Below are 68,132 nucleotides of genomic sequence, written 5' to 3'. Positions count from 1 at the left end.
GGGTTGTGTGCGGGTCCCCCCCCCCCCCCCCCCCCCCAAGATGCTGGCAAAGAAAATCCTCTCATAATCGCTAAGACTGGAAGTTAGCCTATGAATTGTTCACACCTCGTGCTATCTTGTAGGTAGCTGCTTGCTTTGAGATGTCCCCAAAAGATCTGTTCTGGTATGATTCCTAAGGCTAACTTCAGCCACGAAGGGTTGGGTTTTTAATGTCCTTTGTACCTATGCAGTTCTTAGACCCTTCATTCATTTCTGTGAAGTTATTCCAACTTTGCCTTACAGCAGATGCATCCACTCCCTGACTCCGAATGCTGAAATCTTGGAGGCTTCTTTAATAGCCTTTCCCAAATACATGAATGTACCCATTTGAATGCACTCAGCTCACATTTATGCACCAAGACAGACATATGCATAATGAGTTTCTTACTTTATCCCCTCCTCAGCCATTCAGTCATGCAATGCTCACCCACATGCATGCAGACATGCATGAAAATGTACTCATACAGAATCTTATTACTCTTCAATGTCATGAAGAGTGAGAAGCTCACATTGAAGAACTTGGTCACCCACATATTAATGCTGCTCTGGGTGTCTGTTGGGTGTATTCCTACTTGAGCAATCCAGGGGAGCAGCACTGGTGCCATAGATTCCTCATAACTTATCAAATCTATGATCTCCCAGTCAGACGCTCTGCACCCCAACCTGTCTGTATTCTCAGTTGAGACCTGTGTTGTGCTGCCCTGTCCTTGAACTGCTTTCAATCTAAATCTGGATGTGGGTATTTGTGTCCAGGGATGCCCTTGACTCCTCAACTCTAATTTTGCCCCACTCTATGGATTACAAAGGTGACTGCCTTGAAAAGTAGTTGATAACAGTGTGAATGATTTCCATGTTCACATAACTGGCCCTGCCATCCCTTTTCATTCCCATTTTATTGGCTCCTTCTGTCTTTATGACATATAACTGGTCTTTTGGCAACCTGTTGTCCTTACTTTTAAATTTTCTGCTTTCCCAGCACATAAAAGAAACCACACATGCTCCTCGTAGGTCTCTGCTGGAGATTATCTCAAATTGAATCCTCTCCTCTGAACAGCTTTTAAGTTCGGGAATGTTCAAACCATTTAGATTTACAAGACCCTAGAGGGCTCGTAGGAAATCCAACACTTCAACGGGGAAAAGTTTAATTTGATAAGAAGCACTGTTAGAATTGGCATTCTGCAGCTGGGAGTCATTTACCAATTTCTAGGTTTCCTAAAAGATTTCACATTATATGCTGCATATAAAATGCCATCATGAAATACAGACGCAGAGTCACTGATGAGGACCTAGGTGCAGGAATGAACTTGAACTCTTGTCCAGCTAACCTACAGTGCTTATCCCCACTTTTTCTTATATTTGTAGCTCAATAACAAGGTATCCACATGACACAAGCCCTCTTCTAAGCTCTGCAGCTGCGCTCCAGTTCCTATCTCTGTAAATCAGTGCCACCTGGGGGTTTACACAGTGGTTTGTAGTTACAAATGGTCCTAGCACAGACATACATCTGTATTCACCAAATTTGGGGAGTGAGAGGTGCAACAGTCATAGGAATGGTTGTGCCTCTCCTGGCCCCTGTGGTTTTCTCATGTCTTGGTTTATGAATGTAACAGGAAAAGTATGTTTAGCTCACCATATTTGTGCTCCTTTGTTTAATCTTTGTGCATTACTTTGTGTTTTCATTCAGTGAAAGATAGTTTTACGGTCTCAAAAAGGTTTTCTTTTGCCTTGGTCCTGGCAGCATCAAGGTATTTGCTAGGAGATTCAAACCACAACAGATAGAAAGGACCCATTAGGTCATTTTGCCCTGTCTGTTATTTAACACCTACTATTGCACTGTTATGAAGCTCTTTCTCTGAGAGATCATTGCACCATCAGTGTAGCCTCATAATAAAATTTTTGACTCCTGAAAAGGCAATATACACAACTATATTAAAAAATGCTGTTAGATATACATTGCCAAAACCTCACAGAAATCCGTGGAACTGCACCAGTTCATATGGGCAGAAGATAGTCTTATATATAATTTCTTACCAATTGGTCCTGTTGACTCTTTACAAATTTTTCACAGTTTTCTTTCAAATGAGAAGCAAAACATAACTGATGCTGCACTGGATTTAATGGTCTCCTCAGTGCTACACATCTTTTTATTTGCAACAGACATTATTTATTAATATTAATCTCTCTCCCCATTTCTCATAGGAGTTTACTCCCAACATTTTGAGCAGCAATAGAAACTCTTGCACAGAGTGGCTGGATGCCACTTCTCTGTTACATTGAGTTGGTTTGACCTGCACACTGAGGAGTCTAAAACAAATACATAATTACTAATAAGCCTCTATTCTCTCTAGGATTTGCAATTTTTTCTTTCAGTGTTTGTGTAAGCAGTTCATGTTTGCCCTGCTGGTTCATTCTGGCCCTTTTTTACTCTTTTCCATGGAAAACTTAACTTGTTATTTATTATTTTATTTGGTTTCTTCCCTATCCCCATGCTATTTCTCAGTGCAGGTGTCTATGTTTTTTTTTCTGTGAATATCTCTCTCAGAGCATGGACAGTTTTGCAGTGAGCCTTGCAAAGTTCCTTGCATATTTTTTCCTGGAAGTCCTTAAATTAACAGATGCACACTAGTTTTTGCCTTTTCTTTACCTTTAGACTGCCATGATGAGAGAAACCACTGTGATGTCTCCAAGAAAATGTCCATCCCTTGAGCTGCAATGTGTGAAAAGGAGAGCAAAGGGTCAAGATGGGGGGGCTCCTCCCCAGGAGCAGGAGAAGTGATGCTTCAGTGGTACTTTCTGGCTGGCAGCTGGCTTTGCTGGGGAAGGAATTTGAGGGAGCTTGTTTTTTTCCCTTTGTTCATCAGGTTGTCCAGTACCCCTTTTGAGGCATATCAGGATTTGCAGGACATCTCCTTTTCATCAGGAGAGTGTACAGAACCAAAAGGCTTTCTTACTCGATTACTTTCCAGTTATTCAGTTCCAGTTTACAGGAAGTTAGGGTCTGTCTGATGACTGGGATGTGTGTGAAGAAGCTGAAGATGTATTAACATACATTCATAGCTGTATTGGTTTAGAAATTGAACCTTCGTAGAATTGTATGCGAAGCTGATAGTTTCTTGTGACCTTGCCTAGCTCTCGTCATTACTACCTTTACTTATAATTTATCCAAATGGTGACCAGCAGAGCTATAATGGACTTTTGCTTGAGGCTGAACATGTTTGGAAAAATCCAGAAAAAATGCTTAGGCTATTTTCTAGACTGATGCCACCATTTGTTCATATTAAAAAAAAAAAAATAATAAAAAAATCAATGTTTTCCTTCTTTTCTGGGAGAAAAGGAGTCTGATTTACAGAACTGCTAATATCTGAAATGGAAGTGAATGGGAGCTGTGCTTTCAGTACTTTACATATCTATAGAATACTAAGTGCTCTAAATACATGGTGCTTAGGCATCTCAGAATAGATACCTTGAATTATTAAACACCTTTATCTTGATCTTTTTGGCATTCACCATTAAAACAGATTATTACTTTCTCAGCTTACTAGGGAAGCATGAAGATAAATAAATGTTTTGGTGCTAATGCATTAATATAATATAATACACTAATGCACATATATTAAATGTTTATTTACATTATAAATAAATGTGTTACTATAATACCTCCAATACCATGAGATGGACACTACAAGAAAACTCATGAGGAAATGAATAGAAGTTTTCAGAGCAAGTTTGATTCATGTGCAGCAAATAGAGCTCAGGGCCACTCCCTGACTGCATAGTATTGGCTAGCTTCTCTTCGAATGAGTACCATCTTGTCTGTGGCTTAAGTATTTGTCACAATGTTAATAATGTTCTTCTAGTTCTGTTTCTTGTGTACAGTTTCTAGGTTTTGAATAAGTGATGTTGAAAGATAGGTGTTTCAACACTGGGTATCCTGCAGGTTAAGTTCACAAATGAAACCTTTAGATCCCCTGTACAGACCTCTGCCAGTTGTACTGAGAGTAGCTGCTGGGCCAAATGTGGGACTCACTGGAAAATTTGCCTTTTAGGAGTGCGGATGCACAGGAATAGCCTTTGTTAGCTGCTGGGAAAGCGCTGTGAAGCCAGGAAGTGGAGAACGCTCAGTGCAGAAGGAAGTTGCAGGGAATGTGGCTCTTCATCATGGAGTCCATTATGTGGACTATGATTTGTCAATGAGCTTTAAACTGTCTAATTTTGGTTGGATTTTATTGGGAATGGTAAATAGCACAACCTTAACTCAACAGCCTGTTGTAATCAGTCCTGGCTTCAAATGTGAGTGTTCCTGAGCTTTCCAAAGAAAAGGCAGGAATATTTTTTACTATGAATACAAAGAACCACATTTTTTCCCCATCTTTTTTAATTTGTCAGAAAAACGTACGCTATTATAGATGACAATTATTCAAAATTCTGTAGCAAAGCAAATGCCCGTGATGGAAAATTTTCAATTTAGCCAAACAGCTAAAGGCTAGTATTTGGCAAACTGTAAAGAAAAAATTACAAGGTCTTGCAAGCCTAAGTAATGGGCAATCTTAGTAATAGGTGGTGCTTGCCTATAACATTGAACACAGTTTGGAAATAGCATCTGTCTTGCTCCTTCTGGCTTCTCTAGTGATGTTTTTACAGAAAGTCTATTATTTTACAGCAAACTTTATGAATCACTTCTGGTTTTGCTGCAACAGAATGAAGCCAGGAATATCATACCCTGAATTCTCTGATTGCTTGGCATGTCTAACCTACCTATCAGCTTCTTACACTCTCCTTTTGATATTCCACTGGAATTTAACAAATGAAACAGAGATTAATATTAATGGAAAAGTAGAAATTACCATACATTTGTTCTCTGTTTTCATCAGGTGTCAGACACTACAGTAACAGACGCTAATTTAAGAATCTAGACAGATTTAGATAATTTTCTCGATGCTTGATGGCTATAATTAAATTAATTCTAGGAATCTGCACTGACACTTCTGCCATACTGTGCATGTGACCTCCTAGGTCCTAATTATAGAGGTTTTCATGTTTTCTCTGCCACCAAGAATTGTGTGGGGACCAAAATTATGTTAATTTTGTGGCTGCAGTGCTGGAGAAGGATATGCAGAGGGAAAGATCTGCCTGTCTCCGAAAGCCACCCGTAATCCTCTCTGTGTTGAACCACATGTAAGTGTCAATAAGCATACTTGGGAGCATGGGGGCAGCATAGCTGGCCAGGCAGGGCAGTAAATTTAAGGAGCCACCACCCTGTGTGGCACCCTGCTTTTGAAAATAGCACACTACTAAATAATGCATGCTGGTGTGCCGGCCAAGTTAGCCTCACCTTGCCCAGACCTGTTGGTACAACGTGCTTTTTTGTTTGTCTGGAAGTATTCTGGGTCTTAACAACCACAGCTGTCTCTGCCCTTGGGAGCTGAGACAGAAAAGGCTTACAGCCACACAAACAGAAAGTGACACACCAGTCTAAGTACTGTATTTGAACCAAATTTCTGATGCTTTTGCTAGTGTCCTTTCTAGCAGTAGGGAAAGTCGGATTTCCCTAGCTATGTTGAGATCCAGTGGTCACATCCTCCTGTGGTGCTTCTGCAGCATACGGATGAGATGTATTTCAGTGTGACTCTTTAATCTCCCTTGTTTAGCTCTGTGGGACCATGTGAGAGGTAGGTTCCTTGCTAAAGATGTCCTTCCTGGGAAGGGAAGTGCTCTTCATTGCTTTCTCATTTTTTGCTTACTTCTTAGCTTTTTCCTGATCTCCTGCTCTGGATTGATCATTCATGCTGATATGATGATAAGACATTATTTTGATGATGAAAGCTTTAGTATAAATACTCACCAGGACATGAACTGGTATGCAAATACTTAGACTCGGTGACATGAATGCTTAGAGAAATCTTATAGTTACTAGACCTACTTATGAAAATTCTAAACAGTTGCTTAGCTGTTTTCAGTGACTCTTTAACCCTTGGTGTTGTAACTACAAGACAATACTGCTCTCCAAGACAGACCTTTACGGCCTTCCTTCTTCCTCAAGGACAACTTTCTTTGATAGGCAAGAATCAAGGTGAGCAGCCATGGAACTTCACCATAACCTGGGTGAAAAATGATGGGATCTTCCCAAGCAACACTTGTACACAGGTGCACCTTATCTGTGTGAACAAAAGCAATTCAGGTTTTAATGTAATTGGTGTTAGTGTGGATGATAGGAACAAAGGTGACATTCCTTGAGTCTGAGATCTACTATTTATCTTGAAATCAGGTTCAGCATAAATAACGTGTGAAATGTTTCCCCTACACTGGCAATGAGCCTTGATTAATAATTAATAGTATCTCTGGATGTTGAAGGATAATTCATTCCCTGTGCTTGGTAAATCTAGCACTGAGAATGCTTGTCAGCATCTGTCAGGAGGGAGATTTATGATGAGACCTGGAACCAAAAGTGAACAAAGACTGGAAAATTCACTTCACACAGGCCACTGAACTGTCACTGTATAATAATATTCAGCACTTCTTGCGTTTTATGCATACGAGTTAATGAAACCTCAGATCCTTCCTACGTTGCTACATTTTTAGCTGTTCTCATGTTAGATGCTTTTTCTGACTAGTGAAATAATGACAGGTGAGGGTTCACATTTTCATTTAGGTACCTCGCTGCCTGCTCAAGTTCAGGTTGCAAGCTGGAGGGGTAACTCACACATGGTCGAGGAAAACTTTGGACTCACAACTCTTAGAACTGTCTTGCAGGCATGGATCTTCTGTGAGGAACAGCCTTTCCTTGCTCTTCACCCCAGCTGAGAGTTGAACTGATGACTGAATTACTGAAAGGTCTCTAATGCAATGCCCAAGCTGTGGCTCAGGGGAACAAGCGAAAATATTTTGCTAGACTTCCATGGGCTGTGGAGCAGGTGCCTTAAGAAAAGTTTTAGTTTTCCCCTGCTGATCTTAACCTTCAGAATTAGAAAGGTTAAAAGCAGAGAAATGTAAAGCTGAGCACTCATCGGCTGATTTTCTGCCCTGCATGTAGCTGAGCTTTCATACTTAACCATGTGTACATATACTGTGATGATTTTTTTTCCTCATTTTGTTTTTACTTTCTCTCAGATACCCTTAGAAGCTGCAAGACGAAGAGACTCCCCTTTCTGCAGACTCAGGCATTTTGCAGAATGCTGAAGATATGAAAAGAAAGAATTGAGCCCATGATATTGGCTCACCAAGTCCACCTCCCTGCCAGCCCAGGTTTATTCCATATTGTGCATCTCCTAATGTTATTTCCAGGCTAATTTTAATTTAGGACATTCCTGCTTTTCACTTCTCCTCATTCTAATTATAATCTCCCTATCTACCTGAAATAACCCCCATTGCAAAAAAGGGTTGGTCTTAAAAAAACAACTACAAAGAAATCAATCCCTCATCCATTACCAGGTTTTTCTTTTGTTCTGGAGCCACGCGTGTAACCCGGTTAGACCTGTTCTCTTTGAATACTGAGGACTGAGCTGGCCTTATGCAAATAATCCCAACCTCATCTTGGTTGTTGTCGTTGCAGACCCAATCAAATGAACAGGAAGTGACCTAAGGAATTTCCCTATTGGCTGCCTGAGTGTTCAGCAAAATGTTTTAAAATTAATATCACATCCATTTATCTTCACTCCTGGGAGTCTTTAGGAGACATAACCTAGTACCTGTGTTTACCCAACCTACTGTTCTGTAGACAGTTTTCTCATTGCGTCAGTTAAGGATTTCTACTCCAGAATCTGCAGCTAAATGAGGTAAGGTGTTTGGGGTAATTTTTTTTAATTTTTTTTTTTTTTTAAATATACTTCCTTCAAATTAACATCAGTGAAAATAAAAAAAAAAAGAGAAGTGTCTACTGGACTCATGGCCACCTTACCGAGCCCTTCCCTTCCCACTTTGGAACAGCAGCTAAGCTCACCTTATGAAAAGGCTTTTTAATGTTACAATAAAGACTTCTGTTTTCCTATTTTGAACTTGTATCTTACTTCTGCTTAAATATTTCTGTTGTGTTTATGTTTATTTGGGGCCAGATCTGCTGCCTTTTCTTACCCAGAATGTCATTGACTTTGAATTGAGCTAGTGGCTTCATCAGGATTACTTAAAGTTTCCTGAGGATCCTTTTTGTTATGATGTATCTAATAATATTCTGGGTCCTAAATCTGCTGCTTTTGTCCACAGAGTGGTCATCTGTTCAGTAAGGCAAGGGGCGAGAAAGTGGACCTTCTCAATACCGTTGAGAGTCCTGGTGTCGCAGAACTGGGAGACACTTTACAATTGACAGTGTTTCTGTTGCTTTTAGTGATGAAGACGTTGATGGTGATCGTGCTGATAACAAAAAATCCTAAAGTTTATTTATAATTTGGCTCGGTTTTACCCTCAAGGCAATTTCTTGGCAATTTCTTGGCAATTCCTGTGGTGAGGGGTGTTCTGCTGATCTTAGTCCCTTTTAAGCTAAAGCACCACACAGAACCCAGCTCAAGCACTGGGCAGGTAAATACAGTGTGAGTAGAGGCCTGCAGTGTCTTTGCTTGTTTAATTTGTTTCTTTTCCAGTGGTAATTTTATTTGAATAGAACCAGAATTGGCCCCTTAAGGTACAGACACAGCTGTTTAAGTGAAGTTAGAAGTGAATGTAAAGAAAAAGTTGCTCAAAATCTATGTTGATTTTATAAAATATGTATAATGGCCTTAGTGATAAATGTTTGCATTTCACTATATGAGACATTTTAGGCACATACTCTTGTGTATATGGTTATAAAGATATTGAATTTTATCAGTAATGTGCTTCTGGATTACTTAATCTAAAAATACCATACGTCACCTTTGCTTCTAAAGTACATCCATCTACCCTTTTTTTCCTGTTCTTTAGACAATGAAACCAGTTCATAATGACAGAAATGAACCTTGAGGTAAAAGTTTCATTTAGTGATTTTATTTGTACTTGTATTACATAGGACTGTGTTACATATACCTCTCTTGCACCAGTATTTCCTGTAATTTGTGAAAACTTTAGCGGAATAAAAAAATGCACTTCTTTAAGTTTTGTTTTGATAGCAAATTTGCGGGTAGCAATTTAAGCCAGTTTTCTGACATCTATTTTGCACTGTAGAAAATACCAGAGCTGGAAAATAGAGCAGTTTTATATTTAATGCAAATGCAGAAACCAAAGAAAACAGTTGCAATTAAAACTAGAAAAACAACATGATTAATGTGTTTCACCAACAAATATCACAATTAATGACAGTTTAATTCCTGGCCCTTACAGTTTTCAAAACTAGAAGTGACTGTTACGATAACAACATTAGACTTCCCAGAATTTTTCAGAGTTTAATTAGCTGACTTGAAGCAGAGCTTATCTTCTAGAAAACTTCCAATTTAAAAAAAAAAAAAGTCCAGAAGTCCAATGACGGGAAATTCACCAGAACTTTTAACTTTTTTAAGTGCCCCAGCAATTAAATACCATTCCTCTAAAAATATTTTATCTCATTTTCAGTCTGACATGGTCAGCTTCAAAATTCAGCCACCTGATTTTGTTGTCTTTCGATGGTTAGTGTGAAATTCTCCTGAGTGGCAAATTTCTGTTCCTTGTGTAGGTAGCCGGGGACAAGTCCTTCCTTAGCCTAGTCTTTGATAACTGCGGTAGTCCAAGCTCCACAGGCTATTCCCTCTCATGTTAAAACACACCACAGCAAAAACCTCTAGCACCTCAGCCTGTTCCACTGTAAGCTTTTCCATCCTTTAATCACTTCAATGGTCCCCACTAATTTTTCAACGTCTGCTGTGAAATTGGGATTTTAGGACCAGACACAGGCTGCAGGAACAGCAGTGCCAAGCACAAAGGTAATATGAGTCAATATACTGGGAGTTCAGGGTCAGTGGTTTATAAAGTGTGCCAAAGGCTTTCTTAGAGTCATCATCCTCCAGACCCCCTTCTCGCCTTTGAGCATTGGTCCTACATGCAGAGATGGTGTTACAATTAGTAGAGTTGATGTTGTTTGCTTGCATTTTTTTTTTCTTTTTTTTTTTCTAGTCCTAATGTCATTTGTAAAGCTTCTAAGAGTGGTAAAAAAGTATATTTTTCCCAAGACATAGTAGTAAAGGATCTCATATCAGACCAGAATAATGCTTTGTTTGCCCCAGCACAAATTAGGTAGCCCTTCACAGCAATTTATAGGATGACAACAATACGTATTACCCTAGTCATGGTGAGATCAGGTAATAGGACGTGGTCTGTTTAATATGGGATATTATTACCCTCTTGTCACCTGAGAGAACACGCTGTGGTATTGCCATAGTAATTTCATATTACTTCAGATATTCTCGGCGTGTCGTGAGTTTTCAGCAGTGGTGGAAACAAACAATAGGACAGTTGGACAAAGACAGAATTAAGTCGTTTGGCTCCCACTGAACTGCCTTAATTTTTTTTCATTCCCAATGAATTTTATTGTTAACATCAGTACTTGTTCTGTCTGGGAGGTGCAAGGTAACAAATTGCAATGGAGAGAGATCAAATTTAAAAGAAAAACCATCCAGAGACACAGATGAAGAGAGAATAGAGAGGAAAAAGGAGGATTTCTGTAGGCACGTCTGTGTCCAGCTAGGACTGACGTGTTAGCCTGTTGCCTGTCCCACAGCAATTCACACAAAAAAACCCTGCAAGGATGAAATTCTATACCTGCTGAAGAAGCGAATATTTATGTACAATTCTCACAGAAGAGGATTAATGATTTTATTGCCTCAGTGAACTTAGAGAACTGCCCATGAGCCATGACATCTTTCCAGAACCGGCGCTTACCTTCCCTCCCTTGTTCACCCCTTACACACTCTTTATAAACATGTCTAACTTATGAACCAAACCGTTCAGTCTTCTCCCAGGCAAACTTTCCACTGACTGCAGTGTAACCTGGATCTATTCTGTGGAGTCTACAGTTATGTGCTTTCTATTGCTGTTTACTTGCCTAGATTCAATTCCCACACAAGTGTCCAAGCTCTTTCTGCAATATAATGAATATCATCTTTGTGAACTTGAACAATGACCTACTGTATGGACAGACAGGTGGGAAAGTGGGTGCTACAGGACAGACCTGTCTGGCTTAAAAATTGGTCAGTGTGCTGAGACCAAGCTACGGATAGAGACCAATGACCCCTTCTTATTCTAATAGTAATGTGACCACCCTTTATAGGATTTTCTGTGGTCTTGCAGTGCTCTCTTTCTCATCAGCCTTCCTACAGTTGTAAAGTAGGTATTCTTGTTGAGGACTAGGTGTTCCTGTGGCAAGCAGCACATAAAAAGAAAAGGGTCACAAACTTAATTGTCACTTGTCATTGCTAATGACACACAGTATTAGGATGTGGTAGAACCAAATATAAAGGCTTTGCTGTACATGAGGAAATGAACAGAAATGCTAAGGATTTTTGTAGCTTACATAGTTCGTGATGTTTTGTGAAGTCTCTGCCCAGCCTCACAGCTTAGTTACTATTGAACTTTCAAGCATAAACTCATGGAGTTTTCTTCCTAATAATAAGTGCCTTGTGGGCACCAGTGAAGTCCAACACCATCTTTAGCAAAGCGTGCTGGCTTCAGCCGCTCACCAGCCTCAAGGGCGCTTCAAGATCTCTAACCACAAATGTCTGCTTCTCTTTCTCCCTGTCCCTGCCTTCAGCACACTCTGCAGCTTACATGTATTTTGGCCCCTGATTAACCAAGGATTTGTTTCAGTAAGTTTTAAAAAAAAGGGTGCATTGCAAATTTGGTAAGGGTGAAATTCATAAGTAACACTGATGATAGAAAGGGTAAGCAAAGAAGGGTTTGTTCACACAGCTGGTATATGGAAAAGTAAGATTAATTTGGTTTCTGTGGAAGTCATCAGGAGTCTGTCTTAGTATGAGAGCTGCTTTGAGCTCTACTGGGCATGCAGCTTGCACCAAATCCCTCACTGAATGCCTAAAATACTTGGGACATTTGTTGTTTGTTGGTCTATGGATGGGTGAGAATGAGTAAACATGGAGTCATGTAGCCAGTGGAGCAATCAACTGGTATTTGGCATTTTGCATGTCTCCCTCTGAGGAAGAGCCCTCAAAGGCTCCCTTTCCAAAAGCTGACGTTGCACGTGGTAATCGTTACTTCTTATTCCTCTGCTGATCTCGTGAAATGTGTTCCACAGGAAGGAGTATGAGAACTGGTAGAGAAAACAGCTAGCTGGGGCTGGATGATCACTGGTTATAAACCAATAAGATAGGGCAATACAAGAGAATTACTTTGCAGTGGAGAAAAGAAAGTAATTGTGCTTAAAGGATCTGCAAACACGTAGAATAAAAGAAAAGTTCCTGCCTATTATGGAGAAAGGATACAGACATAAACACTTGAGGTATTTCCTCAGCTCACAATAAGATGTAGCCAGAATAGTCTCCTGAGCCCCTACAAGTCTGTGAGGATTACGCAACTATGTGCAAATTGTCCAAATTACTAGTGCCATCACCAGAAGAATTGTTTTAGTTTTTTAAAACCGCTCTGGGTTTTCTTTCATCTAGCAGTGAGCAGGTAACTAATTTATATAGCTATATAATTAACGAACCCATGTAAAACTGCTCAAGATGCTATGGTCAGGAATCAGACTAAGTCCATTATATAATGATTACCCCCAAACTTTCTTAATGATTTTTACTGAAACATATAATTATTATTACACAACAGTTTAGAATCTTGCATCTTGATGATACACTTTCAAAGTATGCTTGGTTAAGCAATTGTCTCATAGATTGGCATGGCTATGGAGGGGCTTTATCAGGGAGTCAAATTCTGACACATTCAAGGGCGCTGTTCTCATATCTTTTGCAGTGGGATCTAACACACTACTCACATAAAGCAGACTTTACTTGTGATATTGCCAGGCAGCTGCCCTGACAGAGGAAGATGAAAAAGTTTTAGAAGAATGAATTAACAGGTGATTAGATTAGTGAGGTATCCTTACAGACTTACCAAAAGCGAGATGTAGAAAATGAAATAGATATAATTTTTCCTTCATTTAGTGACTTGTAGATATCCATACCCTCCCTAATGGAGGGACGTAATGCTTTGTAAGAACAGGTAGAAACTTCTCTTCCTTCTTTAAAATCTCAAATGATTAAATGTTTTTGGATGACAGTCAAATTGTAGTCAATCCAGTAAATTTTTCTTAGTCTGCCTGTAGCCACTCCCAATATGCATACACTCACAAAACCATACTGCACTAAGTACATGCACATGCACATCCCTTATCTCCTGCACAGGCTTTCTTGCCTTACTTTTTAAGATAGAGAATTCAAATATTTGCCCCAATTTCAATCAATTTTGTTTGCTCCTTCATTTAATCATTCAAAATGCAAAGCTATTTGTATTTGGTATATATGTGTATTTTGTCAGTAGGTATAAATGAGTGACTAGCATTGTCCTGCAGAAAGTGAGGGGCTGCTGATGCCAAGACCCCTGGACTGAGCTGCCTGCAACTTCCATGCCTGCTGGTTTTGCCCTGTGCCACAGTAGTTTTTCTTGCAGGAACAAGTGCACAGCCTGAGAGCTAGTGTACCCAGGGCTGCCCTTCCCCAAACCCCAGACTATGAGCAGCAGTCCTGCAGCTCTAGCACCAGCCAGGCTCTTCTATGCTAGCATTGACATAATGGAGGGATGCACAGACTCAAAGGTGTTAACGTAGTGCTACTATTCGTGTGACAAGCTAACAGGGCTTTGGGTCGTTTAAAATCAAGGTATCAGCTTGCCTTATGCTATGACACATCTTCAATATTAAAAATGTTACAAAGATTTAATCATTAAGGGTAAAAAGAAAAGAGAAAAAACTCCCCAGCACCTGAAAATAGCTGTTATAAGGATCTCTGCTAACACTTCCTTCCTAGAACAATGTTAAAGTCGGTATAATTCACATGGTAATAAATCTTCTTTTGAAGAAAATATTTGTTTGAAATAGTCCGGAAACATTTTTATTGGTTTTGTTGGTGGAACCTGTTCCAGTTACCTTGAGGACTAAGTGAGATGCATACCTGTACAGGGGAGCAAAAAGAACTGAGGGAAGTGAGCCTTTTTCCCAGTTTCTGACTCCTCCAGCCTCCATCCTAGAGACCAGCCACAAACTCCATAGTTGCTGTACAACCTGGCACTCTTGTGCCACAGATAGGTAATTGAAGATGATGTTTTTGTCTTTTTTACTGTTACAGGCTTATGGTGGTGTTTGAAAGAAGGTTCCTGGCCTGGTCAGCCAGTCTAACTAAGCAGAAGGCAAAAAATGAGAGAGAGATGAAAAAAATGAAACAAAAATTTAAAAAAAGAGAAATAAAAGAAATAAGGAGGAAGATAAGGAGTAGCAGCAATCAGTGAAAGAGGAGGAACAGGACTGCAGACTTCACATCCTAGGTAACATTTGAGACAGTCAAATCTGGTTGTCTGCAGAGGCTGCATTTCAGGATTACCGTGGCGAGGCTCTGCAGAGGGTTCCCTGGTGACCATGTGCACAACAGCCATGTTAGGCAAGCTTATTGCTTCCAGCACAGCTGCTCTGTGGTGACATTACTGCCTGTTTGCAGTAATAACTTAGTTTGGTATTTGACATTTTCTGTCTTTTATAAACAATTCTACATAACAGGCTGAGTTGCACTTTTCTTACTTGGACAACTTGAACATAGGGTTTTACATGTCGGTTGGCTGGGATGGGGACCCTCCCTCTCTGCTGCTACAGAACTTGCTTTTTAAAATTCCTTTCTTTCATTGTGATTAAAAAAAAAAAAAAAGGAATAAAAAAAAAAAAGCCTTGCATTAACCACAGTTCCACAGAACAGAAATTTTGAATTTCAGCCAGCTCTACTTAGGAATTTCTAGCTCATTTTCAGGATCATACGTAGGTCAAGGGCAGCTTTTTTTATTTAATACTTCAAGTGTACATTTAATTGTTTGGCTAACTTAACATTCAAATCTCTACTAGGCACATAATAGCCATGATGCATAGAAAAATTTTGGTTTCAGTCTGAACAGGTCTCTTTTTTACAGAAGATTCTTTCCCTTATTTAATACCTTCCCTTTGCCCTCAAAAAAACCATGATCATCCTAATTCAACTGCATGTTGAAAATTTTGCTGGAGATGTGATGCAATGGAGCTTGAGCTGGAAGATATGTGTTGGACTGACTTGTCCATTGACTTCTTATATGACTTAAGCAAATAATTTCAGCACTGTCTCTCAGTTTTCCTATTTGTAATAAGGACGTAATGCTAGTTTCTTCCTTCATTTCTGTGCTTTGTTCTATTTACTGCCTCCCTTGTCTGTGTGGACTCTTCCTTTTCCACTCTATGGTTGTCAGTGTTTCAGGAGTTCTTCCATCACCATACATGATTTTATACTAGATGAGCCCTGCAGGTTTAATTTTCAGAACTTAAAAGTAGCCCAGTTCCCAGCTGAGTACCTACTTCTCATGGACTTAATTTTTTTTACTTTTTCTTTTTTTTTTTTTAAATAGTAGATTAAGGGTTGGAGTGTCTGTAGGTTCAGATGGGAAAACAAACCCTTCCAATGCTTCAGGTTTTCTTTACCTCTCAAGAAAGTTCCTTTACTGCTTATAATTCATGTATTGCTTTTTCCTGCTAATTTTTGAACCGCTGTGTCTCAGCTAATTTTTCTTTATGTATTTTGTATGACATCTTTCCTGACTTAAGTCTTAGAACAGTGTGTTACTTTGACCTGTTGAGGTTTCAGTTGATGGAAAAGTACAGTATTGAGCTCTCCTCTGACACCAGGCTATTCTGTAGCAAAGGACTGTTTATGAAGTGGGAGAGAGTTCATGTAAGAATCGAAAGAGTACATTTGTACAAAACCCAATGGGAAAAGCTCTGTCGTCAAACCGGCCCAGGCTGTTGAGGCAGATGCCTGGCTTTGCTCTTTTGTTTATATTCCAACAAATCAAAGCTGACCTGTGTTGTTATCAGAGTAGAGCAGCAGGTGCAAAAAAATAACACTGCTGCCAACTCAAACGAAAGGGTAAGACTAATACCCTCTGGGAGGTATTGAGAAGATAACAGAGAGCCATGCCAGCAACTGAATTAACGGCTCTATTTACGGTGGGTTTTACTTAATAACCTGCTCCTAACCTGACACATAAATACTCCATTGTATTGTTTAACGCAGCCACTGGAGAAATCAATGGAAACAGGATGGGCAGCTCTCACTGTGCCAGGTGAGAAGGAGCGATGCCATGGAAGTGTTAATCCTCTAACCACAGGCAGGAGAGAGGAGGAAGCTGTTCTCGGCTTTTACAAAAGTGGGGAGACGTTGTTTCCCACAGGTTCTTGCCTTACCTATAGAAGGTGGCTGCAGAGCAAGGAAACTTCATTCCCCCTATTTTCTGGTTGCTTTTAATGAAGGCAGGGAGCATAAGTGAGCCCCAGCATATACATCAGCTGCTGTCCCAGTGCCATGTGGCTTTTGGAGGCTCAGGGCTTCCTCGAAGTCCTGGGTGCATGGGGTGGGTGAGCCTGCTGCTACACCCAGGGGGGAAGCAGACAGCTCTTGTGCAGTCAGTGGAGTGCAATGGCAGGTCTTGAAATCTCTTATTCTTTACGCAACAATTACAATATGAAGAAACCGCATGGATAGAGCTGAGCTCCAGATAAATGTTTACTAAACACACGCAAACATGTCATTCAGACAGTCAAAGTAATGGTCTGACAGCAGGTTTCTGAAACAGGGTCAGTGAGCTCCATTGAACTATTTCAGTGATGGCCGCCCACTTGGGGACACTTTCCTTTGCAAACAGTTGCTCACCTTGGGGTACTCGGTAGACTAGAGAGGGATGCAGGTGGAGCAGGCATCTTGGCTGGAGCTATCACACAGGTGGGATCAGTGAGGTCCAGCCTGGCACTAGGGAATGTGGCTCACCCGGGCAGAGGAGTTAATAGTCCAGCCATGTAAACGTTCCCTGTCGGCTGCACAGAATGATCCTTCCCACTGTGAGCCCTGCACTGCCTCTGCTATGTCTCCTCCTTGAAATATCCTTTTGCTATCATACCAGAAAAAGAGTCTGATCAGATTGTGGTAAGTCAGGCAGTGGGTTGTAATAAGGTATAAACACTGCTACTGACCAGGTTAGTCCTCCAGCAAGCTACCTAGTTTAGCCTAAACCGCTTTACGCTCAACATCCAGCTTCCCTGTGCTAGCTAATTTATGCTGTCCTCCTCATTGTATTTAATGAAGAAACACAATTAGTTTGTTGATTGAATGAATCAATTCATGCGAAAAATAAATAGTAGTCCCAATGGGAAAATCTGCATGTTCCTCAAGATGCTTTCCTGGTTTTTTTCTCCATCCCATGTTCCTTATTCTGTTTAGTTCTCACTCAGAAACCAGCCCCAAAGACGAAGCTGGCTGTTTCCAAGCAGTTGCCCCTTATAAAAACAAAATGTATGAAACAGAGTTTACAAAAAGGAAAAGAGAAAAAAGAATCTTTTTATTTTGGAAGTAGGCAAATTAGTGGTGGTTACTGTTGAAAACCAGACTAGTCCCATAACAAAAGAGAAGCGCAATGATAGTGGTTAAAATAAACTTCTCCATGAAATACTGACTGCTGCAGCAGTGTATGTCAGAGTCTCTATAGAGTGGCTGTTATGTCAGAAACTCTTCAGCACCTAATGAGAGCCAAACACCAACACAAACACAATTATTACTGTTATTATTGTCATTATTCACTAATAACTGAACAGTCACACAGGCTACATTAGCAGTATGGAAAGCAGTTCCCTCAATATGCTGTTAGCTTTTAATGCAATGCAAAGAGAAGCTGTCGTGGAAGGTAGGGAGAAGTGGTTGGGGAACCAGAGCCAAGGGAAAAGGAGGTGTTAGGACATGATGATAATATTTTGTTAGCTGATGAGGTTCTTGCTCAATTACAGGCATGTGGCTTGTCAAGCTACAGGGGCATCTAGAGTGCTTTTTGACCATTTGTATATTTCATGTATTGTAAGCAAAAGAAAGGTGTTTAGCAAAAGGAGATTAGGGAGATGAGCTGGCTCCTAGTTAGAGGAAGGATGTACTAGAGTGATAGGAAGGGCATGAAAGGAGGTGTGGAATTGTTCCATGAGGTGTGGTATTAAGTGCTGAAAGAAGAATAAAGAGCAAAGGCAGTTTTTCCCATTATTGTGTTTTCCAAGATTCTGTATCCCTGAGGCTAGACTGATGAATCTATGGCAGATGGCTTCTAAATATTCAGGAAAAATGGCTGACCCAAATTATCATGAACTTGCTGAGGTGGCACAGACAGTAATGAAAGGAGTGCCATAAGCCAGTCAAAGCCATGTTTTGCAGCACCAACTCCGAAAAATAAAAAAATAAAAAAGCCTGCTTTTTTGCCACTTTTCAGCAAATATCTACTTATTCCAAACATTCTAAGGATATGTTAATGCAAAAAATGACATGAACATTTATCACAAGAAATAAGACCTTTGATTGACTCGCTTTTGTCTTAGCTTTATGACTAGCAGTTCCACCAATAATAAACAGATCTGTGCACAGATCTTCTGCAAGAGGAGAATGAGCTTTTTGACAGTAAAATAAGTTATTATATTCTTTTTTTCATATTCAAAAATTAGTGGCATGACAAGAAGAGGCACATCTAGTCTGTGATGTGGCAAGGAAGCATGGATCCCAAACACTGGATCCTCATTATGTGGCAGGTTCCAGTTCACTGTTTTCTCTGCTAAGGTAACATATCTATGGGTAAAATTTGCAGAAGTACCAACCTTTGGCATTTAGCACTGTCAGACACATCTATGCCTTGAGGACTCTCTGTTCACAGTTGGCCTTCTGTTTGCTTCTGATTTAGAAAAACAAACAAACAAAACCTCTTTTAAAATTCTCCCTTTTATTTTCATTATACTAATGAATACCTTGAAAATTGAAGTCAGTTCATATGAAGATTGTTGATTGTGAAAAAAAGGGGTCAGAGAAAAAACAACCTATGGGACTTTGCATGTTATCAAGTAAATTTTCTTCTTTTTTTTTTTCATTCATAAAGTGAACTTTGTTCTCTCTCAAAAAGGAAACTGAACTATGGTTTTGTCTTTAAATTACATCGTTAAAAGAGAGATAAGAACCAAACCCAAACCCTGGAGCAGAGGGATAGCTCAGATACAGATCTAGATCCTAACTTTTCTACCCAAGCTTCTCTTTAGTTAAAATATATATGCAAGATTTTGAAGCCTCTATATGAACATGTTAAAACAACCACCACGTATCTCTTACAAAAGTTACCTTGTAGTGCATCATGAAAATCAGATCTTCAATAATATAAGATTCCAATCAAGCTTTATTTGATTTTGTTTACCATGATCCTATCTGTAATGTAGGTAAATGTTAAATGCTCCTTTTCTATTCATCTTCCTTTTTCTGGTCTTTCAGTTTACCTTCATGTATACATTTAATATACAAGGTTCAAAGAAAACAAAAGAATAAACCCAACTCTTCCTTTCCAAAAGCCCACAACAAGGCTCAATGTAGTCTCTGAAAGCTCACCAAGAGCCGGTTTTGCACATGCATAGGTGGATTTATGCATATGAGCCACAGCTGTGTACACCAGAAATATAGAAGCATAGGAATGTGCAGTTCAGAGAGGTGTAGAAGGGAAAAAGATTAGCCCCAAACCAGAATCCTGGATACAAAGAGTTTTGGAGATCATTTAGAAAATTTTCTTATAAAAATGATTCCTTGAACTTCACACTCACAACGTGATTCAGTAAACACATTTTGTTACTGTGGCCCAAGGGTACATATGATGGACTAAATGTGAAATGCATCAAACACTCAGTATGTTATACAACAAATATTGAGCGTGATCATAGTGCTTCTTCATATGAAGTTTCTTCAAAGCTTTCAAGGAGTTTGGAAACAAATTTTTATGGGGTATGTTTGCAATGATATTAGTGGTGAGTCTTTAGGTTATCATCAGTCAGGCCAAGCTGCACAGGCTGTCATCTGAATGTTAACTTGCAGGTCATAGCGAAGTGGTCCAAAGTTGAGCTTTTTGTTGTGAAGTGGATCCCTGCTGGGAATTAGCCTGCAGGTGAGTTGTTTCTTTTGAGGCTGCTCTCTGGTTTTTAGGCACTAAAACAAAGGGATGGAAACAAGGAAGTGTGTGATAGCTATATGTGGATCTACACGGCCAGAAGAGATCCTAACACACTGCAGAACAGGTCATATCTGAAAATGAGCTATGGCAGGGATGGTATCTTATCTGGGAGTTTGGTACAGATACCAAGGATGAACCTGAGACCTTTGCAAAATAGACAGATAGAGATCATAGGGCAATCTTAGGGTCAGCCATAACTGTATATATAAGGCACACTGGCTTAGAATAGGACCCTGGAGCCCTGGTAGTAGTACACATTAAATAGGATGAAAAAAAACCCAACCCCAGAAGACCCAAAGCTCACGGTAACATGCAAACAGGCTCTCAACATTCATATATTCAGTTTGTGCCTGCCCTTACCACCGCTGGAGATGTAAAATAGGTGGTTGGAATGCAAAGCAGCTAATTGATCCTATACATTATAAGTACAATGCCTTTATGTTTCTAAAGTAACCATATGGGTAAAGCAGATCCACTTGCTTTGTTGTACATGTCCTTTGTTTCTGGTGTCTTGAAAACTCAGCCCACTTTGTTGTCTTTTGATTTTTTTTTTGTTGTCTTTTGATTTTTCAACAAAAAGATTAAAATTTAGATTCTGTTCCTCTGCAGCTGCAGTTATTACATGGTATCATTTATTTTAGATTGCTGTTTAAGTACTTGACCGTAATCCAAGGTGCAGTAATGATCTAAAATATTTAACATACTCTGTAGATACTTGTTCCATAAACTCTGAGCCCTGAAAAGCAGGGATTGTGTCTTCACTGTGTACATAACATACTTCAAAGAAAATAGGCCCAGGTGAAATTTACATTTGAAGTTCAGCCATGATGGTAAAAGGGGAAAAATGGGGAAGGATCCCATAGGTAAATATGCCAAAAGAGATCCACCCTTTTGGACACGCCAGGAGGAGCTGCACTGAGCTTGTCTCAGCTAGAAGTCACTCTTACACTTTGCATAGCTTACAGGTGGAGTCATAGTTTAATAGTTTCAGTCAGTTTTGCCTTAGACATATTTTCTTGTGTTTTGCATAGAGTACATAGCTTTACAAACCAGAAGGTTATAGGCCCCCTTTCCCCTGTGGTCTCTATACCCCCTCATATTTGTAATTAATGAGACCCTTAGTTCAGTTCAGTGTTGTAACATAAGCAACTGTACAAATCAACGTCAGAACAATGACTCTGGCTGTAGTACTTCAGGATTCACTTGTTTTCTCTGTACTGCTTATTCACCTTTCGTACTGTGTTCAGCATTTTCCTGTCATTTAATATGAGCTCTTGAAAGATTCTAGTTCAAAGAAAAGAGAAACTCATTATCAGGATGTTAAGACTCATTGGGTTGAATATGGAAATGGGGATCGGAGTAATTTATTTTCAGAGCACACCTGTAGTGCAATAAAACAATTTGCATAGAGTGCACTATACAGTGTTCAAGGTTCAAGGATCTGTAAATATGTTCTTCTGCAATGCTGGATTTGCTCCATGGGCAGGCCGTGGCTCCTTGCTCTTTCCATTACTGCTGTTTGCTCAGAGTGATCAGGCGGTCAAGGAAGACAAGAAGAACAGAGCAAATGACCTCCTGTTACTGCCAAGTTGCCGGGCTGTGGCTTGGTCAAAGCTCCTCCTGACTCCAGTGAGAGCTTGCACTAAGAGAGGCCTTCGGGGTTTGGTCTTTGAATACCACCTGATATATTGAATTTAGGCAAAAGAGCTTTTTTTTTTTTCCTTGGATGCATTCATCCCTTCTCATAGGACTCTCTAGAAAGAATGTTGCTGAACACCAGTGCACAACTATATTTAACCATACTGATTGATTAAAGTGCTATCTACTTCCTGTCATAACTGCAATGTTCCTAGTAGCATTATAAGATTATACTCCAGAGACAGCTCCTCTTTGAAAAGAATGGAAATGTGTCTACACATACGTACAATGCACACACAGAGAGGCATATGTGTGTATATAAATGCATGTGTGTGTATATACACATATGATATTTCATGTGTGCTTTCATTTATAATGTACCATGTCTTAGTAGAGAGACAGATCCCAAGATCTTTATATTGTTTTCCAAAATCTCAGCTCAGCTAGAATCCCTTTTTAACATGGTTTCCTGAGGAAATGAAGCTGTTGTGGTTATTCTGTCTGTGTGTTGGCTTTTGCATTTGGCCTCTAACAATCTTTGAGTCCCATCGCTAATTTTAATTAAATTTGATATGGGGTAGAAGTCTCAAAGATATGAAGTTCTTACAGGATTAATGAAAACTGGCTGCCAAGTACAGGAGGAAAATCTATTAATACTCCATCTGAGAGAAAGAGTGAAGCTTGAGCTCACTCCTTTGAGACAATGAGATATTATAAATGCCCCAACCGTGGGAAAAACTTCAATCAACGCTCACATCTTACTAGACACTAGAGAATCCAACCACAAGATATACATTCATAGGTAACCAGGCTTCATTAGTTCCACTGTTCACTTTGATACATGGCATATGATTAAAAGAAAACTGAACATATTATGTGTCCTTCCCCTTGAGGCTTCACACCCTTTAACCAGGTTTGTCTGTACACAAGGGAGATTTGAGGATTTGGCCCTAAACTAATGAAGAGCACGCCCCTTCCAATATCCGGACTCAAAATCTTTCCAAGTATGGGATGAGACACTGCTGTAAGCATAAATCAGCCATGAACTTGTATCAATGAAAGGCATATACAGAATGAAATGGAGAAAATCACAGTTCAGTTTTCATAGGGAAAATATTCTTGAGCATGATGCAAAGGTGTGGAAGTTACATTAGTAGGACTTTATACTCACCCTGAACAAAGGGCTAGAATGATTTCCGAATAAGGAACACTCTTGCATTAAGATAAAGGAGATGAGTTGACAATTTTCAAGTCACCAAAAACCCAGTTCCTTGAATAATACACAGAACTTTGGGAAAATTGGGGTTAAAGCTAAATCCAGTGATATTCCTGTGGTTAATGTCATATCGTAAATTCTTCCTCTCATGCACAATTGTTCCTACAGGTGATAGTGGAAATTAATTAAGTTATTCTGGTTGAGGTAACTTATATAGCTTTCAAAAATGGGATGTACTGACTGATTAATTTATAAAGCAAGTTCCATGTACATTATCTGAAAATACTATTAATGTTGTTTAAGGTTACCATTGAGAGTAATTGTCCGCTAGACTGTGACGGGGAGAATATTTTAAAGCAAAATAACTGAAATCCAAATCTAGGGAAAAGGCTGCCAGAGTGCTACTTCTCATATCTCTAACCTGCATTGGTTACTGCTGGGGTGGAAAAACTATGCAAGACACGTGATTTGGTTTATTTAACCACCCATAGCTTCAGTTGCTGAATCAAAGTGTCATAGAATCTTTTGGTTTGGAAATTCATCTGACTGATTAGTTATGAAAAAGGAAAAATGAGAGTTTACCTGAATTGAATTTTCAGGGCAAAATTACGCAGGAGCTTGAAAATAGAAATCACTTCAGTTCATATTCACACATTTTCCCAGACACATTTTTATTTGCACAAGTATCAGGCATGAAAATTATGCAGAATTCCAGAAACTGCAGAACTTGCAGAAGGCAAAACCACATACATAACACAGTACCTGAAATTCTGACATGGCTTCTGAAAATGTGACTTCAGATCAGTAAGTTGAAATTCAGTATTAAGTGCATACGGTAGTTTTTTTAAAAAGAAGTGAACTTACCAAACTCAGTTCCTAAGAGTGTTTTGCTAATCCTCAAGTTTTATAGTTTTCCCAGAACAGCTGGTATTCTACCTCACCTCTATTTGATACTGTAATAAGGTCTTTATCATTAATACTTCATTCATTCATACCTAATTGTCTTAAATTATTAAAACCCAAGTTAAATAAATAACTTGATATATCGTCAACCTGTACAATCTCAGAAGTGTATATATTGACTGTCAAACATGCATTATTGCTTAAAAGTTCTTATATATCAAGCATATGAGATAAATTATTGTCATGGTTTAACCCCAGCCAGCAACTAAGCACCACGCAGCTGCTCACTCACTCCCCCACCACAATGGGATGGGGGAGAGAATCAGAAAAAAAAAAAAGTAAAACTCATGGGTTGAGATAAAGACAGTTTAACAGGACAGAAAGGAAGAATAAATAAATAATAATAATAATAATATTACAATAATAATAATTAATAATAAAAGAAATGGAATATACAAAACAAGTGATGCACAATGCAGTTGCTCACCACTTGCTGACTGATACACAGGTAGTTCCTGAGCAGTGATCTGTGCCCCCCCAGACAACTCCCCCCAGTTTATATACTGGGCATGACATCACATGGTATGGAGTACCCCTATGGCTACTTTGGGCCAGCTGCCCTGGCTGTGTCCCCTCCCAACTTCTTGTGCCCCTCCAGCCTTATTGCTGGCTGGCCATGAGAAGCTGAAAAATCCATGACTTTTAGTTTAGTTAGCAACAACTGAGAACATCAGTGTGTTACCAACAGTCTTCTCATACTAAATCCAAAACATAACACTATACCAGCTACTAGAAAGAAAATTAACTCTATCCCAGTCAAAACCAGGACAATTCTATTTATATACAAAATAAATTACATTAATGTTATATGATGAACATCTTTCTAATCAGTATAATAAATATAAATGCTTCCTTACACTTTTCCGTCACCCCAGTAAGTCACTTGGCTTTAACATGGGACTAAAAAAGGTCTTCTCTTCTAACTTCATAAATTTACTGACTGATATGACAGTCATCTCTCATTTGGCCAGAGTGGGACAATAGGTATCTCTCTTAACTGTTAATATTTTATACCCCCACATACCTGCTATGAGAAAATAAATTCTCCTTGCTGGTGGTCACCAAGTCATAGATTGGCTAGAATTAAGAGTGGAAAGCAACTGTTTAAACATCCATGGTTTGATTTTGCCATTCTGTATAGCTACAAAAAAATGCCCTGGACTAGGTTATACTGTAAAGCACCACTCCCTGTGATAAACTTCCTAAGGCTTTGGCTTTTTAAGCAATTTTCCAGTAACCCCTCTCTCCCCCTCTCCCTCTCTAAATATATATATTGGGCAGAGGGAAGGGCGAAGACTTGTAACTTTTTAAAGTTACATAATTTATTTTAAATGACAGAGGAAAATACCAACCCAGGTCATTTTCAGGCTGTTCTTTAAAACCAGTGCTATGAGTGTTTCCATTGACTCCTTTTCTTCTACCGAAAAGGTTGCTGGTATGAACTTGTAGGGACTCAGGTGCTGCTCTCAGTGAAAGTTTTCTCATTGGCCTCAGTGGGTAAACAGCCAGTGACTTTAACTTTCACAAGTCCATTTTGTATTTCATCTTCTTTATAATTCCAAGGTGAAGTCTAGCTGCATGAACATCCCATCCTGATGTCTAATGTTTCATTTTTACAGACTTCGTGGCTTTTAATTTAGAATATTTTTGAACAATGGTTTGGGTTTTTTCTGTATATTTATATAAGAATAACAATCTGAAGCCTTTTTAATATTTAACAAATTACTTTTCCAAACTCTTGAAGAATGTCTACGGATACAATGTATATTTTTTAACTTTGAAACTTCAAACCACTGAAAGATAATGTAAAATATCAAGAATACTTTTAATTGGGGAGTTTTGTATACCTTCACTGGAATCATTAAGCATGTGATAAATATATGATTTTTTTAAAAAAATATCTTATAAGTAGGGGGGGGTTTAATTATAAATAAAACAAGGAGTTTTGCTCACGGTGCTAATGCTAAGATGAAGGGAAAGTTTGTGTCACTTAAAAGAGGGAATGCTGTCTTGGCGGTGGTGTCACTCTAAAATGCTGTTTCTGTTACAATGGCTGTTTCATTTACAAGACCTTTGACAGTCTGATTTTTTGGTGGTTTGAAATGTATGATCCGTGATAGTTGTTACTGAGAAGTGTTATAGACACTGCTGACAGATCCGATAAGAAACTGGGTCAGCTGACAAGATATTCCCTGTAACATTACCTCCCTATAGCACTAACATGTGTGTCCTTCTGTGTGAGGGAATTTCTGAACATGGGTTGGTGTCAACTGTATAGTTACTGAAAAGTCTTTTCTTTCTCCTAAAAACAAGAAAAGAAAAAAAGAAAAGCATGTTTAAACCACATTTCTCTTTAAATTAGAAAAAAAAAAAGTGAAAGTATTTAGTATTTCATTTCTCAAAGCTTGGCAGTTTTCCTGTATTGCTCTGTCAGGAACCTTGTCTTTTCATTCAGCTTTATTTCTGATTACAGATTATTCCTTTCTGGATGGGCAGCTGTAGAAACTTGCTTCTTGCATATGCAAATCAATCATGGCAATGTTTATCATAAGGAGATTTTGTGGCAGTGGAAAAGGGGTTGTGGCAACATGTTCTTGATTTCACTTGTATCTTCTACAAATGGAATTGGCTTCCTCACATCACCTTCAGTGGATTTTTTTTTTTTTTTTTTTTTGCCATTTACCTCTTGGACTAGACACCACTCACTAAGCAAGCTGTTCGATTCACTTACAGATCATGATTTTGGAAGGAGCTGGCAGAATGAGTATCAATTCCAGCAGCAATCTACTCCACCAGCAGCCTTCCTGGACAGACGGATATTCCACATGCAATGGTAGGAGGAATTCAGCGGCTCTGAGCTATGGTTTTTTCTGGGGAGGCAGGGGGGAAGGGGCTGCGGCACCTTTAAGCATGCACAAGTATTATTTTTCAGTAATACTAATTTACTGGAGTTTCACTTCTGGTAAGAAAAATTTCCATTTGTTACTTTATTTGTAAACAACTGAACTCACAACACTAAGTTTCTGAAAGTGATCAGTTTATGGTTCATTTCCTTACTGGTTCTTTTTCTTAAAATGAACTTGGCGTTGAAAGTGCCAAAAGCTCCCTCTCTTCAGTCCAGAATTCTTTCTCTCTTACCTTTACCCTTCATGCTTTCTCTGAAGCAACATTAGTCTTCAATGCTAATCACCCCTCCGGCTTTCCAGGGGAATAGCCTTTTTGTTCCCTTACTGCATTTGCTTTTTCAGCTCAAATTACTAGATAGCTTTCTAATCAGACTGGCATTAGAGCACTAGATAGCTTGTGAGCTGAGAACTTTTTTTTCTCTTACTGTTTTCTGATTATATAGCTGTATATATAAAAACATGTTCACACATATTTTCTCTCAATATAAAAATATAGATATAGACATATATCTATATATATAGTGTTTGATATAAATTTTAAATTCTTTTCATCACTCAGTCGACAGGTAAACCTTAAAATCTAAGCAAACATATACTGCAGTTGTCCTTCTAATCTAATGCTGCAACAAAACTTACAATGAAAGTTCCCACTCAAAGAAACTCTTGTTCTTTTTTATGTGTAATTTCTAAATACACAGGAATACATAAGCATGCACTTAATAAATGTGCCGACCTGTCTGCAATAGATTCATGGGGGAAAAGTCCTGGCTGAGTTTCCCTTTGCACAGGATTTTGTGAAGGGAAATGGTGGGGTCTATCTTCATGTTTCCAGTGTGAAACTCCTCAGGATTTTCTCATGTTTTAGAGGGACAGGAAGCCGAAAGCTCAGACCAGCCTCTACAACCATTCATCACTTTTACCTAGCTAATTTTTCCTCTCACTAAAGGCTCTCCATTTACTTTAGCAGTCTAGTGGCCTCTGATATTCCTTTACCCTTCTGAAGTGATAGGAACACATAGCAACCGCCTTTTCAAGGAATACTTGACAGCTCCATCAAACCTTTATTCTCTGTCATACCACACTCTTAATCATTTCCACACTCATTCCTCAAATCCTTCAACAGGAGGATGAGAAAAGTCCTGCAAACTCCCTAAGTTACTGACACAGACTTTGTTGGCCAATATTGATAAAGAAAACTAAGTAACTGTGGGTCTTTTGTGTGTTTACCTGGAAACTAGCATTGTGCACCGTATCTCAGCTGAAGAGACCTGAGGTCTAATGGGATCTGAGGGGGGGGGATTTCCTAAAATGTGCCAACTCTATTGCTTGTGGTCTTCTAGCAATATCCACTGTTGTCAGTATTTCTCACAGCTGTGTGGGTAATCTTTTTCTTGGGGAGACTGAGAACAGACCAGTGCCACATCCTGGAGCGGGGCTCCTGCAGAGTTAGGCCATGGCAATCTTTCCTCCTCCTGTAATTCAACCACCTCTGCAATCCCTCATTCCCTCATCCTTAAACTGTTCATGAAGTTGTGAGCATTTTATCACGCCACCATCTCTGCCTGGCACACTCCACTGTCCTCCTTTCCCAAGGAATAAATTGCACTGAACTCCTTTTGCCAGCCTTCTGCGAGGGCAGACTAAAGCAGTCCTGCCTTTGCTCTTATCTTATATAATTATCCTATCCCCACATACAATTTTCTTTCATTTGCACAACATAAATTATTGTCATGCAATGACATACAACTGAGAGCAGTTTAAAAGATTGCCAAGAAAAGATTCAGACATCCTAACCAGAAAATTAGGCAGCTTCCGTAACTAAAAATGAGTTTTACTACTGCACTCAGAAGTCACCTTACCTGACTACAGAAATAACGTGCATTCATCAGAACGTCAGCTCTATCACGAAGCTGTGGGCCGTACTGATAGGCTTTTACTGTGGAGCAATATGAGATGCCTTAGCTTTTACCATTCTTTGATTGAATCCCACAATTCATATTCAGTCCTTATTAAGTCCTTATTCAAAGAAAATTTCCACATCACATTATGAGAATTTTGCAAGGCTTTTCCATCATTTTCTGATGCACTAAAATTATTTTCCCACACAAGGATCAACATACCTTTCCAACAGTACTTCTGTAAGGTATCTTCCATCAAAGAATTTTGGTGTACTTAGCCAACATTAATAAATTAATTCCTACATACTCAGTCTGCCAAGAGAGGTGTAAAGTAATAATTCCTAGCTTTTAATTGGAAAACTGAGGAAAAAATAATAACAATACCTTCTCCAGCAATAGCTACTGAGCTAGTGTTAAGGACTGAGAAAAGAATCTAGATCTGTGGACTTTCAGGGCATGCAATTTAGCTATAGGCCTTTCTTGTCATCAACATAATCCCGTGGTGCCAGTAGAGACAGTAAATACCTATTTTCTTGTCCAGTGTCCAGCAGCTTCTATGGAACCCAGTGGCACGAAATACACCCACAGTACTGGACTAAGTTTCAAGTCTGGGAGTGGCTGCAGCATCTCCTTGATACCAACCAACTGGATGCCAACTGCATACCCTTCCAGGAGTTTGATATCAACGGGGAACATCTGTGCAGTATGAGCCTGCAGGAATTCACTCAGGCAGCTGGGACAGCAGGGCAACTTCTTTACAGCAACCTTCAGCACCTAAAATGGAACGGTAAATAGATATTAGGCAGTGATGCATGTATAGTGGTCCGAATTCTGGGATCTTCAGAAATTGCTTACATTCCCCAGAGACCTACCTGGCAGATCTCATATGCTAGGTTTGCTATACTGCTTATACCTCATTCACTGTATTGGTAGATTGCTTAGATATGACATAAGGCAGAAGTCTGAAGGACCATGGGAAAGGGTATGATTCCTGCCTCAAAATTAGTGCCCTGGCTCAGCTGTAGCAGTTGCTGCTTGGAGCTAATACCTTTGATTCTTCTGTGCTCTTTGTCATACATCCTATCTGCCGTTTGCTTTCTTGCAGGCCAGTGTGGAAGTGACGTATACCAATCTCATAATGTCATTGTGAAGACAGAGCAAACAGGTGAGTAACAGTTGGGTAACTTGTGTTTTGATGGTGACAAAAAGGGGAAACTGTCCATTCCAAGAAAGAGATATCAAAATGGCATTAAATAAAATGGGAAGTGTATCATGCAGAATAAAAGAAGTAACACAAATATCAGTCAGTGTCTACTTTTTGAAGTTCCAGGTAGTACAACCATATCTTAGTCTGCATGTGGCCACTTTTCCTGGGACACCTCTGCAGTATCAGCAGTCTATAACTGGTGTTCAGAGTTGGAATAGTTTGCAGTGCTCAGCAAGCGCAGCTTTGTAGAAGACTTCATTCTATGCTTCATTCAGCAGATATGAAAACAAGTATTTTCACAGTATTCTCAGTTTAAAACAAAAGAGAGAAAAAATAGTTTGTTGTGAAGTGCTGTTAATGTTTGAAACATGAGGAAATTTCCAAACAAAACAACTTCGAGAGAAAAGAAATGTTGTATTTCAATTTCTTTACCTGTTTCAATGAAACTGAAATTCAGGTAGTATTTTGATTTCACCAGATCTGCATTTTTCCTGTGGCAGTCTTTTTTTCCAGTGTATTCATAGCTAGATCCCTTTCCTCCCAGGGTTTTGTTTCACCGAGAAAAGAACTTCAGCTCAGTTCAATCCTCCTCTTCAGGCATGATTGTTTTCCTCGTTCCTTTGCCAGAGCACCTCCATCCATATCCAAACAGTCTCTATGCCACTAGTTGCAGTCTCTTTGTATGTGAGTGTGCTCATGAGCCACACTTTAATATCTCCTGGCAGAATGAACACAGATTCGTAGCATGCGATGTCTCCAACAAATACTACCAGCCTATTTATTGAGCTAACCTGGAGGAGCCCAGCCTCTCCAGCCAGGGACAATATTCATCTTCTCCTTGCAGCGGGCAAGCATTGCAATCTGCAGTCAGCTCCTTGCCTGTGCCCACATAATTGCGGGTGATGTGCATGCAGCAGCCTCAATGATTGCCATATAGAAAACTACAGTAATCCTTTAAGTCCTGATTTATGAGATCTTGGTATAATATTAGTTCCTCCTCCCACTAGAGATACACAGTGCAGTGCAAAGTACCTCAGCTGCACATCCTGGAAAGGTCAAATCCCAGGACTGATGGCTCCCCTAGCTATGCTGAACCAGGAGTGGCGTGGTGGGGCTCTGGCAATGCCAACCACGGGCAGTGGGAGCGGGTTTAGTTTCTGCATGGGGAGGAGCAGGCGGTGCAGATTGGGGCTGCTGGGAAAGGGGCCTCTTGTGAGCCAGCAGGGATGGGGCTGGTGGTTTAGAAGGGAAGCCTGCCTGATCCTAGTAGACCCTCGCAGTTGCAAAGACTTGGGTAGTGAAAAAGGCCAAAACGGGAAGACAAGCTGTCTCCCCATGTTCTAGCTAGGTAAGGCCTGTTTTCAGAGGCAACATTAGGCAGATCAGGTGTCCAAGCAAGCAAAGGGTGTGTGCTATTGTAGGAACGCAAGCTCTGGGTGCCCAAACATGCAGCTATTACTTAGCATGCCTGCTAAATTCCTATGTCATAAGTGGTAACTCAGCCAAACATGATGATTTAGCTATAACTTATTCTCATTTTTTTTTTATTTCATTCATATGAACATGAAAAAAAATTAAGGAAAACCTAGATTTGAACCTTACATCTCATCCTTTCTGATCTGGATTCAAAAGAAAAAGAGATTTTTAAGGCTTCTGGCCTCAAAAATGCACTGTGAAGAGAGTCACTTCCTGATCAATGTACAGGTCATACTTCTGTTCTGCTTATATTGATCCATCTCACCAGAAGGTCACTAAAATTATTAAAACTTCTTTAATCATGAAGGTGGTTTTTAGGTTAAGGATGGGGACTTGACGTGCCTGTAATAAAATGGCCCTTCATCTAGGATTAGGCTTTGATGTTTCTCACTATGTGCTTACACATGAAGCTCTGTTTCAGAGGGGACTTTCGAGTTCTATACTATCGAGTTCTATACGCATTATAAGCATCCTCCTGTTTTACTAGATACTTGAGAACACTTTCATCTCTATGGCACCAAAGCACTGTCATAATCACCAGGGGCTGAGAATTCAGGACTGGATTGGGTAGAATTAGAGTTGATCTGGCGCAGGCAACCTCCTTCAAGGTCAGGCATAAATGATATATTAGCCAGGAAAAGGAAGCGCCTACTACATTATTTCTAAAAGTCAGTGCTTTGTGTAAGCACATTTGCCTGAGTATGCAAAACCCCATCCATAATTTGAGTGAAAGGAAATAATTTTGTGCATAGCCCCTTCACTTCTTGGTTCCCTTCACAGCTCTTTTTTTATTCCCTCAGTGCTCAATATTCACCTCTGTGCTAAGAAATGTTCTTTTAGTGATCTGATTTTCCTTTTGGTCTTTTACCTTCAGATCCATCATTAATGGTGTCCTGGAAAGAAGACAATTACCTGTATGACAGTGGCTATGGTAGCACAGTAGGTAACTAACATCACAATACTTCATCCATTTCTGAGATAGTTTTATTGTTGTCTGAGACTATTACTTTAAATTTCTTCTTTTGATTTCCCAGAGCTATTGGACAGTAAAACATTCTGTCGTGCTCAGATTTCCATGATGACACCTAGTCACCAGCCTCCTGGTAAGGAACTTGTAATTATATTGTTAATTGTTCATCACTCGTCCCAGAGCTACCGACATATAATAGTCTCTGTGGTCTTCTGTTGTAGGATTGCTTCTGAGCCTCCAGTAATTTTAAACCAAGCAATACTGATTCTGACAGCTCTTTTAGCTATCATAATTACCACAGCTTGCTTTAAAGACATGCTTCTCTCTTCTGTCAGGACAAAAAAGATCAAATAATCTGCAATCTCTACGTATCTTTTAAAGTGACTGAGTCAAAGGAAAAGATGTTAGTGTCAGCGAGACGAGACATTCCAGCTCCAGCACGCTTCTCTGTGGCGTAGCTGGTTATAGGCAAACAAGAGCCGCGTTCCTCCAGAGAACTGGCTGCTTTTCCCTAGCGAACCAGTGGTTCATGCCGAGTAGGTTACTAGGTTTGTGGCTGGGTTTGGGGTCGGCCCAGGGGAGCCACCAGGCAGGCACCAAGCCCTCTGCCCACCTGCACCAGCAGATGGGCTTCCCACCGGGGACCACCAGAGCCGACAGCAGGGCATGCACCCCACGGCTCTTCACCCCCGCACAGCGCTTCCACGAGGCAGAGACACAGCGCAACCCGCCTGCTCAAGGGCAGGAGAAAGAGCAAACCCATTCGCCGTAGCGCCCGGTGAAAGGGCAGTCCAGGCGCACGCGTCGGGACGCTCCGTGGGCTGTGTCCCGGGGGCTGGCCACAGTGGCAGAGGAGCGAGAGAAAGGCAGTGGGAGAAGAGGAGAGCGGGGACAGCAGGGGAGCAAGAAAGGGGGAAAGGAAAGACAGGTCCTTCTTGGGAGGCTGTTAAGCAAACAGACCCGAGGGAGAAAGCGGTGGAGGTCATGGGAGGATGAGAAAGGAGAGCGCACTCCCGTGGATGCAGCCCCGCAGGAGTTGTCTCTGCACCGGGGGCCGCTCCGTGCCCCCGCACACGGACGGCAGCCGCAGCCTCTGTGCCTGCCCATTCGCCGCGTCCCCCGGCCTCCGGCACAGCCAGGCCTGCCGAGGGGCATACAGTTTAATCTGATGCACTCAGCAATAAATTAAAAAAAGAGAGAAACCCTGACCAGAAGAAGAAAACCGCCAAACCTTAAAAAAAAACAACAAACAACAACCAAACACTCTGTTTGCTTTCTCCGCTGCCTCCACCCACTCTCACAAGATGGCTACCAGGATTTCGGAGCTCTCTGACAGCACTGGGGACCTGTCAAGATCCTGGCATAGTGTGTTTACCTGCTGACTGCTGAAGCCTAGAGCTAGGGTGGCATGCCAAGGGCACAGCCTCCTGTAAAAACTAAATTTGTATATCCCGTAAAAAAATGGCTCATTCCTGAATCATATGCAAATACTGTGCAACCTTTTGTCAAAAGTTTTGCAAGACGGCTTTGTTGAAACTGCATCATAACTCTTTTCATCTGTCAGGCCCCAGCCTCCTAACATGGCATGTTTGAAACCGGTCTCCACAAAGGAGCGGAGGCAGAGCGGGAGGCTATTTACACAGCTGAAATCCAGAATAAATCACCAGCTAGCAGAAGGCAACTGAACTTCCAAGAATAAATCGCCAGCTAAGTGGAGCATAACAAACATTTGCAAGCAAATTGTGGGATTTGAAAATGAGAAGGATTTATATAAGAGGGCAAATAAAGGACTGGGTCCTGCTGTCCTCGCCTGGAGTTCCCACAGACTTTTAATAACATCAGGGGAATCATAATCTGAGGAAAGGCAGTGAAATAAGCCTCATTTTACTTTTTCCCCCCAAGCAGAGTGCGGTTCGGGCTCGTTCCTGCTCTTTGAGAGTGAGGAGGCAAAATGACTCAGGGTGCATTTTCTGCTTGGGGGTCAAGGACAATAATTGTCAGTCTCAGAACAGTGGAGGTTAGGCTTATCCTCACTGACCTGTTCAGTTTATGTTTCCAGTTATGTATGAATAAAGCAAGTGTGTGAATAGCTTTGCATCTACCTTTTCACATGCAGTTATTGCAGTTGCTTGTGCAAATCTGACAAGTTTCCATGCAAATGAATATTTCCTGTGAGTCATTTTCCCATGCAAATGCCTGGTTTCCATGAAAAGTATGATAATGGTGCATGCATAGAAGCTGGGAAAACATGCGTGGGACCTTAAGCTTTGCTTTATGGAATTCAGGCACGAAGTATGCTGAAAAGCAACACAGAAGGGGCTCCCTCTCAGGACTATCCCACAGATTTTGCGAGACTTAGAGCAATCAGATGAAAGCTATTCATTAATGACAAGAGTAGAACCAGGCTGCTGTGGTTTGAGGGCAGGAGGGTTGAATGTGCAGACTGTGAGGTAGGTTACAGTCATGAACAGGCAGAACTCTTCTTTTTCTTAATTTCTGAAGAAACACTTGTGCCAGAAACCCTATTCCTCCTCTGGCTGGCTGCAGGTGAGTACCATCAATGAGAAATGGCTTGTTTCTATGGCTCTGAGCCACACAACAATATATGCACGTCCAGCTGCCAAAAACTCCTACCAGTGCAGCCCCGTTCCCCCAGCCTGCCCACCTCACCCCCCAGTGCTTTGCCAGTTCATTATGTTTTAGTCGGGTAGGTCTTCTGTGCATTGGTACCAGTGCATACATTTCACATTAGATCATCTCTTCAGAAACAAATAAGCCCCCAAAGATACATGCTTCTGCAAAGACTAAGACATAATGGGACAATTCAGGATTCCTTTTATAGACACGATGATCTTATTTTTCTTTCTCTCACACATAACATGAGGTGAGGTATTTGTTAATCAAATTTAGGTTTCAAAAGCCAAATGTTTACCTCTGCATTCATTCTTTATTCATCAATGGTCTCTTTGTGAAGTGTGCTGTTTAACCTGTGGTACAGAAAACAAAACTCTCCCCCTTCCTCCTCACTTAGATTACCTTCTGAAAAGTGATTATCTTTAAAAGAGATATTCGTTCTTTTTTGTGGTTTTGTTTCTTTCAACCTGCTAGTCAATGGAAAGCCTTTAATCAAATTTACAAATAGACTTCATTTTCCTTCTCTGCAGATTCTTCAGATGTGAAAAAATCACAAGATCATACCCTAAAGTCCCACACCAAGAAGCACAGTAAGTCGACATCCATGTTTATAATGGTTGGTTGATTGAAGGAAAAGAAACACATTAAAAGCAAATCCCCTTCGGGAAGGAAAAGGAAGCATTTTGAAAGCAAAACTGGTTAGATCATTATTGTCATTGAATCCTCCAAGGATCTGACTGTTTCTAGTACTGTTTGCTTACATTATTTTTGACTCAGTATTGTTATAATTTTCAAATTGTTTGTATCAGTGAGGGCTTACGGGGAAGCAACCAGTAACCAGTTGCCTCTGCCCTATGTTAAGCCAGGCTGGTGGACTGGAGTAAAGGAATGATGGAGACCCAGGATTAAATCAGGAAGATCTGTGCGAGGGCATGGCCATGCTCGTGCTCGTCCCCATGCCTCCCAGGTGCAGCATGCACCAGAGACCCTGCTCAGCATCTCCTTGCAGAACTTCTCACACATGGCATCATGAGCAAGCACCTGCCCCTCAATCCTTCCACCTCTTCCCCTCTGATAAGGCAGTCTTTTCTCTCCCCTCATCTGCTTTTTCTGCTAGTTTTGATTCAACCTGATTGTGAAGACAGGTTACCATAATTAGGATTTCTGGACATAGTTCTATTAATGTACTTTACTGAGCTTTTTACGCTGAAAATATCTTGTGTATATCTGTTGCATCCTGTGTCATTCCCTATATTTAGAATAGAAAACCTTAATATTGGTCCTCCACTGCATTTTATAATGTTTGATTTCATCCTGTTTCAATATGGTCTCCAGATTATCTGCCTCTTCCTGACTCCTCTTCTTACCCTTCTCTGTGATTTTGCCCAGCCAGAACTCCTGAACTTTTTATCCGCACACAGATATTTTGTTTCTTTTTTTGTGTGTATATCAAGGTTGCTCACTAAAGGATTAGATAGGACTGGTCCAAAGACAGACCTGTAAGAACTGAGGTCCCGTGGTTTGTTCAGTTTGGAGAAGAGAAGGCTGAGGGGTGACCTCATTGCAGTCTATAACTTCCTCAAAGTGGGCAGCGAAGGGGGAGGTGCTGATCTCCTCTCTCTGGCGACCAGCAACAGGACATGACGACATGGAACGAAGCTTCATCAGGGGAAATTCAGACTGGACATTAGGAAAAGGTTCTTCACTGAGAGGGTGGTTGGTCCCTGGAACAGGCTCCCCAGGGAAGCACCAAATTTGTCAAGAGTTCAAAGAGCATCTGGATGAAGCTCTTAGACATATGGTTTAGCTTCAGGTAGTTCTGTGAGGAGCGGGGAGTTGGATTTGATGATCCCTATGGGTCCCTTCCAACTTGAGGTATTCTATGATTCTAAGAACTCAGTCACAACCTTGGCATATAGAAAAGGTCACCTTGCCTTGCTGGGCTAATCCTCTACATTTCCAGTTTCTTCAGTACTGCTCTGTATCATGATCTACTGAGTATGTTACTGATGTCCAGATAGACTAGGTCCACCACATTTTGTTGGTTCTAGAAAACAATTATAATAACAAATAAAAATATTGGATTAGTTGACTTAAATCTACTTCTACTCATGTTGCACTGTATAGTGTTTTCTATTTACCTTCACATCTTTGACTAGCTTGTTTCCTTCTTAATTTGGTCTAACGTCTTGCATGCTTTTGAAGTCAGACCAAAGGACTGCTATCTTTCTGGCCCACCTTGTCACTGTTTGTTATTCTTCATTCATAAACTGCTACATCTGACTTGGACTTATTTAATCTTTTTTTCTTTTTGACCTGGGCTTTCTAGGGCCATCTCTACAGTAACCATGGGATGGATTTGTGCTTAAACCGGGAGGTCTACCTGTTGAAATCAGAGAGCTGGTTTTGCCTTTTCTCATATCATGGTCAAACTTTTTTATAACCTTTTCACGTACAATTTTGGCTAGCCAGTTTTGTCACTATCCCTCTATCGACTCTATACTTTCTCACGTCTTTAAGTCTGCCTAAGAGACCTGGGACCAAATACTCATTGATGCAGAATGGCATTTCACCTTGCCTTCTCTCTGTCTTTTAAATGCATGGAGGTTCACACTCCACATTCACATGCATTCACATGCGTGTCCTACTTCACAGTTATCTTGGCTGTTTCACATACTGCATGATAGTATCAGGTTACATGCCATGCTGTAGAAGAATACCACGAAAAAGGGGCAAATGAGATGAGAGGAAGACTTAAAGAGGGCAGAAACAGTGCCAAAGGCAGAAGGAAGCCGTGGGTGGTTTGGACTCTGCTTCCCCTGGTTGCTGGGGCTCCTACCTGCCTGCCGTGGGGCTCAGGCTGCCGAAGGCTGACGCTCACCTCCAGCCTCAGCGTAAAGGCTGTCAGTGTTTTTTGCCTATATATCTCTGAGGTGGGGGTCCTGCGCTCCAGGAACTATAGCCTGTCCCTACTGAGTGGTCACCACCTGTAGATGACACACTGTAAGAACATGGTATAAAAATGGTAACATAGCCCAGAGAGCAGTTTAGATACGCCTTCCTCCTGCCCCTTTCCTCTTTCAGACCCTCGAGGAACTCATCTTTGGGAATTTATTAGAGATATTCTTCTCAATCCTGAGAAAAACCCGGGATTAATCAAGTGGGAAGACCGGTCAGAAGGTGTCTTCAGATTTTTAAAATCCGAAGCTGTGGCTCAGCTCTGGGGAAAGAAGAAAAACAACAGCAGCATGACTTATGAGAAACTCAGCCGGGCTATGAGGTGAGCTGAGATGTTGCTGTAGAAGACTGGGGCACATAAAGAGACTACCTGAATGGAGAATTGTTTGACTTTTAAAAATGAATAGTCAGCAGCACCAGTTGCTTTCTTTGACAGCTGAGTCTCTCCCACTATTTTGGGGATTGTAACATTACGTTCTTCTTTGTCTTTTCTTTCCCCTGCTTCTCCTGTATGCTATAATATATATACCATACATAACATACATGAGTTATATATATAATATACATTCTGTTACTGTCCACCCAAACAACCAATGTAGGAAGGAAACACGGTTGTAGCAAGCTGAAAGTTCACATGCTACTGAATTGGGAGGGCTTAAAGGGCCCAGTAACGGTCAGAGACCTTGTTATTTCCAGCAGTGTTCAGAAACTAGATGTAGCCCCCACCCATTATCTTAAAATAGATTTACAAATTCTATGTGAGGATTTTTTCTGCTCTTTGCTTTAACATTTTGAGCACTTTTTCCATAACCTATTCAAGTTCAAAATGTATTTTTAAATGGAAGCTGAGATTCTTTCCTGATCTGATTTCAGATCCTGGCTTGTCTGGAAATAAAATCCCATGAAGTCTCATAAGAGTGTGTGATAAATATGGCAATATATTATGACCTGAAATATGGTGAAATTCAAACTCAGAAGATAATTAATGTAAAGTAAAAAGAAGACATCAATTTTTTTCTCCTCTTTCAATTATAATAATCTTAGGTATTATATATATAACTCAATAGAAAATAAAGAGTTTTCAGCTAGCGGAGGGATTGCCTGGTTGGCAGTGGCCTTTTAGGACCGTACGTTAATTTAATCTTAAATCTTTTTCTATGTTTTTATTTTAACAGATACTATTACAAAAGAGAAATCCTGGAGCGTGTGGATGGTCGGAGATTAGTATATAAATTTGGAAAGAATGCCCGTGGCTGGAGAGAAAATGAGAATTAAATATGTCAAGAAATAACATTTAAAACGCCTGGATGTAAATATTCAAAGACTATTTTCTTATATTTATGTACCAAACTGGGGTGAAAAACCAATTCAACTTCTGTCGGGAAGAAGGAACATTATATTATTGGTGTTAAAATTATTTTATTTGAAGTATGTCCTGTATGGGGAAAAAATGTACACAGTTTTCTGTGATATAAGATAACATTATAGAGTTATGATTATTTGTCCCTTCTTGTGAAGTTTTTATCTTTTTTTTTTAAATCATACAGGCATAATGTGATTTATGAGTCATGCAAAGAAAGGGAAGGAGCGAAATACTAGGGCATTTAGGGAGTATGATAATCCACTTTGGAAGGCAACTATAAGTGGAGGAAACAGTAAAGCATCTCTGAGCCAAGTAGTCTTCTTCCATAGTCAGCTGGTTTATAGCTTTCATTGGCCAATATCACTTGTTCCTTCCCTCCTCTGATTTCTGAGTGTTTTAACACTTTGCTGGCTTCCAGTTGCTTTTGTTGAGTCAGACCCTGGGTTCCTCTTCAGATAGCTTATCCCAGCCACAGAGAGCAGGGGCTCTGCAAGGTGGCTGTCAGCATTTATTTGGAGAACCCATACTACCTCCACCACTGGTACCTTCTTTTGTAGGCAGATGTTTAGGACCTGACCTTACCTGGTACTGAGTATCCTCCCTAATCTCCAAAGGGCATTCAGCTCATCCCAGGAAAAGGGCTATTTGTTTTTAACTAACATCTTTGAGGTGAACCGCAGGAAGAGAGTCAATCTCAGGGACCAAAAGCTATTGAAGGAAGATGATAGTTTTCTGACTGGGCAAACTTACCAAAAGGCACTGGTTTCCCAGTAGAAATATTAATACTCCTCCCACCCACTTATATTCCTAATTAAAACATCCAAATCCATGCCACATGAAGCAGTGAGGAAGTGGTCAAGCAGAACTTACAGTAATCCCATGGCACGAGGGAGCAGTCTCCCCAGTTCCTTCTAGTTGTATGGTCCTCCTGGCAGGTCAAGTCTCACTTGGACAGGTACTTTCAAAAAAGTTTGGAGAAATGCAAAGCTCCATTGCGTGTAAAATATTAGTTCCCTTTGCTTTTCTCAAGTCTAACTCCATATTGTATTTGTATTTGTCAGCTGTGCTTGGGATTCTTAGTTGGAGAAAAACCCACCAACATAAAGACACTGAGATTTTGGGGGACATTCAGATCTGGGTCAGTATTTTGGGCTCATCTCTATGCAGAGACTGAACGTTCATTGGCAGCTTTTTCTTTCTCCAAGTCACAAATGCTTCCTGCTGGCACCAAGCACATGCAGAACATGGGGAAATAAAACTAGAGGAGGCAGCACTTCACCAGGTCACTGAGTACGTGCGATGTGGGAGTTGAGAAACAGGATTTTCTTGGTGATGTTAACAGAGGTGAAACCAAGATCAATTCCTACTCACTTTTTCAGGGATGGGGAATTTAGAAAACAGTAATAGGGGCTGAGAAGTCCAGGACAAAAAAAAAAAAAAAAAAAAATTAAAAAAGTTTAAACCATTCAATATCCATTTCCTCAGGCGTCCCCTGGATTTGAATCCATATTATCTTGAAATGCAGCAAGGTGCAGCTGGAGGTTGTAGGATATTCCATTTTTTGTTTGTCTTAAAAGGAAATAGAGATGAAACCAAGAGACAACAGAAGTATCAATATAAAGGGTATCAAAAGTGCTTAGCAACAATTTGTAGGCAAACATGAGAGCCTAACTTGTTATCTACACATGTAGGGCATGTCAAACAAAAACACCACCTCCTACACTGTGTATGCCAGAGCTGTCACCATCAATTACCCATACATGACAATTTTTACTTTTCATAACCTGGGTGGAGAGAGGTTCATCCTATTTACAAATCAAATAATAAGCCTCTGTACTTCAAAGTCATTTTTGTCTCTCAGTCTCTCTCTTTTTTTTTTTTAACTGACTGTGCTAGCCTTGCTTGCTTTTGCGCAACTCAATAATTTCCTTTTTTTAGCTTAATTAGCTACATTCCACTTCCTTTACCATCATTTTGTAGTTCATACAACAGGAACCAGGCCGCCAGACAAGGAGAGCACCTTCACTTTGCTCTGAAGACGGTTTCTTCCCCCACCCCACAGTTATTTGCAGCACTTTGCTCCATGCTCTTCACCCTCCCCCTTCCCCCTCTTCCCCCAATCCACACCTTGGATGAAAATCTGAAATCAGTGGTACCATCACAAATACGCAATACTGTTGTACTTTATCTCGGGTTAACCTACATCTTACAGCAACTGATTGGAATACCTTAACAAAGCTGCTTTCTACCAGATCTCTTACCAAACTTCTTGGGAGATAAAACAAACTCGTGATATACGTGTGTCACCACTTGGTTACCGAGCAGCAGCTAAACCTGCTTTTAAAGGTTTTGAAAGATAAAGCTTTATTTAGAAGCATACTGTATAAATCTAGAGAGTGATTTACACTGAGGTGCAGTATAAATGCCAGTCTTCCACTGTCATGTCTTTCAGCACGTGGAAATCGTGCAAGTTTCTATTCCCACTCTGCAGAACTTTTCAGACTAGGTACTTGTCATTCAGCATTACAATAGCACAAAGTTGGAATAGAAGCCAGCCAACATTTACTCTGTTTTACAAATATATTAACCTTTGCCTAAGACAAACACAAAGGACTGTTTAAAACTACAGTTCTTGCCAAGGACAGATGCAACCAACCAAAGGGAGTCTTTTTACCAGACCTAAGAAAATGGAGGAAATGAAGACATGAATGTTTATATAAATTACTATTTAAACAAAAAGCATTTCTGATTGCTCTTTTATTTTGTATTTCAGAGGCTGAGCAATCATATTTTTAGATGTTTCCTTTAAGTTAGCAGCTGCTGAACTGGTAGCACCATGTGTATAGATTTTTATTGTACCATAATTTTTCATATGTATAAAGCTCTAGATAGGAAAGTATATTATATTTATATAGTTACATGCAAATCACAATGTCAAAGGTGTTGGCATGAGCATTCTCAAACTGTATTTTCTGCACAAAATTAGAGCAACATACTTTAAAAACATCCTGAGAAACTGTATGTAGGCTGGTGAACTACAGAGACATTAAAATGTTTTGTTACATTTTCATCTTTCTGCAGCACATTGCATAATTCTTGCTTGCTTCTCACAGCATCATCTTCAATGTATACATGTGGGAAAAAATCCACATCAGATATTTCACTATTGCCATTGTAAATCTCAGCTTGGAGACTATGTATCACAAAATGGTTCTAAAGACTGCTTCTATTTTTGTGGATATGATATAAATTCAAATAAAACACTCATGAAAGACATTTTCTGATGAATGTTTATCTCTTTATGTCTTGGAGGAGACTAATATGAATTCTTTCAGTATTGGAGAATATTTCAACATTGGCAGAAGGACTGATGTAACTACCACAAAATCCAATAGCTTAAATTTACTAATATGCTGAATAGCCCATCTATTGTGAAGATACTGAATTTCCAAACCTATTTTATGTCTCACAGGCCTCACTGGAATACTCAATTATGTTGACACACCTAGATTGCCTATCTTGTTCAGCTGCTAAACTTTGCAAAGGTCTTACTTCAGCACTGATTTAACTCCAAGGTATTTTGAAGTGTGTGCAAGGGCTAGGCTGATTAAGGATGCCGTTACTCACACTCAGCATTTCCTTTACTGAATCAAAGCAGCTAAAACTATGAAATCCTGTCCTTCATGTTATTTTCCTATCTAAGCGGTGGCTACAAAAACACTCAATGAACAAAGAGAACATCTCTCCTGATTGGGTCTGCAGCTCGAGGAAAAAAGTGGAAACCCCTATAATTAAGAGAAAGTCAAAGTAGGCCCGTAAGGCATTTACACTCTGTGGGGAACTGTGGCCGTATCAGTATGGTGTGAGGGTGCAGTGCGTGGGACCTGCAGTGAGCTGGTATCAGCTGGGTATCCCGAACTGGTGGGCACCACGGTGATGCAATGTGGCGTGCCTGCTGCGGCGACCCGTGCTTGTCGCTGTGCCAGCACGTCTGGAGTTGGGCTTGAATCTCAAACTGGGAGCTTCACTGCAAGGGGACAAATCACACCATCATGCTCTATAATCTGCAAACGTGCTTAATTTTAAGCAAGCGATTCCACTGCATTTGAAATTATGTATATGGAGGATGGTGGCTCTAAAAGTGTTCGGTCTATATTGAATCAGCCTATATTCGAACCCAGAATTTCAAGGGGCTCCAACATTACATCCACCTAAGTAGGAAAGTATGTTTGAATTTTAAACACAGGTACAAGCCCCATGTTTAGCACGCAAAACCAGGCAAAACCAGTGCCCCAAAAGGGCTGTCATAGTTCGAGAACTTGGGAGTTCCAAGTCAGGTTTCAAAAGGAATTGAAAGCGGATTTCAAGCAAGTTCAGACTGAATTTTAAGTAAGTACACAGCTGGTTTTCCAGTAAATGGTCATGCCTTTTGTTTCAAGCAAGCTGAGGCCAATATTTGAGACAAAGGCAAATGAGAATATTGTTTGGAAACATGCAAATAAATGCATACTTAAAAAACCCCCAAAACTCTTCTTTGGTTGTGACTTAAAATCAAGCAAAACTTCTGTTTTCGGCTGCATTCTAAGGCCATATGAAATAAAAATTCAAGGCAAAATTCAGAGTTTGCAAATCCTATGTAAACTAAGTAAGGGGAGTACTGTAAACAGAGTCTAGTAAGCTACATCTAAACCTGATACAAATTTGTGGGCATGTCTGCATTAAGGACAAGTGAGAATTGCTTCAGGTAAGTGAAATCAGGTACTGCAGAAAGATGAGCTATTAAGAGTTACTAACACTGATAACTTCCAAGAAGTGTAAGTGGGATAACTGTAATAATTTGAAAGATAGATTACCTGTCTGGGTTTTCAGCATTTGCTCCCTTGCTGATGGAGCTTTGCACAGTGCTGTCTAAGTCCTGAGCTTTGTGCCAGCCAAGGATTTCCTCTGACAACCACTCTTGCTGCCTTTCCCCAGATATTTAGCTCCTTCAGCCACTTGATTCTGTTTCAACACATGAAAACATTAGAGAAAATAATAGGGAAAGAAAAAAAAAAGCAGGAGAAAGAGACTGAGTAGATGGCCACGTCTTACTGCACTGAACAGTTCTGTGTGGAAATACAAAGGCTGTGTGCACAAAAAACTGTCGATGACATCCAAGTAGGTCTATTTATAGTCTTTCCATCAGAGGTTGGTTCCAAAAATTAAGCATAAATTAGTGTTAACAAGTCTAATTATAACTGTAAGGACAACAAGAAATTAGAGCAATATACCTATGTACACTGCATAATCTTGTGAGCCTAAAAAAATACTTAATTCTGAAAGTAAAATGGCTGAAGCAAGTATTTCGGCTGAAGAATTTCCCCCCTCTGTCTTCAGAATGTTGTGATATTCTGCTTTGCTTTCATCTGATTTTGAATTTTTACTAATAAGATTCAGTCACAACACAGGGAATGAAGAGGGACATGAATGATCTGTGATGTTGTAGCAGGTATTGCAAAACAAATAGGCAAACCATAGCTGCTTCTTCCTAAGCTTTTTGGTTCCTTACTCAGCATGTATACTATTCCTGGGAACAAGGTGTTTTGTGTGAGGCTGGCGATAAATTTAGTCTAAATATGTGATGTCATTAAAATGAAAAGGAAAAATAAAATTATTTTTAAGATTGCAACTGAGGTTCTAATCCATCTGCCCCAATCAGTTACTATACCATGTAGTATTATTTTTCTTGAGGTGAGACTGTTAACTTGAGTAGCTAAATCTGGTTTAAAAGGGCTGATTATTTCTGTGAGAAATTTGAAACACACTCAAGTGTTTAGATTTTAATTTAGTAACCCTCTATAGTTTCTGCAGGAAAAGCCTAACACCAAGATATATTTTACAAGAGTATTTTCAGCTTCAGAAGCTCTCATTGGCAAATTTTGTTACTGAAAAACAAACAGCTTTCCAACATGCTAAGAAAATAAACAACACAAATCAGGAGAGGGGTTTTTTTGCCATTTTATTTTTAACTTTTGAGCTTATGTAGTAAGCTTCCTTTTACAATTTTGTTTCTGCCTTCTACGTTATAGTTGTTGCACCAGCAGTGAATTCGATTTAATGAGCCGAGTCACCCTTTAAAAAATATTTTGTATTTTCTGTATCCTATTGAGCAGATTGAAGACACGGGGAAATTTTAATTACTGACAACACTTGTTGAATATCTTTCTCTGTAAAGTAGACACATACTTTTGGGACATATGCATGCCACCATACCCTGGATGGGATGTTCCCACAGGAACTGAGTTGACTAAATCTCTTAAAGAAACTGCTAGGTTAATATGATTTGACTAAAGATCTGTTAAGCAAACCATTCAAACAAACCTGTTGAGAAGCCCCAAAAGCAGACAGATTGCCAAAGGAAGCTCTCAAAGGAGTGCTGGTGACACTTTTCTACTTCTCCAGTGACTCGACTGTTTTTAGATGTTACAAAGACAAACACAGAGTTGTGAGCAACTTTAATCACGAAGCTTGAGACTGTATGAAAATCTCATGCTCACTACATTGGCATCACTAGCTCAGCATTCAGCTGCCCCTCACTGGAATGTTTGTTTCTGTTTGAGGTTTTTGTAGGAGAACCCTATTAATGAAAATTTCTGGGTAAAATTCAACTGCACCTGGCTGTTGGAATTATATTTTGCTTAAAGTGTAATGGTTCATAGCAGATCTGACATAAGTAATTATATTGTTTTCTATTAAAATTGAAGTAATTAAGGATCTGCCCCATGAATTTTTCATTTTGATGGATCATTGCTGCTACCTTGCTTACCTTCCTTTCTACCACAGGACCTCCACCACATTTCACTGTCATCCCCAATGCATGCCCCTACTGTCTATTTGACGCAGACTATTTGATCTAAAGTGTTCCTTTGAATGCTAGATGAAAAGTGGGAAAATCTGGCCGCAACCTACAAAAATCTCAGCACTGTAAATTTTTTTGCCTCTCAAATCTTGTTGAGGAACAGGGAGACACAGGCTGTGCCAGAAGTGCAGTTTCTGTTCCTAGAGCTGGCCTGCAAGGCCCGCTGGAGAGCAACACAAAACATGGTTTTGCCCCATGCCTCTACAAGCAAGATTGCTGCATATGCAATACTTCTTGGCCCTGGGGAAGTAGCAATGCTTCATAAATATTTGTCAACTGGTGTTACACATTCCGTGTATGTCTTGTAGTTGATTTTTCATTTGTATCCGAGTCTGCAGTTTTATGCCACTCTAAATGCTGAGATAGATTCTTCTTCCAGTGACTTAGTTGAAAAGTGATTTATTAAGTCAATCAGATCACAAAATGAGATTAGACTATTTATTGCAAATATCACTCATTGTGAAAATCACTTTATTTCCATTGACAGATGCTTCTTGACTGATCCCAGATTTTTACCTAAGTATATGATATGTGCTAGGAGTTTCTCATTTCAGGTTATGGGTATTTCAGTAAAGGAATGGGTGCCTTTTCAAGCAATGATTACAGTATCAGTGACACATCTTGTGAATTTTGCAGAGGAGCCTCCCCCCCTCTCCTCTAAGAATGGTGAAGAGACCATCATAGCACAAACATTCTCTGAGACCCTCCTTCTTTGAACTGAGGGTGTTCAGGGGCTGAACACGACACCTTATAAGCTGCTTTTTAAAGCTCCTTTCTGAACCCTGAAAACTTGCGGCAATAACGTGACCTGCAGTATGGTGTGGCAAGGAGATTATTGTGCTTGACAACTCACTAGGGAAGGCTGCAGGATGGCTCAATTGCAACCTATGGGTGAGGAGAAGCACTGCATTTATCGAGGTTGCAGCCTCTGGAGACCATAGGATTCACCGTGTACAGAGGTTTAGTGCCACTGTACACCCTCATCTCCCAGCCTGCAGGTCCTGCATTTCTCAGATGTGCCGGCCGGATGCAGGCTGAAGATTTTTAATATTCTTGGAGAAGGACCCCAAATGCTATGACTGTGTGTGCTGCAGAAAGGTCAGGAGATTGATGGAACTGTTGAAGGTCCTGGAGGTGATGCTGCCATGAGGATGCTGAGACACAGCCCTCCGCTGGAGATCATGAAGTGCTCTGGGAGAGTGGACTGCACCTTCTCCTTCAAGTCCTGCTAGTTTTGTTCACTATTTGTCAGCTCCCGCCTCTGATCTTTTCTCCTATCCCCTTTTCCCAAGTGGGGAAGTTATAACATTGCTGGTTGTACTCATGGAAACTGCTCTTTCCCTGGAAGGGAGTGTAAAGACTTTGTCCGTCAGCTCCCTGATCTTCTGAGTCAGCTGTCATGGGGTAAGACTAAACTAGTCCTTTGGCTGTAGCTCACATGGTTATAGGCTGTGAATTTGCCAAGTTAGGGAAATTTAAAAGTGCAACCCAAATCTGCTACCAGGGGCTCTCTTACTGTCACTGGAGTTCGGACAGAATGCAGGCTCACACCACAGGTCTGATGTTGCCCCATTTCCAGTGGACTATGGTACTTCTCCTCGATACAGTCATCCCACCAAGCCTGTGCCTGAACACTGACAGGAGGAGAAACAACATTCACCACCAAAGACTCATAGACTGCAGTCTTATGCTGTCTAAGATCCCTGTATTTTCAAAGAAAGCTTAAATAGACAGACAATTAATTAAAAAAAAGAGGAGGGGAAACGCCTTAAATTTCATCCTTCTCATGGCAGATACAATCGTAATGTCTCAGGTAATTGGCTTTGCCTGAGATGATGATCACTCATTTTAGGAGTACATAAAATCTATGAGTTGCGATGTGAGGCAACCTGCAAGTCTCCATGCATCCTTCTAGAGTTCCCTCTGTACTCTTATATCTCTCTCTAAATCGTACCTCCTCTCCTGGGGGAAGGCTCACCAGAGCTTATCAGATTCAATTACTGCTGTTTCATATCAATGTTCTCATGTGAAACCAGAATACAAATAAGCCAAGACTACCTCCATGCCCCCAAACAATTACAAATGCCAATGACTCACCAGTTATTCATGCCAAACCAATATTTTTCAGTATTTTATAGTTCATGAGTGAAACATTTCAGCATGTTCAGGCTGAAACCATTGGCATGCCAGGAGGCATCTAATGGAGAAGGGCACTCTGCACAGGGACGCATGGCATATTCAGCAGCCGTCACGCAATCACATACTGCTTACGGATGCTCTTCGCTTTTCCAGTAGGTTTGGGGGTGAGCGGATAATAAAAATTATATTTGCTTTCAAGGAAATTTAGAGTTAGATGATAGAGCTAATCCAATCTCTTACCTTTCTGCCCCTGGAAGAGGGACGCACTTTGCCCTTCCTCCTCCCTAGACTTACCCCCGGCGCAGCTTGGCCCCTGCCCACTGCTCCAGCCCCTGCCCAGCCACGCTGGTCCCCACGGCTCAGAGGCCTCCCCATGGCCCTGCAATCTTCTGTGGTGCTCCGGTCGAGCTGGTGCAGGTGAGGGAGCAAACCACCCCGCTGTGTCAGCCCCCCTCACACCCGCCACTGTCAGCGGCTACAGAGGATTGGCAGCGTGTCAGATGGAGCAGTTCTTTAATTTTTCTAAAAAAACCCAGAGATCAGGGTTGGCAGTGCTCAAGATGTGAAGGGTGGGAGGACTGCAATAAGTTTTGAGGCTGACAAACTCCCTTTTGCTCCCTAAAACCTGAGCTCACTACTTCAGTGAAGGAAAGTAATTCACACGCTGGGCTGTGTGCTTGTACTGGTGGCTCGTACCCAGTGCTATCAAATTTAAGGGGGCAGAATACAAAGACCCATTGTCGGTGTCCCGGCATCTGAGCAAGCACTGTCTCATCCCAAGTATGTTCTGTTGCCATGAAGTTTGGTCTCCATGAACAGTTGTAATGAGACCTGCCCTTTATCTCGATTTCCATCAGATGTAATTTTTCAATACACATACAATGAAAAGTTATGTGCTGGAGTTTAAACCCCTTTTTTCTGGTGTGCAGAAAGAATTTAATTCACTATGCACGGATAACCCATTTGTTTATATTCAATTTAAGAACAAAGCCAGCTAATAAGTTTTGCTGTCACCTTTAATAAATGGTTTCACAAGATAATAACTCCATGCGGCTACGCCCAAGGGCCATCAGCATTTTTAAAGCCTCTTTACATTTCAAGAAAAAGTCACACTGTAACAGCCAGTGACATTGTGGGAGAAATATACAAACCGATATTTTGGTTGGACACCAAGGTTACGAGTTACAGGGGACCTGTGAGCAAAGAACCTTTAAGCAGATCCCCCGCCCCAAAAAGCGTGTACACCAGCAAGCCTTTCCTCGGCTTGGAGGAAGGCAAGGCTGGAAGTGGGGCTTTATCAGAAGCAAACGTCCCAGCTCAGCCACAATATGAAACACCTTGAGCTTGACTGATGGCAGATTAATTTAGTCATAGCCTGTTTAAGCTGACTTGAGATCCCTGCTGAAAGGGCAGCTCTGGCTCCCTTGTCTTGTTGCTCTGTGCCTGGTGTTGGCACCAGCACTGCTGCATGGGCTGGCACCACTCACTGATGGATCCCAAAATTAGTCTGGAATGAAAAAGGGTAGGTTTTTTTGGTTGGATCTGCGCATCCTGAGGTCACAGGATCATCAGTCACAACTTAAGGGGGAAGGCAGAAACCTGCAGTCAGAAGAGCAGGAGAGGGAGATTACTTCTTACCCAGCCGTTTCCAGTTAGATCAGCGTAAGCCAATTTGTGACACCTCAAGTGATCACCTGCTTCATGGAGAGGACCGGGGGCACCTACCAGGTGTGTTATGCTTTCATAAATATAGCAACACCTTTCCTTAAATTTTGTATGGCGATGAAGTAATTTTCTGTTTTACTCTTGCCATGATGTTTCTCTGGCCTTAAGAGTGCGTTTGTATGCCTAGCAAAGCACAGGCCTCCAGGCAGTGGTGAGATTGGGGTGTGAACTGGGAACTGCCCCCCATGCCCCACCACTTAACACAAAACGTGGAACTCCAGGGTGATTGCAAGCCTCCTCTGCTAAGTGCTAAGGAAGAGTTTGTTGAGGAGCTAGTAACACAGAATGTTAGTTTGGGAAAGATACCTCCCACCAGCGAGTGTCCTCACAGGATGGTGAGGAGGTCACAGGAGTCACAGGGACCTCTGAAACTCTGACATCTTCACTGCCTGGGAGGGTATATGTGGCCCATGCTGCTTGGGGAGTAAGGGAAGAAAGGGGATCAAAACTACTGATAAATGTTTTGGGATGTTTGGTTGTGGGTTTTTTTTTGCGGGGGGTGGGAGTGTATATTACCAAGGTGAAAATACGTATTATAAGTGGTGGAATATAACTAAGAAAAGGAGAAACTGCGAAGATGAGTTTTGGGAATAACTTCTTGACTATGCAGCTTGTTCTACTGAAGGGCTGACTGTGTAGCTGGAAGTGCTTGGGCTGCAAAGCTGCGCTGCGCTCACCGTGCTGCAGCGTGCGATCAGAATTAGAAACCATTATAACTGTAATGACTGAAATTGCAGTGTGATGCATCTAGTCCTTTTGAACTCTGGATGCTGCATTTGCATATTAATATCTGAGAACAATTACCTCATGTCTCCTAAGGGAAGTGGTTGAGGCCCCATCACTGAGCACCAGTAGGGCCTGATTTTCAGAGGTGGTGAGCAATCACCTATCCCATGAAAAACTAAGATGGAAAATAAACTGCAGATAACAATCTGGTACCAGCAGAGGGATAGGATAGGTGTGACTTATTATGGTTTTTTTCCACCTCAAACTTTTATGATTTGGCTGAATGCATTCAACTGATATGCTAGTTAAAATAATAAAATAAAAAAAACCACTGTGTGATCAACCCACACAGCTCCACTCCTCAGTCAGTTCCCACACCTTCATTTCTCAGCCCATTCAAAGGCCTTGGTTGAAAAAAAACCCAAAGAAACCACAAGTGGAGTGGATTATCACAACACTGCAAAGGCTTGGTTACAGACAATTAATTTCTTTGGGCTAGATTATTCCCTGGGCTTACACATCTGTCCAAAGGAGTGAGGCAGAGTAAAGCATCTCCCTCCTAATGCTGAGCAGCAACTACATGTTTGGGTTCAGGTGTGATGCCTGGGTCAGGCATCTGTTCTGCACACACCTTCCTAAGAGCAAGGGCAAGGGTGATGCTTCTCTGGCTCAGGCGGTGGAAAAGGGGAGATGGGAACTGCTCTGTGAGGAGTAAAAGATGCTACTTTCTTCCAGGAAGAGTCAGGAAAGAAAATATGACTCTTGCTGAGTAACTTGGGGGGTGGGGGTGTGGTTAAGCAACTTATTTACAAGTATCCTTTCAATCTAACCCTACATAAGGAGCTCAAGGCAGCAAGAGGTGTATGGCCTAAATGCTTGGTTAGCAGAAAGTGGACCTATTCATAGCTAGGCAGGCTGAGATACTGCAGTAACAGCGTCCATCCTCCTACGCCTGCCATGTTCTGGTGAAAAAGCAGGCAAGCGCACTGAGGGTGCCTTGCAATGGAAAGGGAGAGCATTGAAAGAGTTAAAGTTTTACTATTTTAAGATGTTCTTGAGTATGTTGTTTTCTATCTACCAAATGCAATAAAGCATAAATCATAAATATGACCTGGATCATTACCTGTTTGTGGAAATATACCCATGTGATCATACACAAGTGGATTCCCAGAAAAAGCCAATTATCCTAACTATGAAGTCCAAACTTGTTAATCACTCCAGCATGTGTCCTCTCATTTTCTCATCGGCATTGTCTGATTTTTTTTCTCCAGCTGATGTCTTAAGATAATGGAGCTGGAGTCTTAATTCTTTTGTCCTTTACTGTAATTGTAAATGTGTTTCTCCTAAATAGATCCTGCTTTTGATAAATGCCGTAGTCTGTTCATACCTCTGTGGAATGCTATGTGGTTACTCATTAAGGGACTTGTTATGTGAACGGCAACATAAAATGTGCTGTATTGGTTTTGATCATTTGGAGGGATCTTGCAGTGGATAGTATCAACCATTTCAGATGGAAACTTTCCTTTTTATCACTGTGCCATGTTGTATTCTAGACACAAATCTTTCTCAATGCCTCAAGTGATTGCAGCTGAAGCACTGCATGCATGAAAGGTGACTTATGACAAATGTGTAAGTGTGAAACAGGAAAGAAATACTAATCAAATTAATCACAATTTTTTTTTTTCAGAAGGTATGTTACAAATAAGTAAAAGCTGCCATGGCTTACATCTTCTAAAGTTTTAAAATATTTTTTCTTCTATTCTCTGGAAAGGTTTTTTTTTATTATATATATTATATTATATATTTTTATATTACAATGTAAAAAAAAATGTTATTTTTCAGTTTGGAATAATTTGTTTTCTTTTTTCCTTTTTTCACTGTCCCCATGTGACTAGTAAGAGCTTTTTGAACTTTTGAAACTTGGTTGGACTTCTGAGCAGCATGCCCATACAAATTAACATCAACAAAAAAAAGAAATGAGACTTTGGACTGGAAAGGTAAAGGAATATGAGTTAAATGTTTCACAACAGATGGTCTTTTCGAAATCCATTCAAAACTGCTTAGGAAGGTGGCTGAGACAATCTTTGAATTGTTAACAATGATGTTCAAAAAAGGAGATCTGACAGAAAAATATAAATACAGAAACTATATTTTAAAAGGGGGTGGTGAGGAGAAAATGACCAAGGCAAATATAGGTCAGGAAGTATAACTTCAGCTACTCCAAAACTATTGTTACAAATAATCAGTCTGTTTGCAAAACACCTACAGAAGCCACAAAGGATTTCCAAGCACCATTCCAACCAATTTTATTCTGTGATAGCATGACAGGCTGATATTTCTTTAGTAATGGGAAGGAGAATGTGCTAGGTACAGTGTACTAGGCTTTCAACTCAATACTGTTTCACAGGATACTCACGTAAACAAGGTATGGAAACATGGTCTTGATGAAATTACTCTAAACTGTGTTCAAACTGGCTGCAAAATTGTACTCCAAGAGTGGTTATTAGTGATTCACTGTCAAACAAAGTTGGATTTAATGTGGCTCCACTGTGATCTGTCATGGGCCAAGTACTATTCACTATTTTCATTAATGACTTTGCTCATGAAGAAAGAGAGTCAATTTACTGAGTTTGTAGGTCATGCCAGCTGGGAGATGCAGTAAGCCCTTTGAAAGAAAGGATGAAAATTCAAAACGATGATGACACATTACAGAAGTGATCTGAAATAAAAGGCCATTCCAGACAGGTAAAAGCAAGATCAGTGGCCCAATATGTTGCACAAATACGCAATAGTTGCACAAATACAAGGTGGTAAATGACTTATTGGATGGTTGTTTTGTAGAAAAAAGGAATGTAATGTTACAGTGGATCACACGTTACACATGAGTTGGCAGTGCCATGTTGTTGTGAAAAGTAGATGAGAACATATAAATAGGTGTGACAACTGTGAGATAACAACACTGCCCTTGCAGACTACTCAGCAGCAGTGAGACTAGCTTTAGCTACAATATCATGTCCAGCTTTGGACATTGTACTTCAAAAAAAAACCCAAAACCCCCAAAACCAGGAGCCTGGTAGTGTAGCAAGAAGGGCTAGATACCAAGTAGACATGTTTTATGAGGAAAGATTAGAAAATTAGGTTTGTTTTACAGAAAGATGGTAACAGTCTTCAAACATGTAAAAAGTTGCCAGAAAGGAGATAAACCTTTGCTTATTTCCAGTGAGACAAAATGAGAAATAACAAAGCTAAACCATAACAAACAAAATTCAGGTGAGATGTACACAATAGGTTTATGGTGGTACAGATAGGAATCCCAACAACAGACATTTATAAAAATGGGTTAGACCAACGTCTTCAGGGAATTACATAAGTGCAGCTGATCTTTCCTGTGGGTGAGGGATGGACAAGCATGATCTTAGATCTCTTCCAGCTTGGCTTTTTATGACTCTGCAATATGTCTTCATGAGTCAAGTAGGCTTTGATGAAACAAGGATGTCTTTATGAAAAAAAAATTTCAAAAGTATTTTTTAAAAAAGTACTTTTTCAAAATAGTTTGGCCAAGCTGCATGCATTGGCAATTTGTAAAGTTGCCTTTTGCTAGGATTTCACTGTTGTATTTGGTCACTTGTTTCTATATTCTACAAGAAATTATAGGCATTTCTGGGACAGAACAGTAGCATATGGACATACCATTTAAATTAAAATATTTGCAAAATTCAAACTGGCCACAGAGGACAAGGGGGAGAACAGATCACTATGACCTACTCTGAGTTATGTTTGAGCCTCACATAGCTAACCTGTTATGTAATTGTTTACTGTGTACTGTTTTCCTGCAGGTGAGTGATAAAGCAAGTTCAAGTTTAAAAGGAATTAAGAAAGGTTGTTGATGTCATTAGATTGTGGGGAACGTTAGCCTAGATTGCTCTATACTTCTACGCTGGCAGCATCATGTGTTGCAAATAACTGCCCTTCTATCTACAAAAAGATAAGACTAAAAATTTCCTGTATGCATGCACCACTTACATAGCCCATCCTGGTATAGTATCCTAAAACATCTTTCAATCCTGCCCTCAAAATATTGCTGTCAGAAACAGAAGTACAATTATCCTCTTTTTGCATACCATTTATACACAGAAAATAAAGTCAAGATCTATTTAGTGGTTTTGAGGTGCTTATGTACCTGTGTAGACTTGACCTGAAGCAACTTCCTCAAAGTCCTACAAATAGAGAGATCCTGAATGCCGATGGACCGGCCAGATACAGGCAGCTGCCCTGTGTTGGGATTGTTCTTTCCTTTCATTTAGCTGTCACGAAGCACTAAACTGCCTAGTGGAGGCAGTCTCGTTTCTAGTGAAATGCTTCTGGTTTTGCTGAAAGTGTTAAAAAAAAGGAGGTTTGATTATTTTTCTTTGTTTGTTTAAAAAAAAATTGTTATGCAAACTTGCCAGTCTGTGCAAAATGGACTGTGGTAAATGAATAGTGCAAGACTTTAGCAAAATAATAATAATAATAATAAAAATATGACAAAACCTGAAAAATGCAAAGTAACATAGGCATTTCTGGTTTGACAGAAAGCCCATCCATCCAGTTAATCAGCCTGCCAAGTTGGCTTTTTTCATGGAAAATTAAAGCTTTTAGCCAATCCCATTCTTCTTGTTGACTAGTGGGAGACAAAGGAGTCCCAGAGGAAGGCAGATATGTGGAAGAAACAGTTTCAAAAGAAACAGAACAAGTTAAAGGAGTTTATGCTATTTTTTTCCTTTCACATACCACGTGTAGATCATCTCTTTTGCAAAACTCTTTAATTCTCTGGTTTCATTCTCTAGTTTCAGTCTTCAGCCAAGTTCTCAATAAGTAGCTAAATTTAGAGAAAAGAAGCTGAGAAATCTTACCCACCACCCAGCTCCCATATCACAATCAACAACCTAACAAGAAAAGGAAACCTAGGCATCCAGAATACAGCTGATACAAAGAAAATACATTAGCATCAATCTTCTAAGCTGAGTAAGGTGTGGTATTTAGGAAGGCAGTAACAAAAGGCTGGCTGCAGCCTGCTCAGAGTAATCATCTGAGGATCGTCTGTAGTCAATAAAAGCTTCTTGTGTTTGCATTTGGGACACACAGGATATGTGCTGCCTGTGTTGGAAGAGAGAGCAGACAAACTCATTGCAGGTAAGAGGCACACGCTGCATAGTATTCCAGGAGGAGTAAAAAACATGTGCAAAACATACACTGGCTCTGGTGTCAGACCAGATCAGGTTGTAGCAACTATAGATAAGTGCTAATGACTAATTTATTTAGTACTACTAAGTTAGTCCTACTACTTAGGACAAACCTCTCTCTACCTTGGTGTTCAGAGAATTTCAGTGCAAAATCAAAAGAGAGAGGATGACCCAAGGGTTAACAAGATGGAAACATCTTACTGAACTTGCCAGAGCACAGCAAAAAGGATTTTGGATATCTAGAATGACTTGGTCCATGGTACTGCCATCCTCAGGCACATGAAATGATGTGGGATTTGGATGTGTCGGGAAGCAAGGACTGAGCCTCATGCTGCTATCTTCTAAGGATAACTCGCTCTCTTCCTGATGCCGAATAGGAACCAGGATATGCCTGATCAGACCAAATAAAAGATGTAGAGATTAAACTGCACCATTAGTATGCAGTAATGAGATGACTGGCAAAGATCTCTCACACGCAACAGCTTCATTTCCATGCTTAAATGATTTACTTATTTATTAAGTCCACTTGAATCAGCATTTCATCCAGGGAAATTAAGTGTATGTGGAAGAACAGTTGGCATCTTGACCGCAAGCTATGCTATGGATGCGGATATAAACACAAGCCTGCAGAGTTAGGTATTACTAATGAATGAAATAGAGCAGAAAAACTGTTTGCATGTGCTTACTCTTGCCAAAAAATGTTACAGAAAGGTAAATGAAGAGTATTTAAAAGATGTAAGAAAGCAGAGCAATCACCAAATATAATTGCTCACAGCACTGCTGTTTCACTTCACAAATAGGCTATTGATTTCAGCAAAGTAGGAAAGGTGGCAGAATTATCTGCTTATAATTATGATCCTCACAGCTTCAAGACTCTGTCACTTGTTATCTGACATTCTGGGAACAAATTTGTAGCTCATGAGTACCCCTGTCCTCCCCTGCTTCAGACCAGAAGCATTCATGATATTTTGGCATGAAATGTTCTATTTCTAGAAACTCCTAAGGTGAAATTTTGCTTATGATTTCTCTGTAGATTTCACTATCATTTTAAAATCAGCTCCTGGCTCACCCCTCCTCAGCCACAGGAGAAAGGAGGAGGGCTGCAGAGGTGGAGCTGGAGACAGCAGTCCTGCTAGACATCACCTTTGTGCACCAGGGATGATGGCACTGCACTGGCAGCATCCAGCAAGAAGTTTTAGTCATTCCCGACACGGGCTGTGAATTGGAGTTGACTGCTGCAGATGAAAGACTCTGTATCCCAGTTACTCACTGCTCAGCTATCCAACACACCCAAGGTTTTCAGTTTGTAATAAAACCACGTTTTGTTCTTGATTCTCTGGAAGGAGGGCAATTTGTTAACCGTGAACTGATAGTGTTGCCTATTGTCATACTAAATAGTTCAGCTGTGTTTTGAGAGCTTCGTAAAATCACTGTGGCACAGAAACTGGAAACTTCTCCTGATTAGAGTTTTCCCTTGCATTTACAGGGAAGCCACCTGAAATCTAAGATGTGATGTAACTTTTCAGCATGGATTTCAGTTGAATTGCCAGTGAAATGAAGATGTCAGGAAAAATAATAATTAAGAGGCATTTCAAGTTAGTTATGGGAGAAATTTTCACAAACAGCTATTTGCATTCAGATGAAGTGCTTCAGATTAATATTTATCTAATTATGAACCGATAGCAGATTTACTTTGCTGTTATAAAATGAAGTTGTAGAGGCACGTGGAGAATCAGTCATCACAACAGACTGAGAAACCTTAAACCCTTCCCAGAAACTGCCACGATGGAGTGCACAGAAGTGCTAGGCTTTGAGACTTGAAGCAAACTGCCTGAAATGAGCCCTATAGTTGGGATCTGAGCACCTCATGGCTGTCATCGCAGCACCCATCACCTATTGGGCCTTGCCTGGTGGAGAACAGTGTATTTTACCGAGGGCAGATCTGCACGTTTGCATATTTGCACAGGGGAGGACAGGGGCTGTCCCAGGCCACACAGGCAGCGCCAGGGCGAGGATGTTCCTGTGGCTTGTTTCTGTTAATCCACTACATTTCTGTTCAACATATGAAAGAATACAGTCTAAACAAAAGAACTGGCAGATGGGTGACATTTCTGAGGTATTTCAAACTAGCAATGGAAGAATTTTATAAATAAACGCAGGTGATCAAGCATTTGAGAGGTTTTCACAAGAAAATATCAGCCAACTACTATTTTTTAAATGCCAGGAGGAAAGATTTGGCAAAGCAAATGCAGGTTACCAGGGAGCTGCCCAGGAATAACATGTTTATCTCTGTGGCCTTTCGGATGCCTCTGAACAAAATCCCAGCAGTGAGTGAGTGCCTGGTGGAGGCTGGGCACTTGCTGGTACCGTGGCATTTGCTGCAGAGTCCCTCTAGGTCATACAAACTTGTCTTCCTCCCCCAGTGCTTGTTTGGCAATGCTACGGTCGCTTTTGAATCAGGTAGCCAAAAATAGCTGGAGTTTTTACCTGAGGTGACTTGGTTTCTCTTGGTTTACAGGCAGTAGCCACGCACGCTCTCGGCAGTGACAGGGCACGGCTTTGTGCAGAAGGCATAGCTGAGGGCTTTGCCTTCTCGGGCCCTCGTGTTCAGACCCTAAGTTTCCTTCCATGTAAGCTGCAAAATGTATGTCTGCTCTATTGGTGGCTGGTGGCGTAACCCAATGGTTACCTTGAAATGTGGGTGCTAAACCAGGCACCTGGGAGGTAAACCTTTGTCCCCTAGTAACTGTCCCCTCTAGCTTCTGTATATAAAAAGATTATTTTCTTTATATCTGTCATTTTCTTGTCTCTTTATGTCACATGTGGTGATGCTAGAGCAAACTTAATGAAGAGATGGTGAAGTTGCAAAAGGAGTCAGTTTATCTGATTGCGTTTGTTTTCCCTCACTGTTCTTTAAAAAATAATTACGTGTCATTTGTAATATTTGCTGTAGCTTGGCAATATGTATAGCGGCAACAGATCAGATTCAATCTCAGATGAAGCCATCATCCTCAGCTAATGTGTGTGGGAGAGGCATGCAGACATTTTCAGCCCATTTATTCAGTTATGTAATGGCCTTTTAAACATTCTCCATTTATGGTCTCTATTTAATTTACTCTAAGTCACAATGGTTTAATGTAAATCCAAGCCACAACATATACCCAGACAGCTCAATCATAAATCAGACCAACCTTTGGTCTTAGTGGATTTGTTCTTTAATGAAATAACAAAATGTCCATTACCTGCCCTTTAAAACGAGACTTGAGAAAATAAATCATTTTGATTACTGCATCGAACAAACCAGTTCAGGGAGACTAGGTCTTTGTCCATAACAAATGCAATAAAGGCTTAGAAACTCTTCCTTTTAAAAATATTTGCACTCACCTTTTGTGTTATCTGGCTTCAGTCATGGTTGAAAGAGAAAATGGTGGGTAAAATCACTCCTGCGGTATAACTTTCAAACTCTCCAAAGTCAGGAGCACTGGGAGGCTCTTTTTGCAAGATTTCCACGTGTGTCATTAAAGGAGGTTTGGACTGGTGTCCAAATTAGGTTATTTACTGAACTAAGCAAACCTTGGCTCTACTGTAAACCAGTCATAGCATGAGTTTCAGCAGTGTGTGCTTCCTCATTTATCCTCACTTTAGTGCTTCACCCTCTGCTCAGCTTTTCCAGTCACCATTTGCCTAACATACCAATCGAGGATTTACCTTTTTTTGTTAAACCTGTCAATGGTGAGTTATGTTATTTGGGCTCCAGCCTTGGGAGTCAATGTTTTTCCTTCCATCCCCCCTCTCTCTAGGCCCTGCAGCAGAGGCACAAACCAGAACGCAAACCATGAAGACAGGGCTCTACGGAACATAACCCAAACCCCGTGGTTTCCCCTGAAGAGAAGCATAGCCCAGCGTGCACTGTGCCAGGTTATGCAGTGCAGTCAGGCCCCTCTGCAACATGCAGCCCATACACCTCCCCCCCGAAATGAGCAGAAAAAGTGAGTGAGGAACCTGGTGATTCTGGTAAGAGTTGTGTTTTTGGGAAAAGCATCGTGGTGTGCTGAGGCTCCCCGTGTCAGGGCCAGCAGGTTCAGCTTGGGAGCGGCTCAGGGCAGGGTGCAGCACTTGGGTGCCCTGGGTCATCATGAGCACCCAGGCTGGTGGAAGCAGGCTAGCCACAAAATTAGCACAGCCCCTCCGCCGAACTGCCTGTGCACAGCGCCCCGTGTAGTGCAAACGTGTCCCGGGTGGTTTTACGCTTGCTGCCCAGGGTTGTTGTAGCTCCTTAATTAGCAGGGTTCATTTCTTACATTGTTAGCTGGATCGTTGCTCGAAGAGTGATGTTGTTTCTGGTGTTCGGACTGGCTCGCACACTTTTGTGTGGCGCTGCCCTGCACTCTGACAGACAAACTGATCCATCTGATCAGATCTTCTGTCCCTGTAATGGAACAATGAAAGGCACATGTACAATTACTGCTCTAACTTGTTGATGTAAGCAACCCATGTTGTAACAGAATATGTCAGCTGGGCATGCAGGTGGACCCGAGGCAGCTTTCATTTAGCCTGCACAGGTACTGGTAGCATTTGAACTGGGAGTGTGTGGCCAACAGCCAAACCTGCCTGGGAAATGGGGTAAAGCTCTGGGCAATTAGCCCACATAGCACTCTGTGCAACCACAGCCTGACCTGCGAGCTCTGGGTGAAAGCAGCTGGGGTCTGCCTCCGCCGCGCTGCCTGCTGTACGCTCTCGGGATGCACCCCGGCGTCCGCGGTGCTCCGGGTGCTGACACCCGTGGCAGCAAGGCGAGGGACGGCTGCTGTGCTGGTCAGCCACCTTGCTTCAACACCGACGGCCAAAGCTCAACCTGACCCCCTACAACAGCTCTCCAGCTACCCCACATTCTTCTTTAGCATATTTCTTCCTCGTTAGAAGGGGCATGTGAAACCGCGGTAAGCCATACGGTGGATGTTAAGCCTCTGCCAGCTGATTATCCATGTGGGTGCTTCCCTTTTAGCTGCAGGCAGAGCTGGGGACAGAGGTCGGTCCCCTGCTGAAGGTCTCCAGAGAGGCACTCCTGAGGAACCGAGACGCTGCATGGTCCTTCTGCCTGGGGGAGAAGTTGGGCAAGTCCCTTCCACAGCATTTCTGAGGGCTGTGCGCTCTGGTGAAAAAAGCCCAGATCTTTAAACTCCAACCTCCTGATATTTCAGACCAAGAGGCTGGTCCCCAGGTCTGTTGAGTTAAGAGCACGGTGCAGAGGGAGAGTGGAACTGCTGGGCCTATTTCTGTGTTAATGAAGACAGACTGTACCCTATATTTCTTCTCTGTATTGACTTTATCAGATTGAAATCTGATGGGTCTGGTATATTTGCGAGAGCCTTGTGTGCATTGTTCTGCTGTTTGGTTTTGATAAAATGTGGTATTGTACTTGATGTTCTTTAGCTACGTCAAACCTTGCTTCATGGCTAATGCATGGCATTAGTCCATACCACAAGTTGTGCAACACTTTGCAACAAAAATATTGATGCTTCTTGGGGATTAAGAGTGTTATTTCAGTGTGAGTTTAATGAAAGAAGGGAAGGCAGAATTGGAGGAAGAAAAATTTCACTGCAAAATGAATTTTGGCAAGATGATTATAAGGAAAAAGCCCCTCTTTCTCTACCCATTCAAGCATTATGCATTCATCTGTTTCTAGAAGCAAATCTTTTTTTTTTTTTTTCTTAAACTTTCCTTTTCAGTTTTAATTTCAAGCTAAAGCAAAACAGTAATGATAAAAAAGCAAAAATTTTTGGCTGGAAGCCCTTCTGAAGGCACATCTAACCAGGGCTAGAGGAGAGAATGATAAGAAATTTTACAGTAGCTGGTCTCTCTCTGAATGGGTATTTTCAGTAAAGTCTCAAGAATTGGGACAGTTCAAGCCAGCATGAACTGTGCAGTGTTTCTCTCACCTGACCAAATTCCTGTAATTCTGCTGAAATGAACAGGGTGATAGCGGAGGTGGATTTGGTCCATTCTGGACAGAGCTGGCACTTGGACTTAATCACTCTGGGAAGCTCTGATGGGAACTAAATGCATACAGTCTCTGTGGCTATATCTGAGCTGCTAAATTACACAGTGAAGAAACACTCTTCACTTCATCGTTTGTGCCATTACACTCTCACAACATCCCTGGCACATGTTTTTCCACTTTCTCAAGCAGTTCCCAGCATGTTTTAGGACTAGCCGCTCCCCACTAGCAGCCTGCGTGGGGTGAGGGAGTCTGATGGCCCTGGGTACTGCAGGGTTTAGTTTGGCTGCAGAGGCATAGTGGCAGATCTGCAAACTGAGTGGGCTTTGCAATCCCAGGGAAGCAGGGGTGACAAAACTAACTGGCGCTTGGACACCCCAGGCTGACGGCTGCCTTTTTAGCTGAGCCCTTGGTGAGCTTGCAGCACTGGGTTTTTTGCCTGTATGGTGAGAACATGAGGTTTGTTTCCCCTGCAAAATGCAAAGCTCCTTCCTGCCCTAGCAGTGCCAAATTTATTCTGCTCCTTGTATTTCCAGCCAAGGAGGCCCCCACGCTCTGGAGGGCAAGACTAACGCAGATGAAATGGTCCGGATCACAGGACAAATGCTGCCTCCATTTCTCTAGGTAGCAGCAAGATAATGCTGTCACATCCACCCTTTGGACCCTGATTCATGAGCTCTACCCATTCATGCTAGGCTGATCGAAGAGATTAGCAGCATGATGGGCTGCCACACCTTGTCTGCCAAGGGTTATTGCCCTGCAGCCCGGGTGCCGACAAGGCAGAGTATGAGATTCTGAAACTTTCTAGGTCACGGGCTGATAAATGCACACAAATTGCTCTTTTGCTTTTGGTTTGTGTTATCTGCCTTGAAACGTGGCAGTGTGTGGCCGTGATTCTTGACCCCTCAGCTGCAGCTAAATAAAATTTGAAATTTTATTTCCAGCATAAATTCTTTGAGACTGATTCTGGCTATTAATTTATTTATTTTTTTCACAAAGCCCGGTCCCTACTGAGAGTGGCAGTTGCTGCTCTGATATTAGCACTACTACTATTAACCACAATAATAATAACAGCCGTGAGTACCTACATGAACCAGACAATGAATTTATTAGACGCCACAAACACTTCTTATCATGCAATGCAAACGCTTATGTCATACAGCCTAAATGCTTTGACTCCCGCTAAAAACTGGACCATTGGCTTTCTTCCAGAGTATTTCTGAATATCCGCAGAATAGCTTTGGTGTCAGAGCGTTGCATGTCAGTCTAGAGCCGGGCTGTCCGAATCCAGCAGGTCAAAGAGGGATGTTCCACACTTACGCAACAATTTATTCCAGCAAGATCACTCCATCTCATTCTAAAACCAACACTCATGCATATTAGAAGAATCTCTACCCACCAGAGTTTGCATGTGGTGTTTTTGCTTATTAAATTCCCAGATCCTGGGGTCATCATTTGCATTGTGTATCTTCCTCTCTTGGGCTGACAATATTGCAGTATGAAAACACAGAGTCTAATTGTTCTGCTATTACAAAGGCCTCTTGAAACAAAGCAGGTTTGGAGGATAATTCAGAGCAGGTGCTCAGTACACAGGAAGTTCAGCTGTCCGAGTAACAGACACTACACGAGGTCACCGGCTCTGGTATTTGTTATATTAGTCTCCAGATGTTTCAAGCCTTCATAAATAGAGAAGCAGCTTAGACAACCTCCATGAGTATCTTCCATCTCTAATGCTGGGAGCCTATCATCAATGTTTTGCATAACTATGCATGTTTTTCTGGAAGTAGGCCTGCCTTTATTTTACTGACACTGTTTTACAGCTGTTAATACCTTTAGGGACATAAATTCAAAACTGTGTTTAAGCACTGTGGATAAGTTGTGTTGAAAAGTTGAAGGGAGGAAATCCTGCACAGTCCAGTAGAAATCTTTTCAAGTTGCATAAATGTTGGGTTGGGTTTTTTTTGGTAGGGTGTTGTAATCCATCCATCCATCCTGCTGAATTTAAAAGAACAATATTGCTGTAGCAGAGCTTCGTAGATTTTTTAAGTGTTTAGAGAAAGGTTAGCCATGAAATTCTACAGAAATTCCAGGAGGAAAATGAGAAGATATGCCTTTATTATGGCTATTTATCCACAGGCTGCAGTAAGAGAAACAAAAACTTTAGCCAGTGAAAGGAGAGAAAGCTGAACATCCCATTGCAGATTCCTTGCCAAATCTGTCCTTTTCCTTTAGCTGCAATTGTTAATTGGTGGCAAAGAAAAGCAAGCAAGGCTGCAGCAGAGTCAGATATAGCAGCAACCATATAAAGGGCCACTGCATTGTTAAAAGTAACTTCTATATTCATATGACATAAAGGATTTTTAAACATAAGCTTTGATTTGTTCCAGGGAACTTTGTAGTTGCAATTAAAATGGAACAAATCTAGGAATGTCAGAAATATTACTATAAATTATTCATGAAGTAGTGAAGCGAAACAAGATGGACAATAATTGTAGAAATCAATCTGAAGGGGTTTTAGAGGGTGGGGGGTTGTGCTTGCATATATTAAAAATATCTTTTCCTTCTTCAATAAAATGTGAGTAACATAGGACAAAGGAAAACCTAGCTACGATGCGGCAATTCCAAAACAGATCCTGCAGAAGTTGTGCTATGATTTTACCCTGGACGAAAAGCTGGAATATCTGTATTTAAGCTAGTCTGTGAAATTCAGTGTTTGATTCAGCTGGACGTTCCAGGAAAATTACTTTCACATAATACGTGAATAGTTCAACTACAAATGTAATGGCAACTGTAGCAATATCCAACTGCAGAATTCAATAGTCAAGCAACATTGTTTTATGGTAATTACCTTTGATAGCAATTGCTTGGTGTTCGTTTTATGTTTACTTTAAAGCAGGCTCATAATAAAGCATGCTTATAATGGCATGACTTCTATAATGATATATGTTTACATACTGTACCTCATCAATGAAAAAAAAAAACAACCAACAAACCAAGAGAAATAGTTGTGCTTAGCAGCAGAACAAGTAGGGGAATTTTTTTTTTTTTAAAGAAAGAAAGAAACTCTAAATCACATGGAAATGAACACTTATCTCTCTTCCTAATGTGATGCCCAGATGAATAAATGAGAATTACTTTCCACTTTTTTTGTTAACAGATTGTTTTGCAGAATTATATGTTTGGTTCATTACTGAGTTGTAAGCTGTAATTGGGGATTTCCTAGGTCCTGTGCAATGACCTAGTAATTCGTAGTGTTGTAGTGGCTCTCACATTAACCCCCCACCCATGTATGCATTCTTGCAGTGCAGTGAGTGCTAGCAGCTAACTGATGGAGTAAATGAGCTGCAATTACTGCATGTGAAGAGTTAATCAAGAGTTGTTAATACACTCTACAGTCATCATTTAGTGTACTACACAGTTACATACCTGTGAAGAGGAGCTTTCAGCCCAATCAGAGGATAATTTTGTGGACCATTTCTCTTTTTTAAAGGTCTGCTAATGTAGCATTCCTTAGTTGATAGAGTTGATCTCCATAGAAGTACATGGTAAGAATTTGGTAGAAATGATAACTAATTGCATAATGCTTTTGGAATATGCATTTATATTGCATACATTGGTGCCTACTTTCTAACTGCCAGTTAGGAAATAGATGTACGTGTGTATATATATGTGTTATGTGAATGGGTGTATTTATTCATGTTTTTAAGAAAGTTTTTAGAAAGGAATTCAAATATTTATACTAGTTTTATGAGCATCATAAAGTTAGGTTTCTTAATAAATAGCTTGTTTTCTTTCTAGAGGTTATGAATCACATCTTGTGTTTCTTAACTACCTAGGAGTACTTAATGAATAATCAGTCATGCAAAGCTGTCACACTTGGTTAAATAGCTCAGTCCTGTTTTTACTGCTTCAGTCCTTTATATCTTTAATTACCTTTATTTAGCTGATATAAATCACCCTAGAACACATGCTCTCCTAAGCAGCCCTATTTCTGCATGCATTCTGCAAAGTACTGATTGCACTTCTGGCTGAAGTGCAAAACACAACTGTATCTCTTTCTCTTTGGCATGGTTACGGAAATCTTTTCCGTACTTCCTAATCCTTTTATCTAGAAAGAACTCATTCTTTCCCCCTCTGCTCTTTCTTAGACATATTTCACTGCATTGGTATTCTTGCTCAGTTGGCTTCTCATATAGGTACACACATTTTTGTTTTATGCAGAGTCCCTTGTAAGAATACATCATCTTTTCCAGCACCTTCACTACTGGAACAAACTTCCTTGGATAAGCAGCCCAAAATGCATTAATGAATTCTTCTCCCCTGTTTGCAATTGGATCTGCACTCCACCATGCCTAAAGAGCTTTGACTCTAAAACTGCTCCATGCAGCCAGTCTTAGCTGACAGCAAGATACTCTATATTTAAGAAAGCAATTCACTCAGAAGGGGTTTGATAACTTCAAACGTAAACGACATCACTGTCATAATAAATGCCTGGAAAAGCCACTTGGCAACCTAACCTACTCAATTGGGTAGTTGTAATGAAAAAGTGATGATGGGTTAAAGTCATAGTAACTAGAAAAGCCAGTCGATGGCTGCCAAAAACACTCTCAGGCTAATGTGAATGTCACTTTCTATTTATTTTCTTATAATCTATCTATCTCAGTGGACAGATGGATTTGCTATAATGGCTAGTGTCTGCAGATTAAATGTGATTAATTCTCCAAAATGAAAAGAGTGCATCTTCATGCAAAAAGTTAATTAGGCTCTAAAAATTGTCTTGCAAATCTCCCAAGGAAAGACAGACAAAAACCCCAAAGAAGATAAACTAGCCAGATTATTTCAGGATGATAATTTAGTCAGATCTATTACTTCAAATTCTCTTCTCTTTTTTTTTGAATATGTTTTAACTTCTGTTCGAGGACTACAGCTGATTATATATACGTATACATGAATATAAACAAATGACTGTAGCTGAGATGAAGTCAGGTGTCCTATATTTCTGATTCTGTAACAGGCTTGTGACCGAGAACAAGGTATTTCAGGTTTCTGTGTTTTGGACTAAGTATATGTGAGGATTCAGACAAGCTTTCTCTCTCACTTCTTCCCTGTCCCCTCAAGCTTTCATCCTGTTTTCAAAATTTTCCCTTAAAACTTCCAGCTCGTGACTAATATGGCAACATCTATAAAAACAATACCTACCATGAAAATATCTGCTAAGGGATAGCTGCATAATGTCAAACACTTCAACAAGTCATTAGCACCCTAAGCTTCTGATGCATCACCCGACATCAGTGATGCCTGCAATCAGACTGGCAGAGGCTGCTGTTCTGGCTGGTCTTGCTTTTTCAAATTCCTCTTTGCATGTTCACTGCCAACTGTACAAAACTGATACGCCTTTTTGATGAAACAAAGGAAATATTATTGGACAAGCTGCTGATAACAATATGTTGTTATTTGCATATCTAAATGCTGGCTTGTGAGTAAGTGCTGTAGGCCTGGGAATGGGTGGATTTCTGTTAGTGTGACTCAGACTGTACCTTTGCCTAGTACAGGAACTTTAGTGAATAATAATCACCAAGTATCCTCCCATTGTATGTAAACAGAAAAGTAGGAGCCACTCTTTCCAGTCCAGGGAAACCTTTGTCACTTGGTATACATAGGAAAAGGCAAGCTTTTGCTCTGAAGTGAATTTTTCTTGGTGCTCCGTGAAAACATCAATAATTTTCATTGCAGAAATTTCCACAAAAGTTTCACAGAGGTTTTTAACCAGGTTTGGAGTTTCTGATACCCAGAATTGTTAAGACTTATGTCCCCACTTAAATCCACTTCTTCAATATTTCTAATGCAAATGTGTCACCTTTTTCAGGCCTCAGACAATGCAGCTAACAAGATCATTTGTGTCCCGATCTGAATATATTACCCCTTTAATTGGGATCTAGTTCCAGTGTTTTCCCTCTTTCTCTTCCCTACCCACCTGCTTACCT

The 68,132-nt window shown here is 40.7% G+C and overlaps 1 protein-coding gene across 2 annotated transcripts; it reads left to right on the top strand.

Moving 5' to 3' along the window:
• The first annotated feature begins 7,728 nt into the window (after positions 1-7,728).
• EHF (ets homologous factor) lies at positions 7,729-39,582 on the top strand. Of its 2 annotated transcripts, XM_010586025.1 has the most exons (9): positions 7,729-7,811; positions 26,762-26,861; positions 29,374-29,619; positions 29,938-29,997; positions 32,390-32,458; positions 32,550-32,618; positions 35,650-35,709; positions 38,204-38,399; positions 39,253-39,582. In XM_010586025.1, exons 2-9 carry the CDS (start codon positions 26,765-26,767, stop codon positions 39,350-39,352), a joined length of 897 nt encoding a protein of 298 aa, XP_010584327.1. In that variant the 5' UTR covers positions 7,729-7,811; positions 26,762-26,764; the 3' UTR covers positions 39,353-39,582. The 2 variants fall into 2 exon arrangements, with proteins under 2 accessions (XP_010584327.1, XP_010584328.1); XM_010586026.1 differs by lacking the exons at positions 7,729-7,811; positions 32,550-32,618 and adding an exon at positions 32,944-32,946 and having other exon boundaries at positions 26,765-26,861; positions 39,253-39,352.
• Positions 39,583-68,132: the final 28,550 nt, after the last annotated feature.

The sequence above is a fragment of the Haliaeetus leucocephalus genome, unplaced genomic scaffold (genome assembly GCF_000737465.1).
Source record: "Haliaeetus leucocephalus isolate CR32 unplaced genomic scaffold, Haliaeetus_leucocephalus-4.0 Scaffold138, whole genome shotgun sequence".
Lineage (NCBI taxonomy): Eukaryota > Metazoa > Chordata > Aves > Accipitriformes > Accipitridae > Haliaeetus > Haliaeetus leucocephalus.
Note: the sequence above shows the minus strand (reverse complement) of the source record. Positions and strands in the feature narration are given on the sequence as shown.

Excerpts from the sequence above, each read along its gene's own strand:
- EHF (XM_010586025.1), top strand. The coding sequence starts at position 26,765 with ATGATTTTGGAAGGAGCTGGCAGAATGAGTATCAATTCCAGCAGCAAT. Across the intron at positions 35,710-38,203 it reads GTCCCACACCAAGAAGCACA|ACCCTCGAGGAACTCATCTT; the intron begins GTAAGTCGACAT and ends TTCCTCTTTCAG. Across the intron at positions 38,400-39,252 it reads AAACTCAGCCGGGCTATGAG|ATACTATTACAAAAGAGAAA; the intron begins GTGAGCTGAGAT and ends TTATTTTAACAG.